We start from the raw sequence: 67,828 nt of genomic DNA, 5'->3' as shown, positions 1-67,828 counted from the left end.
TAAAGGTGATTGTATAAATTAACTAATTTAGTTAAATTTGAGGTTAGTGTAAGAATTTGATTTAAATATAAAAAATACAAAAGTAAGCTTGGTGAGAAAAGCAGTGTTCTGCCAAAAACAAAAGCACCAAGAACTAAGAACTCGAAGCTGGACAATTATAGCAAAAGCAAACAATCAAACAGCAAGTTTTTTCTTTTTTTATTTCAAACTGTCAAAATAAGCTTACACATGCTCCTATTTCTTGGTTGTCTGCACTCTTCTTGAAACAAAGGAGTTTGCACATAACATCAGCTGTTCAGTGTTGTTTCTATGCAATCTCTTGTTGCTTGTATGAATTACTATGAAGGTATTGACAGCTTCATCACTTAATTTTAGGAAGTAGCTACACTGAAGAACTAGCAGCTTTAACTTAGATTAACATTTATACAGATCTCAAGCTCAGGTTAAATTTCAAAATGTAAATTCAATCCACTACTTCAGGAAATAACAAAATCAATATCTAAAATTTGAAGGTTAAAAAAATAAGAATTAGATTTATCCCAACAAAATTTGCTGCAATTCTGATTTATCCCAACAACATAAGAATTAGAATTATCATTAACCATGGAGGGCTGTGTCACTTCGATTTTATCCCAACAAAATTATACTGAAGAAGTATCAATTTCACTTAGATTACAATTTATTCATATCTCAAGCTCAATATAACATAATTAAACTTTGAAAAGAAATGAAATGAAATTCAATCATTTTAAAGTTCAACTTCTTTACGAAATATGAAAAATATGCAAGTATGATTGTACCTTATTAATCTTATATTTCAATATTCAATGTTAAAAAAGTCTCACCATATTAATAGAATAATTAATATATTTATACTTTTAAAAATTTTTATATTTTCAGTATAGATATTTATAATTACACATAGATGTACATATTTTATAAATATTTTGTACATATTCTATAAGTATTATATACAAAATATTAATATACTTATACAAGTGTTTCAGGGATTGGTACATTACTGTCAATCATATATTTCGATGTTAAAACATGTCACCATATCATTTATAAATAGAACAATTAATGTATTTATATTTTTCAAACTTCTATACTTTCATCAAATGTACATATAATTATACCTAAAAGTATATATCTTATAAGAATTATGTAAATATTTTTTAAGTATTAAGTACATATTTTTAATGTACCTTATGCAAGTGTTTCGAGAATTGATATAATAACTATTTTAGAATATTTGAGAATTGAGAATTTTTTATACTTAGCAAAAATACATATACCTGAATGTACGTATCTTATAAATATTATGTATTTCTCTTTTTCTTCTTTACACTAGGAGTTAAAAACTAAAAATAATTTCTTTTTTTATAAATTTAAAGCTCTTCATATCCTTCTTAATAAATATTTTTTTTCTTATAGTATCAATTAATAAAAATTTATACGAGATCATCCCTTTTTCTAATTTCCATGAAAAGAAATTATTTGCTTTAAATATACTAGAAAATTATCTCAACTTTGTCCGGTTAACAATTTTTTTTTGATAAAATATTAAATTTTAAAAATTTAAACTTAATAATTGTATAAAAGTTTAAATTCACACATTGTCAAATAAAATAATAATCGGTTAGTAAAATATTTAAATTTTTTAATATTTAAAATCATAATAATTTTATATAAAAATAAAAATATGGTGTAAATATGTTTAATAGTACATATATATGATTTTCATTTATTCTAAATTTTTTTATAATTACTTAGATTTAATTCTTATATTAACAAAATGTATGTATACACCATTTTCAAAAGGATTATTAGCACCCATAGTTCATAAACTTTAACTCAAATTTTATTTTGATTTCTAACCTTTAAAAAATTATAATTGAATCTCTAATTACCCAAGTTATCCTATTTTAATCTTTTCATCTATGGAACCGTCTAAATTAATAAAAAATGTCAACTGATATCACGTGATAACATCAATTAGCATCTCACGTGACAAATGAAGAATCAAAATAAAATTTTCTCAAAGTTTAGGACTAAAGATGAAATTATCTCAAAATTTTATATATTTCATATATATTTTATAAAATATAAAATATTATTTTTATATTTTTTCTTGTAATACAATTTATTAGTTATATTTTTTAATAGAAAATAGTTTTTTAAAAATTAAAATTAAATTAAAAATTAAAATTTTTTTTTAAATTCAAAATCATTTTAAAAACCAAAAAATTATTTTTTATTAAAAATATTATTTTACTCATAAATCATAACAAAAATATTACTTTCTATCCATAACATGTATATTTTAAAATATCAAAAATCTTTTATTTTTCTATTTCAAATATATTTTATAAAAAAAGGAAAACATAAAAATAATTCAACAAAAATTTGATTGTTATATATTTCAAATATATTTGAAGAAATATTATAATTTAAAATATTTTGTTAAATTTTTATTATGATATGATTTATCAATAAAATAATATTTTAATAGAATTAGATTTTTAAAAAATTAAATTAAGTTATAAATTTCAAAATAATTTTGTTAACATTACATATCATTTTAAAAAATTAAGTAAAAATTTTTATATCAGTTTAAGAAATTAAATAAAAACTCCATATCATTTTAAAATATTATGTAAAAACTTTTAAATTATTTTCAAAAATATATTTTCTATTAAAATATATAAAAACTTTATACTCATATAAAATAAAAAATATAATTTAAAACAGTTTTTTATAGAACATATTTTATAAAATATATTTATAAAGGAAAAAATATATTTAATATTTTCAAAAATAAAATTTTTTATTGAAATTATTATGTTTTTTTATTACTTATGAGTAAAATAATATTTTTAATAATTTTTTGTTTTAAAAATGTATTGAATTTTTTAAAAAGGAATTTGAAAATTTTGACTTAATTTCAAGTTTTGAATATCTATTTTCTACTTAAAACAAAAGTCTATCTAATAAGTTATATTATAATAAAAATATGCAAATATAATTTTAAATTTAATATTTTTATAAGACATGTATGAAATATATAAAATTTTGAAATAATTTCGTCTTTGATCTCTAAACTTTGAGAGAATTTTATTTTAATCTCTCATTTATCATGTGATATACTATATGATGTCATCATGTGATAGCAATTGACATTTATCTTCAATATAGATAGTTTCACAAACAAAAGGTTCAAAATAATATCATTTTGGATAATTGAGGATTCGATTAAAACTTTTAAAATACCAAGAACTAAAATAGAATTTAAGTTAAAGTTTAGGGATTATATGCGCTATTAAACCTTTTAAAAAATTTATCCTTTATTATTACATTTAAATTTATTAGTTTATTATCATATATAATGTTTTTATTTATTTATTTATTTTAAGACAATAAAAAATATATAGATTAAAAATTAGAGAAGGGGATTTTCTTTGGGTTTAAAACATGATGAACCAAATGTTCATTGGACTTAAGCTTGCAGTGCAAATAAAGCCATTGGGTCAGATTCCGTTTTTAGCCCATCTCCCATAATAGCGGCAGCCCATTTTACTTCCTCTTATTTCACTTCTAACTCATCTCCCATAAAAAATAATGATATTTTTTAAAATTGACCCTAAAATTATTTTTAATATCAATACTTACCTGGTTTTAGGAATGTTTATTTGATTAGTTCGGTTAATTTTGAATTGAATTACTTAAAACTAAATTATGTTATTTTATTTTCATTAATTGAACTGAATTTATTAATTTTAAAAATTAATCAATCGAAATTAATTCAGTCAGTTCGGTTAATTTTTTTTTGTTAATTAAATAATAAAAAATATTAAGTTAAATTATATTTTAAATTCTTATTTTTTTATATGTGAAACAAATTAAATAAAATCATCCAACAAATATATTTAAACACCAAAGTACTAAGTTAAAAACTTTAATAACTTGAAAGTAATTTCATATTTTTTTTATTTTATATATAGATTTTATAATATTTCAGTTAAAATTTTAGTTAATTTGATTGATTTGATTTTCAAACCATATTAAACAAAAATTAAATTTTTTTTAAATCATTTTCGATAATCAACTAAAATTAATTCGAAATTAACCAAATTAAATAAGTTTGATCAATTAATTTGATTAAAATCAAATTATGAATATCTTTACCTAACTTTAAAATTTGAGAGAGGAGATAACTCTAATAATTTATATAGATGTTTGAGAAAGGTAAGAATAAGAACTAATGCACCATGTTTTAGAAAAAATATATTTAAAGCCCTTTCAAGTAGGGTGGGTAAAACTAACGTAAATTAGTCTAACCCGTATGAAGTTGAATCAGATTCAACTCAATTTGATTAGAAAAATTCAATAATTTAAATTTAAAATATCCAAACCCAAAAACTAACCTAAACTCGAACGATCGGATTTAAATTAAAGGTGGTGAGTTCAAGTCATTGAGTTTAGGTTATTTTATATTTAGATTATTTTAAATTCAAGCTATTTTTAGTTCAAATCATTTTTAATTCAAATCTTTTATGATTTGAGATATTTTGAGTTTAGGCCAAATTCGAACTAATTAAGTGATATTTAGATTTTATGTAAGATATAATTATATCAACACATTTTGTAAGTTTGAATCTAGTTTGATTCAAGATATTTTAAATTTGAATTATTTTAAATTTAAATTTTCTCATATTCAAGTCTATAACTTTTTTTTTTTTTATCAAATCAAGTTTGGGCGATTTCAAGTTTTGGTTTTTTTACGTGAGTTTTCGAGTACAAGTTCAATTTAATTCTTTTACCTATAACAACTCAAACTCAAAGTAAATATAAAATATTTTTAAAATACTATTTTAATAAAAATAATAATTATAAGAGTAATATATTACTATTTAATAATTTTAAATTATCTTTTAAAATATTTTCTTTTTACATTTTATAAACATTTGAAAATTATCTTTCATACAAGTATCATGTTAATTATAAGTAAAAAAATTGAAAAATAAATTTTTAAGTAAATGCAGGAATGGTCCTTGAATTTTCAACGAAATATCATATTGATCCTTAAATTACCAAAAGTCACTTAATCTTCAAACTTGTAAACTCATTTTTTTAGAAAGTAAACTCTTAACATTTTGGTCCTTCTATTAGTGTTTGTGTTATAGAGCCGTTAAGTGTCACCTCCATGTGACGCACACGTGGTGCTCATGTAGCAAGTGTGGATTGGTTGACGTAAGTTTTCAAAAATAATTAATTTTAAAAACATATCTAACAAAAAAAATTGAAAAAAAATAAAAAATAGAAAAAACTAAAATTTATTTATTTTAAATTGTAAAATTTTATAAAAAATATTAAAGTTTGAAAATTTTCATTTTTAAAAAATTTTTATCATTTTTTTTCTCTGCCTCTCGCTTCCCTCTACTGTTGACGACGGTAGGGGACCAGATCTAACATAATCGACATGGAAACGAGGGTTGAGACCAAGTCAGTCCTTGCCGCCACCAATCCAACGAGGAAGAAGAGAGATTGGCTTTAGTTGAAAATAGTGTTTACTTCTAGCTTCGTTTAGAGTTCATTTTTTTTTTAAAATATAAATTATTTAAGTTTTTATCTTAATAAAAACCATATACAATTACTTCATTAGATAATTTAAATTTGAATATTTTGAATAAAAATTAATATAATAATTAATTGATAACATATGTGTATTTTTTAAATTTGTTTTTAATTATTTTAAAATTAAAATTTATTTAAGTATACAAAAGTTATTATTTTTATTATTGAAATAATTATTTTATTATTTAATTTATTCAAATAATTTTTATTTTTATATTATTTTTAAATAATTTAATATATTTAACTTACAGACAAAATTAAAATTAAATAAACAAAAAATTAAAAAAAAATAGACTAACAAAATTTTAAATTATTATTGTTTAGCCCAAATTTATTAGCCTCGAAGCTAATTCAAATTGGGTTTACCTCCCACCACGCTTTTCCTTTACTTCTCTAATTATTGCCTGTTATTATTGAGATTTTTAATCAATTTAGATTTTTCAAAATTTTTATAAAAAAATGTAAATCTATGCCAAAATCTTTGAAAATTTTTAATTTTCTTAAAGTTCAGATTTGCTTTCATAATACGGTGGTTTGTGGTATTTTCTGTTGTTTTTTTTTGTTGAGACTGACTTTCCTTTTTTTTTTTTTAAATCTCTCCAAATCTAAAAGCCTCATTTTCTTCTTTTATTGATGATTTTTGCTGCTTACGTTTTTTTTTTTTTTTTTTTGTTTGAAATTTCTAGTGTTGTGTTTTGAAGCTATAGAGGCTGAGAAATTTTTTTGATATGTTTGAATTAAATTTGTTTTCTAAATATTTTTTATTTTCGGCTTTTTTAATTTTCTATTTAACTTTGCATTTTTTTTTCTTTTGAGGCTATCAAGGCTATGATTTTTTTAATAATTATTTTGGATATTTTTGATAAAAAAATGGGATTGGTTTTAATAACATAATAACATAAATTATTACTGATTAAGGGTAAAATAATCTTTTTAAATATTAAACAAGTATCAACATAATAATTTTTAGAGTTTTTTTTAATCTATAGTTACAGATGTTTTTAGTTGTTAAGTTACATAATTTTTGTTTTGTGAAATGGAAAACAAAAAATTGCTTGGATACACAACATATATAATTAAGCAAGCATTTTTTGAAATTTAACAAAATATATAACTTTATAGAGAATTAAATTAATGTATGATTTTGCATAGTTTATTATATATTTATTCACACTCATTTTATATAAATATATAAAAATCAAAATTTTTGGCAAAAAAAGAAAATGTCTAATGTGGATGGTCTCTAATATTAATATGTAGATAAGTTTTTATTAATCATCACGGGTTTTGTATTAATTATATTTATTCATATTTATTTCTCTTTAAATTGATATAAATTGATTTGATTTTATAAAAATTTTAAAATATTTCTTTGCATTAATTATATTTATTTTCTTTTAAATCTTCAATTGACTTACCTTTTATTTACAATAAAATATCCTAAATTATAAATAAAAGCTAAATCAATGATATATTATAATCAAAGAATTTATTAATGATTCATAGAATTAATAAATACTATAATTAAGGTCATTAAATATATTTTTTAATGATTCAAAGAATTTCAATTGAAATCTAATAAAAAATATTTAAAAAAGTAATAATTGTTCAAATTATAGTCAAGAGTTGATTCCTTAATCAATTATTTGATATATTCATATTTGATTAAATATGATATTCAATTGAGTAATGGATGTTATTCATGTACAAATATATATATATATATAATATAATGATTTTATATATTTATATATGATTAATGATATATTATGATGTTAGATTTTTGTTTTTGTTATAAAATCAATTGTACATTATAATATTATATTTTATATATACAGGTTGTGATCAATAAGTTGTGTATCCCATCTTATTTTATATAAATATATAAAAATCAAAACTTTGGGTAAAAAAAAATCCAACATGGATAATCTATTTTTTTAACATGTGGATTGTTTTGAACAATCACCACATGTCCTACATTTAATTATTTTGATTTGACTTCATATATATTTATTTAATTTAAAAGATATTTATTTGGCCAAATTAAGTTATTTTCTTATAAATATTTAATATTCTTGTCTTTTTATAAATGTGTTACAATTAAATTATTGTAAATCATTTTCAACCAAATTCAATTCTTAATTTTAAACATCAAACATGTTGATAAACTTTCTTCTTTGTCATGTTTGTTAGTTGATTTTATTTTTCTTTTATTCACTTTTTTATGCATGTTCATACTCTTTTTATCTATTCACTTTCAATATTAACCTTTTTTTTTTTTTTTTTTACTTTTGAATGGAATAATTTCATATGTTTTATCTCTTTTTAATTTTTAGTCATTGGAAATTTTGTTAGATTTTTCTTCATGGCTAATAATGGATAGGAACAAGATGAGATTTTTTAGTTAAATTTGAAGTTTATTAGAATTTGACACAAATTTTTGCTTTCCTATTTATTTTTTATTTACAATTTTATCCACATTTAATATGTAATATATGATTTTAATCTCATTCGCCAAAGAATACAAATTTAATTTGAACTACTTTAACCTTTGTGGATACGATGTAAGGATGGATGCCACCTATTGAAAAGGTTTGTTATTGTTATTGAGAGTTCTAAATGTCTTGCACCAAAGTAAGGGGTAGCACCAAACAAAAGTTTCTACAAAAAATTAATTTTAAGTGGAATAAATTTTTTTTTTTTGGAATAAAACATTATTTAATTTTATATAAATATCAATATTAAATGAAATATAATACAAAGCATTTTTTTTAATATTATATAGATACATATTGATCTACAATATTTTTATATTTTCATTATTTTACATTGAAATTTTTTAGTTTTATATAAAATTTATTAATTATATTATATAATTAAGTTATATATATAATTACATATCCATCCATCGCACAGGTTTAAAATTAATTATGATAATATATGACACATTGAATTTATTAAAATAATAAAAATATTTTATATTAATTTTTTAATATTTTTAAATATATTTTTGAATTTAAATTAAATAAAATATAAATTTATTAATTAAATAATATTCTCTTGGATTTATGCCTAAAAATCTAAATCCAAACTTGAATGAACAGAGCTTCTACATCAAAATATACTTGTTTTCACTTGAGTGACATGGCTAAGTGTTTTCATGGATCGGGTTGCTTGTTAGACCAATGGGTTTGTCTCAACTCAAGTTTCGTTTTAGGCAAGATTTTCTAAACTCGGGATCAATTCTTGTGCATTTGTATTTACTTTTAATTTTAAAATATATTTTAAAATATTAATATATTAATATAAAATTATTTTTAATATTTTAACAATATATTTAAATTAAATAATTTAAATAAAAATTAAGATGAGTCGAATTAAATCTTTAATAAAATTTTCAAAGTGTCAATTATATTTGATTTATTTAATCCGTAATCATTTTTAGGCATAACTAATAATAAGAAAATGAAAGAATATTAAGATTACATATATCGATTTACATATCTATATAATTTTTAAAATCATAATAGTATTTTAATTTCCATGGTTTATAAATTATTTGCTTAGAAAATTAATTATCTTGGTCCACTAACTGCATATATATTCGGCTAAAATTATTCATAAATCAAGTCAAATCAAATCCACTTAATGTTTTTAAATGCTAACATAAAGATAGCTTAGATGATTATTTGAACCCATATTATTTAAATTTATTGTTAAAATATTAAAAAATTATTTTTATGTCAATATTTTAATTTATTTTAAAGTTAAATTTAAATAAAAATCAATTATTTTATGATAAAAAAATTATTGCAAAGGGAACTCAATGTAGAAAATTCTCAATCAAGGCCTAATCCAGGTTGGGCCAGGCTACCCAACTCGTGAATAGGGGTAGCTTACTCTAGCCGGTAACAAGCCACAATAACGTAACCACCTCATTACTTGGGTACGTCCCAAAGGAGATAGGGCCAATTGATATAAGAAACTGTCGGTTCCTTCGTCTTGCAAATCCACGGTTGGGTGTTTGACTTGTTAATGTAATATTCTAATAATAGAGATTATAATATTGTAATTAGTATAATATTTAAAATTAAGATATGATTAGGATTGTATGATTTTTTTTTAATGAATGAAGATCTAATATATATAATACATCAAAATCATATTTAATGTATAAGATTGAGTAAGATAGGATTATAAAATTTTATACTATATTTGATGTGTATTTGAAAAAAGATAAAATTATAATGAGTATTAATTATCTTTTGTGTATAAAATAATTCAGTTTTTCCAAAATAAAAAAATTATTAATTTATAAAATTAAACTTATATATCTTATTATATTTTTAAAAATTATATTAATAATTTAAATTGTATAAATTTTAAAAAATAATAATTTTAATTAATAAATAAAATTATTTTATCTCAATATGCATTAAGTGCAGAATAAAATGATAATATTTAATCTAAATTTATTTATAATATTATTTTATTTTATCCTATTTCAATAAAAATACATGACTTTTTATCTTCTAATTTGGTTCATGACACACTCTACTGTACTTTTCATGAAAAACACTTACTATTTTTATATTATCATGACAAACAAAATTTGCTTATTATTATCTTATGCGAAACAACAGATACTTGTTTGAATTCTAGTTCTCATCTATCATTTGATTCCGTGTAGGACACTTCATTATTCCGTGTAGCACATTTTGGAGACAAAAGGGGGTCAGACAATACCATGTAGATTATTCAAAAACCAGGGCTGAACATTATCCAATCCATAAAAAATTTCGTTTTTATTCACAATGAGAACCTCAATTTTTCTAGAAAAACAAAATTGCTTATGTATGCTCTTATGTCACCATGAAAGCATCCTGGACCATTTCTTATCTATTAATTTCCACAAGTTGAAGCTTCGGCTTTTCCAGGATCACTTTTCATCTACTCTTAGTTGCTTTTAAGTCGAGTGATCGAAGCTTATAGTTTCCATGGCTGCCACTCAAGTCGAGCACCTTCACTTTGTCGTGTTCCCCTTCATGGCTCAAGGCCATATGACCCCTATGATAGACATAGCTAGATTATTGGCACAGCAACGCGTGATCGTAACCATTGTTACAACTCCTCACAATGCAGCCCGATTCAAGGCAAATCTTGACCGTGGCATAGAATCAGGGCTGTCAATCCGTTTAGTTGAATTTCGATTCCCATGTGCCGAATCAGGATTGCCAGAAGGGTGTGAGAACTTCGACATGCTGCCTTCAATTAGCTTAGCCTTGAATTTCTTCCAAGCCGTCAACATGCTAGAAAAGCCAGTGCAAAAACTGTTCGAGCAGCTAACGCCACGGCCAAGCTGTATCATTTCTGATGTCTTGTTGTCATATACACTCAACATTGCTAACCAGTTTCAGATTCCGAGGATTGTGTTCCATGGGGTTTGTTGCTTTCTTCTTCTTTGCATCCACAATATACGCATCTCCAAAATTCTTGACCACATAACCTCGGAGACAGAGTACTTTGTTGTGCCTAACATGCCCGACAAAGTTGAATTTACTAAGTCCCAGATTGCTGAAGTTATGCATGAAACCTTGAAGGAATTTTCGGAGCAAACAAGGAAGACTGAGTTGGCATCGTGTGGCCAAGTCATAAATACTTTTGAAGAGATGGAGCCAGAATATGTCAAGGAATACAGGAAGGCAAGAGGAAACAAAGTATGGTGCATTGGTCCAGTTTCTCTATGTAACAAGGATGCCTTGGATAAGGCTCAAAGAGGCAACAAGACCTCGGTTGATGAACATCAATGCCTGAGATGGCTTGATAGTCAAAAACCTGGTTCTGTAATCTATGCCTGTCTCGGAAGCCACCCCAATGTGATACCCTCACAGTCAATACAGCTCGGTTTAGGCTTAGAGGCATCGAATAGACCATTTATTTGGGTTATAAGGGGGAACAATGCATCAAACGAAGTAGTGAAGTGGATTTTAGAGGATGGTTTTGAGGAAAGAACTAAAGGAAGATGCCTTGTGATCCGGGGTTGGGCTCCCCAAGTACTAATATTGTCACATCCTGCAATCGGAGCGTTCCTGACTCATTGTGGCTGGAATTCGACGGTTGAAGGCATCTCTGCCGGTGTGCCATTGATAACTTGGCCGCTATTTGCAGACCAGTTTGCCAATGAGAAATTGGCTGTACAGATACTTAAAATTGGAGTGAAGGTTGGAGTGGAGGAGCCTCTGAGGTGGACAGAAGAAGAGAAAATAGGAGTGTTGGTGAAGAAGGAAGATGTTAAAGAGGCTATAGAAAAGTTAATGGATGGAGGAGAGGAAGGAGAAGAGAGAAGAAAAAGAGCCAAGAAACTTGGAGAAATGGCAAATAAAGCTGTTGAAATTGGGGGATCTTCTCACCTCAACATTACACAATTAATCCGAGATATCAGGCAAAGAGCTTATGACAGGATGCAACTTAGCACCTGAGATGAAGAAGCAACTTATATCTCCATCGTAATGTTCTTTAGGTTAGTTTTTTCCTTGTCATCAACTCCATATGTATGTCCACTTGATAGTAAGAGAGATAAAGATAAATAAAGCCAGATAAAGTTCTAATGAGAGAAAGAATTGATAACATATATCAGAACAAAGTGGAAAGATGTACAAAAAATTTGTGGTACTATCTTTTTTTTGGTTGAGCTGGTTTCTACTTTTTTTACCAGCTTTTTCTTTTTTTTTTTTAGGTTTTTGGGAATTCCATCTATTATCCTAAACCAAAAAAATAATTATAAACTAATAAATAAGTGTTAACATTGAGAATAATCGTAAAATTAATATCATTCGACGTAAAATATATTAGAAGTATTGTAATATAAAAATGTAAAAGTAATCATAAAATTAGTATTATTTGACTTAAAATGTGTTAGAATTATCGTAACATCATAACAAAGAATTTTGATAATTCTAAACGTAATGAAAAATAACAAAATATCATAAAAGGTTATTATTGTAACATAAATAATTAAGTTAGCAATATAAAAAAAATTATTATTACAAATAAAAAATAATTTTAAATAAGCAAATGAGAGTTAACATAAAATAGTGAGAATAATCGTAAAATTGATATTATTTAATATAAAATAGTTAGAAGTATCATTACACCTTAAAATAATTATAATAATTTTAAACGTAATGAAAAGAAACAACAAACGGAAAAAGATATTATTAAAATGTAATAAATTGATAATGTAAAAAAATTAGTATTATAAATAAAAAATAATTCTAAACCAAAAGTAAATGTTAAAATAAAAAAGTGAGAATAATTGTAAAATTGGTATCATTTGACGTAAAATATATTAGAAGTGTTACAATACTTTAAGAAAAATTATGATAATTATAAATATAATAAAAGGTAAAAACAAATGCAAAAGATTTTATTATAATGTAAATAATTAAATTGACAATATAAAAAAATTATTATCATAAATAAAAATAATTCTAAACAAAAAAATAAATGTTAATGTAAAAATATGAAAATAATTATAAAAGTGAAATCATTTGACATAAAGTATATTAAAAGTGTCATAACATAAAAATATAAGAATAATTATAAAATTGGTGTCACTTAGCGTAAATTGGATTAGAAATGTCGTAATACTCTAATAAAGAACAATGATAATTTTAAACGTAATAAAAAATATGAACAAGCATAAAAAAATATTGTTGTAATGTAAATAGTCTTTTTGGCACGCAAAAAAATTAATTATTAGAAGTAAATAATAATTCCAAACAAAAAAATAAGTGTTAATATAAAAAAGGTGAGATTAATTGTGAAATTGTTATTATTTGACGTAAAATGGTTAGAAACGTTGTAATACTTTTAAAAAGTTTATGATAATTCTAAACATAATAAAAGATAGCAACAAGTGTAAAAAGATATTATTATAACGTAAGTGATTAAGATGGTAATGTAAAAAAAATATTATTATAAATAAAAATAATTTTAATCAAAAAATAAGAGTTAACGTAAAACAATGAGAATAATCATAAAATTAATATTATTTGACGTAAAATGATTAGAAATATCATTACATCTTAACAAAAATTATAATAATTTTAAGTATAATGAAAAGTTACAACAAACATAAAAAGATATTATTAAAACATAATAAGTTTGTAACGTAAAAAAATTAGTATTATAAATAACAAATAATTTTAAACTAAAAAATAAGTGTTAAAGTAAAAATGTGAAAATAATAACAAAATTAGTATAATTTGGTGTAAAATATTTTTGAGTGTTGGAATACTTAAGAAAAAGTTATGATGATTTTGAACATAATAAAAGGTTAAAACAATTGTAAAAAATTTTATTATAACATAAATAATTAAATTGATAATATAAAAATTATTATTATAAATAAAAAATTCTAAACTAAAAAATAAGTGTTAACATAAAAGATAAGAATAATCGTAAAATTGATATAATTTAATGTCAAACGTATTAAAAGTATCGTAATGTAAAAAAGTAAAACTAACCATAAAATTGGTATAATTTACTATAACATAAGTTAAAAGTGTTATAACACCGTAAGAAAAAGTTATGATAATTCTAAACGTAATAAAAGATAATAACAAATATAAAAAAATTATTGTAAAGTAAATAAATAACTTGACAATATAAAAGAATTATTATAAATATAAAATAATTCTAAGCCAAAAATTAAATGTTTGTGTAAAAGATTAAAATAATTGTAAAATTGGTATCATTTCGCTTAAGATGGGTTAGAAGTGTCGTAACACCTTAAAAAAAGTTGTAATAATTCTAAACGTAATAAAAAGTAAAAAAATCATAAAAAAATTTATTGTAACATTAATAATAAAGTTGACAACATAAAAAAAAATCATTATTATAAATAAAAATAATTTTGAATAAAAAAAGTGTTAACATTAAAAAGTGATAATAGTCATAAAATTAGTATTATTTGACACAAAATAAGTTAAAACTACCGTAATACCTTAAAGAAGAGTTATAATCATTCTAAACGTATAAAATATAAGAACAAACGAAAAAGAAATATTATTTTAATATAAATAATTAAGTTGGTAACATAAAAAATTATTATTATAAATAAAAAATAATTCAATCAAAAAATAAGTGTATGTAAAAAAGGTTAGAATAATCGTAAAATTTATATAATTTGACATAAAAATGTATTATAAATGTTGTTACTCCTTAAAAAAAAATGTCATTATAATTTTAAACGTTATAAAAGATAAGAACAAGTATAAAAACATATTATTATAACGTAAATAGTTAAACTAATAACGTAAAAATTATTATTATAAATAAAAAGTAATTCTAAATAAAAAAAATTAACATAAAAAGTGAGAATAGTTGTAAAATTGATATCATTTAACGTAAAATGGACTGAAATTATCGTAATATTTTAATAAAAAAATTATAATAATTCTAAATAAAAAGGACAGTAAGAACAAGCATAACAAAAAATTAAAATAAAACAAATAACTAACTTGACAATGTAAAAGAATTGATATTTTTAAATTAAAAGATTTTTTATAAAAAAATTGTTAAAGTAAAAAGATGAGAATAATTATAAAAGTCATATTATTAGACATAAAATATGTTTGAAATGTCTTATGTCAAAATTTTTTTTTAATAATTGTAAATGTAATGATAAGAAAAGCATAAAAATATATTATTAAATGAAATTAAATAATTTGATTTTGTAAAATGAATTGATATTTTAAAATTAAAAAATATGTCATTTTTGTTTGTTAAATTAATAAATTAAATAAAATTATATATACTTTTTAATGTTTATCTACTAATTTTTTTCTTATTTTTTAAAAAATTATATTATTTTTATATAAGTTATCATGATTTATTATGAAATATTATGATATTTCATAACTTGATTTTAAAATCGATATATTGCAAACTTATTGTGCATGATAAATCCTCCAAAACGTTCGGTATATTATTAAATGAAATTAAATAATTTGATTTCGTAAAATGAATTGATATTTTAAAATTAAAAAATATGTCATTTTTATTTGTTAAATTAATAAATTAAATAAAATTATATATACTTTTTTAATGTTTATCTATTAATTTTTTTCTTATTTTTTAAAAAATTATATTTTTTTTATATAAGTTATCATGATATATTATGAAATATTATGATATTTCATAACCTGATTTTAAAATCGATATATTGCAAACTTACTGTGCATGATAAATCCTCCAAAACATTCGGCTCTTTTATCACTCACCACGCTGCTCACAGCTTCTTTCTTTCGCTCACTTTTTCTCTGTCTGACCACTTTTTCAAATATAAGGTAAGATTGGGTTTTGCATTCGTGTTTTAGCTAGAAGTGGCTATGGCGGTGGTCCAACACAGGGAGAGCAGAAGTGGCAGTGGCATTAGCATCAACAAACATCTTGATGATGGCAAGTATGTTGGGTACACAGCTGAGCAAGTTGAAGCTTTGGAACAAGTCTATGCTGAGTGCCCCAAAGCCAAGTTCTTTGCCTAGGCAACAGTTGATAAGGGAATGCCCCATTCTTTCCAACATTGACCCTAATTAGATCAAAGTTTGGTTTCCAAATAGTAGGTAGGAAAACTTGATCTTGGTTTTTGTTCTTTATTGCTGCTGTTATAAACTATAGTAAAATTGGGTGTTTTTTAGATAATTAGTTTTTTCTTTTTTTTTTAGTTAGAAAATTTTAGTTATGAGGTTGTCATTGAGTTGTGCAGGTGTAGAGAGAAGCAAAGAAAAGAGACTTTAAGGTTGCAGACTGTGATGGAAATTTAACAGCAATGAACAAGGTGTTGATGGAGGAGAATGATCGGTTGCAAAAATAGGTGTCTCAGCTGGTTTGCGAGAATGGATAGACGAGGCAACAACTACATACTGTAAATGTATCTTCTTTTAGTCTCTCGCTCTTTGATGGTCTCCAATTCATGCTAATGAACTGTATCAAAAGGTAGTGTGTGTGTGTGTGTGTGTGTGTGAGGGAGAGAGGTGATGCCAATTGAATTTGCTGAAAAGATTTGGGACTACATAGATAAATTGGTGATTTCTGTTTTAGTGCGCCACTCTGAAATATTTTACCAGCTTAAGGTATATACAAAGAGAGCAGCTCATAATCTTGTTGAGAAGATGAGAGAGCAGTCAATCATTAGGGTGAGGAAGATTGTGCAGATGGAGAAGCTGAAGGATTCTACTTTCAATCCTGATGACATGATGGAGTGAACTAATCTCTTGAATCGACAAGATAATTTTGTCAGGAATGTAAATACTGCACTAAACAACAAGTACAGGTCTTCCATGTGAGCCTTGAAGGTCTTGAAGGAGTCCAAAGATGTTGTGGCCCAGATCATGGACAGGTTCTTGGTTATGATGATTAGGTGCTTTGTATCTTAAGCTTTGATTTTTCTTGTGTTTATAATTTTGTGTTTAATGCATGATGAACTAATCTAGTGAAGTTTATAATATTACTGTGTAGTATTGCTTTGAATTCATCAAGAAGTTTAGTTGTCAAACACAACTAAAAGCATCCTTTAGGAAATACCAGAGCATTACTCTAAGAATTTGAAACCAGCTGGATATTGGCTCTTAAAGGTGATTGCATAAACTAATTGAGTTAAGCTCGAAGTTAGTGTAAGAATTTGATTTAAATATGAAAAATACAAAAGTAATGCTTGGTGAGAAAAGCAGTGTTCTGCCAAAAACAAAAGCAACAAGAACTAAGAACTTGAAGCTGCATAAGGGAAAATAATAGCAAAAGCAAACAATCAAACAAGAAGTTTTTTCTATTTTTATTTCAAACTGTCAAAATAAGCTCACACATGCTCCTATTTCTTTGGTTGTCTGCACTCCTCTTGAAACCAAGGAGTTTGCACATAACATCAGCTCTTCATTGTTGTTTCTTTGCAATCTCTTGTTGCTTGTATGAATTACTATGAAAGTATTGATAGCTTCATCACTTAATTTTAGAAAGTAGCTACACTGAAGAACTAGCAGCTTTAACTTAGATTAACATTTATACAGATCTCAAGCTCAGGTTACATTTCAAAATGTAAATTCAATCCACTACTTCAGGAAATAACAAAATCAATACCTAAAATTTGAAAGTAAAAAAAAAAAAAAAAGAACTAGATTTATCCCAACAAAATTTGCTGCAATTCTGATTTATCCCAACAACATAAGAATTTGATTTATCATTAACCATGGAGGGCTGTGTCACTTTGATTTTATCCCAACAAAATTATACTAAAGAAATATCAATTTTACTTAGATTACAATTTATTCATATCTCAAACTCAATATAACATAATTAAATATACAAGCATGATTGTACCTTGTTAATCTTATAATTCAATATTCAATGTTAAAAAGTCTCACCATATTAATAGAATAATTAATATATTTATATATTTTATATATTTTATATTTTCAGTATATATATATATATATAATTACACATAGATGTACATATTTTATAAATATTATGTACATATTCTATAAGTTCTATATACAAATTATTTTAAATTATATACAAAGCATTTTTTTATATTATATAGATACATATTGACCTACAATATTTTTATTTTTTCATTATTTTACATTGAAATTTTTTATTTTTATATAAAATTTATTAATTATATTATATAATTAAGTTATATATATAATTATATATCTATCCATCGCTCATGTTTAAAATTAGTTATGATAATCTATGACACATTGAATTTATTAAAATAATAAAAATATTTTATATTAATTTTTTAATATTTTTAAATATATATTTGAATTTAAATTAAATAAAATATAAATTTATTAATTAAATAATATTCTCTTTTTTTTATGCCTAAAAGTCTAAATCCAAACTTGAATGAACAGAGCTTCTACGTGAAAATCTACTTGTTTTCACTTGAGTGACATGGCTAAATGTTTTCATGGATCGGGTGGCTAGTTAGATCAATGGGTTTGTCTCAACTCAAGTTTGGTTTTAGGCAGGATTTCTGAACTCAGGATCAATTCTTGTGGATTTTTATTTACTTTTATTTTAAAATATTAATATATTAATATAAAGATTATTTTTAATATTTTAATAATATATTTAAATTAAATAATTTAAATAAAAACTAAGATGAGTCTAATTAAATCTTTAATAAAAATTTAAAAGTATCAATCATATTTGATTTACTTAATCCGTAATCACCTTTAGGCATAACTAATAATAAGAAAATGAAAAAAATATTAAGATTACATAGATCAATTTACATATATATATAATTTTAAAATCATAATAGTATTTTTAATTTCCATAGTTTATAAATTATTTGCTTAGAAAATTAATTATCTTGGTCCATAAACTGCATATATATTTGGCTAAAATTATTCATAAATCAAGTCTAATCAAATTCACATAATGTTTTTAAATGCTTACTTAAAGATAGCTTAGATGCCTATTTGAACCCATATTATTTAAATTTATTGTTAAAATATTAAAAAATTAATTTTATGTCAATATTTTAATTTATTTTAAAGTTAAATTTAAATAAAAATCAATTATTTTATGATAAAAATATTCTTACAAAGGTAACTCCATCTTGAAAATTCTCAATCAAGGCCTAATCCAGGTTGGGCCAGGCTACCCAACTCGTGAATAGGTATAGCTTATTCTAGCCAGTAACAAACCACAATAACGTAACCGCCACATTACTAGAGTACGCCCCAAAGGAGATGGGGCCATGGATATAAGAAACTGTTGGTTCCTTCACCTTGCAAGTCCACGGTCCGGTGTTTGGCCTGTCAATGTAATATTCTAATAATAGAGATTATAATATTGTAATTAGCATAATATTTAAAATTAAGATATGATTAGGATTGTATGATTTTTTTTAATGAATGAAGATCTAATATATATAATACATCAAAATCATATTTAATGTAATAAGATAATGAATAAGATAAGATTATAAAATTTTTATATTATATTCGATTTATATATAAAAAAATAAAATTACAATGAGTCTTAATTATTCTTTTTATATAAGAGGATTCAATTTTTTAAAATAATTTTTTTTAATTTTTAAAATTAAATTACATGTTTTATTTTACTTTTAAAAATTATATTAAGAATTTAAATTATATAAATTTTGAAGAAAAATAATTTTAACCAATAAATAAAACTATTCTTTCTCAATTATTGCATACATTAAATATAAAATAAAATAATAACATTTAATTTAAATTTATTTCTAATATTATTTTATTCTAACCTGTTTCAATAAAAAAACATAACTTTTTATCTTCTAATTTGGTTCATGACATACTCTACTCTATTTTTCATGAAAAAAAACTTACTATTTTTATATTATCATGACAAACAAAATTTCTTATTTTTATCTTATGCAAAACAACAAATACTAGTTTGAATTCTAGTTCTCATCTAGTCATTTGATTCAGGACATTTTGGAGATAAAAGGAAGTCAAACAATACAACGTAGATTATTCAAATATCAGGGCTGAACATTATCCAATCCACCAAAAATTTCATTTTTATTCAAAAATGAGAACCTCAATTTTTCTAGAAAAACAAAATTGCTTATGTATGCTCTTATGTCACCATGAAGGCATCTTGGACCATTTCTTATTTATTAATTTCCACAAGTTGCAGCCTTGGTTTTCCCAGGATCACTTTTCATCTACTCTTAGTTGCTGTTGAGTCCATGGCCGCCACTCAAGTCGAGCAGCTTCATTTTGTCGTGTTCCCCTTCATGGCTCAAGGCCATATGACCCCCATGATAGACATAGCTAGATTATTGGCACAGCAACGTGTGATCGTAACCATTGTTACAACTCCTCATAACGCAGCCCGATTTAAGGCAAATCTTGATCGTGCCATAGAATCAGGGCTGTCAATCCGTGTAGTTGAATTTCGGTTCCCATGTGCAGAATCAGGATTGCCAGAAGGGTGTGAGAACTTCGACATGCTGCCTTCATTTAGCTTAGCCTTGAATTTCTTCCAAGCAGCCAACATGCTAGAAAAGCCAGTACAAAACCTGTTCGAGCAGCTAACGCCACGGCCAAGCTGTATCATTTCAGATGTCTTGTTGTCATATACACTCAACATTGCTAACCAGTTTCAGATTCCGAGGATTGTGTTCCATGGGGTTTGTTGCTTTCTTCTTCTGTGCATCCACAATATACGCATCTCCAAAATTGTTGACCACATAACTTCGGAGACAGAGTATTTTGTTGTGCCTAACATGCCCGACAAAGTTGAATTTACTAAGTCCCAGATTGCTGAAGTTATGCATGAAACCCTCGAGGAATTTTCGGAGCAAACAAGGAAGACTGAGTTGGCATCGTATGGCCAAGTCATAAATACGTTTGAAGAGATGGAGCCAGAATATGTCAAGGAATACAGGAAGGCAAGAGGAAACAAAGTATGGTGCATTGGTCCAGTTTCTCTATGTAACAAGGATGCCTTGGATAAGGCTCAAAGAGGCAACAAGGCCTCGGTTGATGAACACCAATGCATGAGATGGCTTGATTGTCAAAAACCTGGTTCTGTAATCTATGCCTGTCTCGGAAGCCAATCCAACGTTATACCCTCACAGTCAATAGAGCTCGGTTTAGGCTTAGAGGCATCGGATAGACCATTTATTTGGGTTATAAGAGGGAGTGATGCATCGAACGAAGTAGAGAAGTGGATTTTAGAGGATGGTTTTGAGGAAAGAACAAAAGGAAGAGGCCTTGTAATCCGGGGTTGGGCTCCCCAAATACTAATATTGTCACATCCTGCAATCGGAGCATTCCTAACTCATTGTGGCTGGAATTCGACGGTTGAAGGCATCTCTGCCGGTGTGCCATTGATAACTTGGCCGCTATTTGCAGACCAGTTTGCCAATGAGAAATTGGCTGTACAAATACTTGAAATTGGAGTGAAGGTTGGAGTGGAGGAGCCTCTGAGGTGGGCAGAAGAAGAGAAAATAGGAGTGTTGGTGAAGAAGGAAGATGTTAAAGAGGCTATAGAAAAGTTGATGGATGGAGAGGAAGCAGAAGAGAGAAGAAAAAGAGCCAAGAAACTTGGAGAAATGGCAAATAAAGCTGTTGAAATTGGGGGATCTTCTCACCACAACATTACACAATTAATCCAAGATATCAGGCAAAGAGCTTATGACAGGAAGCAAACTAGCAGCTGAGATGAAGAAGCAGCTCATATCTCCATCATAAAGTTCTTTAGGTTAGTTTTTTCCTTGTCATCAGCTCCAAATGCATGTCCACTTGATAGTAAGAGACATAAAGATAAATAAAACCGTATAGACTTCTAATAAGAGAGAATTGATAACATATATCAGACCAAAGTGGCAAGATGTACAAAAAATTTGTGGTACTATCTTTTTTTTGGTTGAGCGGATTTCTGGGTTTCGCTCAATACATCCTTTCCCTAAGTCAGTATAAATGTGCTTATCTATGATGGACCTAGCGAATTCATAGAAAATTTCCTCTAAAGAGAAGCTAAAGCCATGTGATAAAAATTAACTGACTTTTATTTTTATAACTATACCCAAAAGTTGCAAAAGTTTTTCCTTTTTTTTTTTTTTTTTTTTTGAACAAAGGAGGAACTGCCCTGCATAGATGAAATTACATAGGGGTATTCAATGTAGCATTCAAAGGTTGAATAGGTGGTAACAAAACCTATAGGCATTTTGCCTCAATTTCCTCCAGAGTTAGGCCCTTGGTCTCTGGTACAATGAAGAATATAAAGAGGAGAGACAATACAGCTATCACTCCAAACACATAAAACACAATTCCAGCTCCCAGCCATGCCTATATAGTCAAAAAAGAAACAACAGAACCAGCAGTTAAACGTAAAAATCATGGAATTTCGAGAAGACAAAATAAGAAAATGAAAAGTAGTGCCATTATCTGCCTTAAGAACAAAATTTTAAAGAAGAAAAACAATAGTAGTTAACAATTTCTTGTACCCTTCATGATTCAAAAGACAAAGCATGAAAACGGTGATATATATAGAAGCTAAAGCGACAGCAGATAAACAGAACAGAAGGTGATATAGGTGTCTTCATCTAACAATCTAAGTGACAGCCATTGATGTGAATTCAGCATGAGATTTGAAAAGCAAAAGTAAATGGGAGTATATTTATTAGTCACATAAATGCTTCAATAACCAGGCACGTTTCAATGGTATCACCTGGTTAGCTTTCATTAGTTAGTGTCAAGTGAGATGATGGATCAAGAAGCAGCTCTATCAAGTTCAATGGCTGGTAGGTGATTGTCGGCAAGGAATTTTTTTTTTTAAAGAAACAAACAAAATAATTCTGTCTCCACTTTCTCCTCTATCTTGACTTCTGACCATCACCATTGATAGTCATTGATATCAATTTATAAGCATATCCAGACATATTCAAAGTTCAAAACTGGAATCAGCAGAGTTTAGAAAGTTCATGCCTCTTATATGCATTGCTATGTATGCCTAACATACATTTTTATAAAATGCAAATGGCCCAATCTTAAGACATAAAAATCGAGTACGTGTCACTGCACATCTATAAACTTCATGTACCATGTAAACTTTCTCTATATCTATGCTTATATGAGATAGCACAATTATCAAATACACTTGCTTTTACAAGCACTAAAACAGCTTAAAAAGCATCACCAGGGTAAGAGCAACAAGACCAAATTATCCACTTTTTACAAGAAAAAGGAGCTAAATTACACAAAAAAAATATAGTGTTAAATGTAATGCTATAATTGGACAACCACAGACTGACAGTAGTCAACATCATGATTATAACAGAAATTATGAAGACAGATTATCTCAATGACCTGTCACTATCTTATCGAGGATACATGCGTCTAAGGGATGAAATTAACAAAACTTTCAAAGGAATTATGATTGACACACTAAATATGTTTAAACGCTTAAGTACCTTCAAAGGAGAGAATGCAAATGTTACAAGTGCATTTGCTCCAAAATTCACAAGCACAGCAATACTAAGTCCTCTCCCCCTGAGGCGTAGGGGAAAAATCTCCGAAATCATCAGCCAGCCAATAGGACCAAAGGATAACTGCAAAACAAATTTCATGAGGCATAGATGCAAAAAAACAAAAATCAAATCCAAAGTATATAACCCACTATTGTGAGAAACAGGGATAGATTTTAAGTAGTAAAAATGACAACAAAATACTGAAGAATTTTAGACACAAATATTCCCCCACATTTGCAACTACATACTAACAGAGGACACATATCCATTCTTTCCCTCGCTAAATGGCCAGAAAGATTATGGCTTTGCATACAAAATAATCAACCCAACAGAACCAATGAAGCATCAGAACTATGCAAGAAGAAGTAAACCTACTAGTATTCATTAAAAATTTCCTAACTAGCATTCATCATAACTGCAATGTTCTTAGCAACAGCATTAGAGTAAGGATTAACATGACATAAGTTGACCAGGCTAACGTTTCAGCTCTCTTGAAATGCAAACACAAAATAAAGACAAAAAATAAGCCTTACATAACAGTAATGTTAGGTTTAAATCGTAATTAATAGAGTTATGAATTTCTATGCTAGAAGCACAGTAAAAACAAAGCTACTGAAATATTGTTGCAAATGTACTGCATTTCATTAATTAACAGAAGCTGATGGAACAGTGAGGCAAGCACTATCATGATGTGAATTTCCATTACCATTTTAATGAATTGCCTTCAACACAAACCAAGCAGGAACAATTGAACATAGAAATATGGTCTGGATGTAATACAGTTTCAGTCTAACCAACATGTACAGAAATCCATTAGGTAATGATTGTATAGATGAGTTCTACCCTAGCTGAGAATTGTCACATTAAAATCACAAATAGTGGAATGGGAATCAACATTTATAAAGAAAACTTAATATTGATTACCTGATAACACCCAACATACAATAGCAGTGCAACAACAGCAATAGCCGGCACATCATCCAGGAAAAGGTAATATGATCCAAGAAGGAACAAAGAAATAACCTGTTGCACAGACAAAGAACATATTTCATATCTGGAACTTGTTTTTCAATTCTCACTGGTATTTCAAGTCAAATAATTGTAACTCAGATTTGATTTACTTGCAACAAGTAAACATTAGGCTCAAGCAAGCAGAAACATGGATCTAACAGAATGGCCTCACAAACTTCAAAAAAAAAGAAGTAAACTTTTGCCTCCTGCAGATCACGATTAGTGCAAATGATAGAGATAAAAGGACTTACCATCCCAGAAACACCACCCAATAATAAAGGTCTCCTCCCAAGCCTATCAACAACTACAACAGCTACTCCTGTCATAATCAACTATTAAAAAAAAATAACATGTCAACACTTTCTGGTTGAACCAGCTGCCAAGTCCCCTTTTGGGAAAGATTTTGTGAATCATGTAGAAGGGAGCAATGGGAAACAATTGTATAGGCATAAAAATGATAAACAAAAATAAAAACTTTTTCCCATGACATCATCTTGATAGCAGGCAACATGTGTTTTGTCATATGCATGCTTGAACAACAAGAGAATCAGTGATAGCTAATCATGCAAGAACACAATATGCCAAAAATCTTCCAGAGCACTGAATATCTGTAGTTTTTGAAAAGAACTCTATCAGACTTTTGGTAAAATACAAGGCAATACTCATAAAGTCAAGCACTAAATGTTAGTCAATATCTTTCCTATGGTTGAAAAGCAGAGTCAAGCATCCTGTATCAACTAAGTTAAGCAACACTTTAGAGTTCATATTTGCACACATTCTCAAAGGCATAAGGCAATAGAACATAAATATGCACACAGATGAAAAATTAAACAGTATAGCAAGTAAAATATTTTCAGAGTGGGGAAATTGTCAGGATGAAATTTGAAACTTATAGAAGATGTTCCCAGAAAATGATTAGAAAGAATATCAATTTAAACAGGAAAGCGTTCAAGCCCAAATATTACATAATATGAATGATAACTTCCATGCCTAAAAGTGTTTTTGCACTTCTTTGAAGTGCCTTAGAACAAAAATTTTTGTCAAGGAAAAGAATCTACCTTCAGCAAACCAAGTAAAATAGAGACTCGGGTAGCATCGGATGCTGCAGAAAATCCTGCACTCTATTAGATTTTGATAGGTTAGGATAAAGTAAATGTCTTCTTCTACCTATATCCATAAAAAAAATTTCAATTTAAATTTGCAATGAGTACCATAAAGGTACACCAATCTGATACCTGAAAGATTGATGCAGCATAATATAGCACACTTGGTTGACCAGTGATCTATCATGAAAATTGAAGATATAAGTCAGTCAAACTGTAGGAATATGATACCTCCATATCATAGGTCCTTAGTCAATGATAATACCTGTTGAAACAAAACTAAACCTCCACCAATAATCAGGGCTTTCAAGCATTTTCCATGGAATATTTCACCTAGTGTGGCTTCTTTTTCTTCACCAACATAAGAAAGCTCAGTCAAAATTTCATCTACCTGCTCAGAAGCAGAGTCACCAATAGATTGACCCCTGAGTTGGCATAAACAACATATTGCAGTTTCTCTTAACTCCTGCATGTTGCCTTTTCCCTGTATGGCACGCAATAGCAGCCATCTGGGTGATGCTGGAAGCCAACACATTCCAATTCCCATGATCACTGACAAAAGGGTACTAGCTCCATACATATAGCGCCAGCCAGCTACTGTTTCAACTAAAAGGCTGCCAATTCCATAACCAGCCTGCACAATATCCAGGAGCTTACAGTTGTCATGTTTCCAAAAAAGGGGGGAAAGAAATTCAAAGCACATACTGGTGGATAAAAAATTCAACTATAATGAATTAAAACAAAATTGAAAAGCCTTGAGAGAAAAGTTGAAGAACTTACAACCATCCCAAGAACTATAAAGAACTCTTTGAGAGAAATTAGTAGACCACGAATCTGACTTGGAGCTGTCTCAGCAATATACATTGGGGCAGAATGCATTGCCTAGATGTGAATAAACTTAAAATTCATTGATTCACTCGAGTGACAGGAATTTTTTAAAACAAAAAACAAAAGCAACTAGAAATAAATTATTGTTTATAGTAACAGATAATGCTTTTTCGATTAGTCTGTTGCCCTGCCAGCTAAACATCAAATTTGCAGTTTCCCAGAATATAAAAATAAAATGATGTATTGAAATTTTATTTTGATACATAATTTATTAAATGATATGTGTTGTATGTAGAGGTTATACATGAACATAGTTCTCTCAACAGAAAACGTGAAAACCCAAAAGAAAGAGGTGTATGCTACAACATGGTCATTCAGAAAATTCATAAGTGAATGCCTGAGCATTTAGTATATTACCAGTCCAATCCCTATGCCATAAATAAAACGCCCAATCACCATAACTACAAAGATAGGTGCAAATGCCGTCACAAGTGCTCCAACAAGGTACATGATGGCAGCTGTAATTAACTCTCTTCGTCGTCCTATAATTAAGATAAATCATTGCAACTTGATCAGAAAAAACCTTATCATTCAGTTCAAAGATACGGTTCCCAGAATAGAATACAAAAATAAAATAAAATAAAAACCAACAAACAAACTGACCTAGAAAGTCAGCAATATTGAAAGCCAAGACCGAGCCAATCAAGGCCCCATACAATGAGCCACTAGTCTGCAAAAGCAACACACAGAGAATTTGCAGAGTAAGTTCTTTGCATTGCTACTAACAAACATGAGCTTCAAGAAAAAAAGGGAAAACGGAGAAAAGACAAAGAAAAAGAAAGCTTTCAGTAATAATAAATGCCATGTAATAACAAGAAACATGTAAGCAACTCACGATGAGACCAATGTCGACAGAAGACAAGTCATACCATGAAATTCCACTTAGGGTAGCTGACTGCAGGAAAATATGAGAATTAGAAAAGCATTGAGAAACATGATACATTTGAAAGTTTGAAGAATTAATCACTAAAGATGCAAATAGTATAACACAAGCATGACACTAAATTAACAATCTTTAATGCAGTTTGATACTTCATAAAAAGTATACCTCAATAGAAATTGTGGCACAGGATGTAGAACCAATATCATAACCATATAGGAGTCCTCCAAGAGCGGGGAATAGAAATCTGAAATCATTGAGACATTCCTTCACTAGACAAACTTTTGGTACTTTCAAATTATAACAAATGATCAGCTAATTATAGATTGGCCCTTACATCAGTTTCAATAAGTTTGGTAGCTTTGAAAATTCCATGCATAGCAATAGCACCCTAAATTGTCTATTCTGATAAACAACCCCAATCACTGATGAGAGTCTGGAGTATTTATTAGAGTTAAATTTTATTACATGTATCTTCCTTTTTATGTTTGCGCAGCATTTACATTTTTTACTCCATTGAAGCATTTGTTTAGGTCATGAGGTGTTTCCAGATATGATGAAATAATTTTACAGTGAAAGAAAAAAAAAAGCTCTAATTCTATCAGAGAACCTTGGATTGCAGTTCAATTCTTAATCAAATCTTAACTATTTCAAGTTCATTGAATAACAGCCAGTTTCATTAAAGTCAAAGTTACCTTCTCTTTAGTTTAGCCAACTGAAATGAAGCTTATATGAGAATAATAATGATAATAATAATAATAATAACTTTTCCCTAACTCCAATGCATGGACTGCTTTTATACTAGGCCAAAAGGCCAAATCTTTTACCAGTACGCAATTTGGATATGTGCCAAAGCGCAAAATTGCCCAACTAGTTACAACACATGGGATTCTCAGTAAGAAGTACACGGTTGTCAATATCTTAGCAAATTCATGGTTGTTTCATAATTTTCACTGCATATTCCAAGATAATTCAAGATGACTACCAAAAGTGAACAAAAATCTTGAAGAGAAACTCACGGAAGGATTGCAGCAGAAGCAGAATAGTTTTCAGAACTGTGAATCCCATTAATAAGAGGTTCATGGTCTGCACCAATCTCACCAGAAGACTTTCCCACCTAATAAATCCACAATACATACAACAAATATAAGATTAAGTTATGCAGTTAAAAGGGAAGCCTTTTGGTTAATTACAGAGAAAACAAGGATATATTCATAAATCAAATGTATCATTATCATCTTCTGTTACTTTGAATCTAAATAAATCAAAAACTCATAGAACTAACTACAAGTCAATTTATGCATTGATATATGGTAAGTGGCATTTCAAATTCTTTTCACTCCAAAATTATTTAGTAGAAAGCTATTAGGTTTTTAAAGTTATTGGGTTTATTTATTTATTTTCCAACTCTAGAAAAGGAAAAAAAATCCTTTGTTTGTTTGATGAGCAAACAACAAGACACTAAAAAGAAAATTTCATTAAATGTCCTGTTCAGGAGCAAATAAGTGTTCATGACTTCATTCAAAAACTTTAACACGGATACAACCAATACCCAGTACTAGTCCCTCATTTTCTGACACGTCCGTGAATTTTCTTGGCAACCAAACAGATAAAAAGAAAAAGCAAAGAAAACCCAGATTGAGTAAAGAAGAGACAAAACAAACCTTTCCAAGAGAGGAAAGTGTGAGTTGCTCATCATCTGATGCCATGCTTTTTTGAAACTCTGGAACTGCAACAGAGCGATTTTTAAAGACACTAGATGCAGCTCTTTCTAAAGAAATAGATTGTCTTTTCCTTGGAAAGTAGCAGAGTGAATGGATTTTTATTTTTTTTTAGGAAAAGGACTCTTTTTTTTTTTTGAAGGAAGAAAAATGGGATCAAAGAAATAGGAAACTTTAATGTTGGGTGTCGTTGGGGTTAAGGGAGTTGGTTTACTCAAGTTTTCAAAGGAGAGAGATGGTTGTTTTCGCTTTTTAAATTGTTGCGTTACGTTATGCAAAAATGCAATAAAATAATTATGTTTTATTATTTTATTTTTATAAAATTTTCTAAAAGCAAAGGCTTGGTTTGATTTTTTTTTTTTCCATCTTTTTTGCATTTTTTTTTCTTCCTTTCAAATTTTTTTATTTAACAAAATAAGAATAAATGTAAAAAAAAAATAAAAAGCATGTCGTACACCTTACCATCCGTGTTGACAAGTTTTATCATCTTCATTGAACTTAACAGCACGTACAAGTTATTTTAGTTAAAATTTTTTATTTAAATCAAATTAAATATTATGTTTTTAATTAAAAATTTATTCAAATATAAAATTAAGTATTTAATCAATTTTTAAATAGGTGGCATTTTTAATTTTCGAACTCAATCGTAAAAAATGCTACAATAATTTTTTTTAAGATAATTAGTGGAAGTTATAGAAAATTTTAACCCATTTGCCATGCCCGATAGCCGGACAAAGGAATGGAATAATTACTTTCTATTTTGACCAAAGAATAAAACCTTAGCCTTCTTTGGCACGCTTTTCATATGTGGTAAATTATTTTTTTTTATTTTATTAAAATTACATAAAAATAAAATAGATAATTTATTCATTATGAAAGATAAGGCCAGAGAAAATAGAATCAAGATAAAAAAAAATACGAATAATAATAATAATACTAATACCAACAATCACAATAATTAGAAATATAATAACTAGAAAATTTATTATAAAAAATTATTTTTCTTTCAATTAATATTAAAAAAATTCTTGATAAATTTAATTTTGTTCAATAAATATTAAACAAATGTTATTTTTTATTATAGAATTATTATTATATTGTATCTCATATTCATATTTTATTCTAAAAAATTTTAAAAAGAATTTTATAAAAAACTATAGAAAAAAAAGGATTTTTATTAAATAAATGACCGACTTTTGTTGTTACCAATCCTTTTAAATTTGATTAGTAGTAAGAATAATAAATGCAAAAAACGTTTTTGAGCAATTATTAAAATTTTTTTTGCAACGTCTTTTTATATATTTTAAGTTAAAACAATGTATATTACATCTTAAATTGAACTCAATACTTTTCACAATAAACAAGATTACCAAAACCTTATCGATTTCCTATGATTTTTTTTTCTTTTAATTGGTAAAACAAATAATACTTGAATTAATTTTTTTTTGGGTAAAACAAGTTTTAATATTTACAAAATAAAAAATATTAAAAGTTAAAAAAGATAAGATAAAATTTAAAGATTGTAAAATAATTTATATTCAACGAATTTTAATTTATCTTTAATCTTTAAAATTTTTTAAAAAAGTTTAGAGATTGGATTTTTTATTATTTATTTAATTTTATATTTATATATATTATATTAATAAAATTATTATTTAATATTTTAATTAAAAATATTAATTTAATAAAATATTATATTTATGTATAATTAAAATATAATTTACATTAAAAATTAATATTTTATAAATATTATATTTAATTAAAATTGTTAAATTAATTTTAAATTTAATTATTTATGATTTATAAATATATAAATTTAATATAAAAATAACATTTTAATATGATTTGAATATAAATATTAAAAAAATGAGATGGAGCGATTCCTCGGTTCCAATCGATCTGTTTTTTATGGTGGAAATGAGACGCCACGTGAATGGCATGCTTTTCAGACATGTTTTAAAAAAATGGGCCCCACAGTCATAAAATTTCTCGTGTCGGGGACAGATCCGCCTCGTGAAGTCCACAAGCGCATATGTATCGTAATGATGAAATTTTAATTTCACCATGGATTATCGATATTTTGGTCCTTGTATTTTACTCATTTTCCTCAATTTCCTCTTTTATAAAGTTTGAATTTCATTTCGGGTGTTTCACAAATATATAACTAAACCCTTTCAATAACTATTCATAAATTATACAAATAATATGCCGAATTTTTTTTTTTTTTGGTTATATTTGGGTTTGACCGTTTGAGAGATATGCATCCATCATTCATGCAATTGGGTTTTTTATGGTCCTTCCTTTTTTTTTCCCCTCAAAATGCACATAATTTTTGAATTTTATAACATGGTTCAATAAATTCAATAAAAACTTATTTGATAGTCTGTTCATCTGGCCGAGGCCGATTGACCCTTTAAAAGGTTTGCCTGGCCTATCGCGTCAGGTTTAATGGTCCAAAAATTATTTTTTTTAAATAAAAAATATTTAAATTTTAATAAATTTTAAATGTTTTTTAAAATTAAAATTAAATGAAAAATAAAATTTTCAGTTGACTGAATTGAACACAGATTTATGTTCAAGATCCGATTCATGGGCTAGTATATTAATTTCTGTGATTGGAGTTAAAAGAAAAGGGTTGTTAAAGTAGAAGTTTTTGAAAAATTATTATTTTACTTAAGTAAACTAATTAAGATCTAGTATGTTGTACTTTTTAAAAACGTTTGATAATGAGAGTAATTGTCTCATTAAGGGAATCAAATGATTTTTTATGAGATAATTTTACAAGTAAAATCGTAGTTATATTCTATAAATTCTTTATCAATAAAAAAAAAATAATGAACAAATGCAACATTCAATAAAATTAATATAAAATTAGATAAAATTATACATAATGAAATTCGAATATTGAATTGAAATATATGGCTTTTCTTACCATCATACGACAATATGATTTGTAAAGATAATTTGTGACACTTTTTGGCTATTGTTGGTCCAAGTATATACAAATTTTACCAATAATTTTTGGCCAAATGATGGAACCCACATTTTTTGTGTTTGGCTACTTTAACGCCGGTCACATTCTTTTGAATATGAATAATTTGTTGCAATTTATAAATGCTTAAGGGAAAATTTTTCATTAGGTATCACTTTCACGTGATAAACCTTACAATACTTTATTCTCAAATATATTGCGTATATAACCTTTCTTGTTATGTTCATTACAAATCTGACCAATCCGATTAAGATTTACACTAATAAAATATTATTACGTGGGAATGTAACAAATCCACGTTAATTTGACGTGACAATTACCATTTGGAGGATTGGCATAAGGCGCATGCTAGCCTAAAATGCATACAAGTGTATTAGACTTGTTTAGTAGGATCAGGTCAGATCAAATTTAGCTTAGATTTGTTTATGGGTTATGGTAATTTATTGTCCAACTCCAATCAAACATTAGATAACAATTTTTTGAGCTTAAGCTTGACTCAATTTGAATATTAAATTGTTAACAAAAAATTTTAATATATCCTATAAATGACACCAATTGCCAAATTTATCATGAGCCAACAAAAAGAAACAGGATCACAAAAGGTGGTTATTGGGAGGCTATTGGTGCAGAGATGAAGATCGATTTATCTGTGGGTGAAATTGTTGGGTACAGGAACACTTTTTTGTTTTACTCGTGACAGGTACCAAAAGGAAAGAAAAGCTCCTGGCCTCGGGCCATTCAAGAATTCAGAGTTAATATTAGTTTGGTTCCTGGTTATGAATCTTTTTTTTGTGGGATTCAACCGAATGATCTGAAGTTGCACGTTGTTATAAATTTTGTTTTACGTTACTTTGTTTACTTACAGTTCCTGGGAAACCAAACAGGTGGTAATTTCTATTCATAAGATGCATTCTTGTGGCATTTTTGTTTCTCTGTTTATATTTTCTGATGTCAGATACCTATTCATATTTTGATCTTCATGTATGAGGATGGAATCATCTCTTTGGTTGCTAAAATTGGGACAGGTACAAGAGGTGAATAAATTAAGCTTGAGTAATTGTGTTTTCTGGTGTTCTAATTTAAGCCATTCAGAAGACGTAAGGGTCAAATAACTATGTGTCACATCAATTGTAAAGGATGAAGAGGGAAAAGGATCTGTCAAATATCATCTATTTCAAGGTAATTGGATTTCTTTCTAATGTTTTAGGTTCTCTAAGACCTATTGACTCTGGTTGAAAGGGAAGATTAATAAATGTCAAATCACTAATTTAATTTTATATGCTGAACTGCTATTGATATCTAGAAAGTATATAGATTGAGTAATCTGCTCTTATAGAAGTTTTCTTCACACTTAATATCTTGCACTTCGATAAGATTGGATGGTGGGATTAGGCTACTAGTTCTCTTTAAATGCAAGAAAAAGATGCATTGGGCCTCGCGGACGTCAACATAAGCTCAATCCTGGCAGCAAGGTTCAATATTTTAGCTTGCAGCTGGTGATTTCTAAACTTGCAAAAATATAAAGGAGGAAAGCATTTTGATTCCCTTCATATCCACTAGGGACTAAATGGTTCTTTCTTGATGCTGTAGATGATGCATTTTACATCTGAGACTTTTTTTAGATTAGGGAGAATGCAAATCAAGCATTTTTTAAACGTGTTTCATTATGTTCTTAAAATATGAACACAGAAAAGTAGAGCCTTCTAATATTTATTTTGGAGATACATTGCATCTCCTCTTTGGCAGTATTTTGTCTACCTTCATTTATCTGTTAGTCACTTGGCTTTACTTAATGCTTATTGACTTTTATTACTACCTTTTGTGACCAATGATTCATTTCAAATATGATCAAATTGCAGAACAGGTTATTTGCTTTTGTGTTCTATAGTCAGCAATATATGCCTCAAATTTTCTGTCATTGCTGCAGACTTTCCTTGTATGATAACATATTTGAAAATAGATTACTTTCATCATTTTTTTATGCCCATTTGGTGCCAACCTGCTAATGAATATGAATTTACCCTAAAATTATAACTTAAATTTAATAAAAAATGTATTGTTTAAATAAATTTTTTGGACTTCATACAAGACACATCTTTTGCTTATGGCCAGTTTTTGACCTTATCCTGAAGCATCTATTATCCTTTTATGGGTACAGTTTATTTTATCTAACTTTTTTCTACAAGAAATTACCCAGCTTACAATGGCTGAAGAACATAAGAAAGAGTTATGTTTTAGAGTTCAGCAAATTCAACTGTTTTTTTCCCATCATGCGCTTTGCGGAAGAAATGTTTAACATAATCTGAATAAAGAACTTGCTTGTAAATTGGCTTCTCACCGCTTGCGACCAATTCAGGCAATGGTCCTATCATATCACCTGGTCTAGGATTGACAAAAATGGGGACAGAAATTCTGTTCTTTCTTCCATTGGCGACCACACGATGTTCAACACTCCTGTACCTGCCATTGCTCATTATTTGCAATGCATCTCCAACATTGATCACAAGGGAACCTTTGATTGGAGGAACATGGATCCAGTTATCACCCTGGTTTCCTCTTACATAAAGTCCCCCAATCTCATCTTGAAGGAGAATTGTGAGAGTCGAGACATCAGAGTGACGCCCTACTCCAACGGTGAGTTCAGGGCTTGGACAGATGGGATAGTAGTTAAGGTTAGTCCTCATTGAACCCATCAACAACGATTCTTTTGTTTCATCAATCTCATTCACATGCAGACCTTTCATTAACACCTGCAATAGCTGTTTGATGACAACTTCAGACTTTTTCATGTAATCTTGCACTTGCTCCCTGTAAGAAAAAACAAAAAGGTCAATTAATATATTTGTTAGCAAATTGTGTGCATGTCAGGATATTGTTTTATGCAGGCAAGAAAATCTAACAAGTAATTAATTGGAATCTTTGTTTATACCTGCAGACAGAAGGCCACAATGCAGAAGCCTCTTCTTCAGAGACGTAAAACAGGCTAAGGTAATCTTTCCACTCGAGAGCCTTCTCTGCTTGAGGGCTAAAACTTGTGCCAAATCTTACATTGTTTGAAGAGGAATGTTCCTTGGAATACTTATTTTTTACCTCAGCAGGTAACCCAAAGAACCTATAAGTAGCATCTTTAACCTTCTCCAGCACTTCGACAGGCACATCATGGTTAACAATCTGGAAGAAACCCCATTTTGATGCAGCATCACAAATTGATTTCGCCACTTTGGGGTCTTCCCACTTTGACATATCAATGATGGGAATGAATTCTTGGACTATGATGTTGGTCATACACATCCTTTCTTCCACAGGTTGGATATATCGCTTAGGGAGGGCTCTGAGTCCCATTTCAGACAAACCTTTAACTCCATTCCCTTGATTGATAACGAAATCAGTAAGAGCTGAGGAATCACTGAATGGATCGGCAAGTGTAGGAGCCATTGGTTTGAGTAATTTGAGTTAAAAGTGTTTGGTTTTCGAAGTGGATAGAGCTTTGAAGAATGTTGCAATTACCGGTGCAGATTGGTTTCAATGCAGTGCTATTTATATACTACCAATTTGTAGCACACCACCAATGACATTTTGGTTTCTTACAAGGAAAATATATGTTTACCCCCACCAACCCAATATAGTGGAGAGGACTTTAAAGTTTGACAAGAGTCAAAGGATTACTTTGACGGCTCTCCTATTTGGTAGCTGAAAGAACATGTGTATAATATGTTGGTTTGGGTGAGTAGGTCTGTCAATTGTCGAATAATCCTCTTGACACTTCCATGTCCTTTTGAGCTTCATTGCTGCATTACCTGAAGGAGTCTAAAATGGTAGGCCGAGTTCCATGGTTCCGGATTTCCTTTGAGCCAACGAGCCCATTGACAGTGCAAAGCAGGTTCCTATTGCTTTCGTCTCTCGATTTAATTTAATTTTATTTGTCGTGCTAATTCTTAAAATGGTAATTAAGAAATATGAATTCAAGTTGTAATTTATTAGGCTGTTTTTTTATCTTTTTATTTTTTTTCACAAAAATTTTCAACTAATATATATATTTTGATATATTATTAAATGAAAATAAATAAAAAATATGTATTCACATGCATCTATGACAAAAACTATTTTTTTAAACAATAGAGAAGCGATCTTATAATTATATATTTTCAATTGGTGAACTTAAAAAAAAAAAAAAAGAAAAAAACTAAGGGAAAGAATTAAACAAATCTAAATTAAAGTAAGGGTACTTGCCCAACTTCCAAAGCTTACCCAGGAGAGCTTGAATAAAAATTTAAGTCTGTTAAACAAGCATGGGAAAAAAATTGAGGTTCCGTCGGTCTTGCAATTATATAATATGATATTATTTTTTGTTTATATTAAATTTATATCATATAAAGGATAATATATAATATTTTAGTGGAAACATTTTAAAATAAAAATATGTTAAGTTATTCATAGTTTAAAATTTAATAAAAGTAAAAGACAAAAATACTAAAGACAAAATAAAAAATTTATATTTATATTTTTTATGATATAAAAAATTAATCTGAGCATGTCTAATAAAATTTGAAGTCTAAATTGTCATATCATGTTGAGCTTAAACAAAAATACTAGGTGTTAATACCATGCTTTTAAGTTAGGTGAAAATATTAAGTGTTAATATCATGCTTAAAGCTAATTTGAACCTGACTTAATTTGACTTAGGTATTTTTATAAAGAATATAAAATTAATACAATATCATGACTAAATGAACCTATCTTAATCCAATTCATGTATCTCTATAAAAAAAATATAAAATTAATACAATTAAATAATATTTTTTAAAATAAAATTGACTTAATTCATTAATCAACTAAAAATTTCTTAGTATTTTTAAAATTTTTTATTGAAAATATTCCATGAAATAGTTTTAAAAAATGATTTATCAAAGCATGAAAAAAAATAAAACCATCTAAATTTTAATTTTTAATGATTTCAAAATTTTCAATATTTTATCAAATCTATAACTATATAATGAAAATAATCCACCAAGGAAATGACAAATTTGTTCTTCTAATTTTTTGCTAATTGCTTGCAACTTGTTCGAAAAGATGACAATGGCCTTCTCATGTAAATGACGAAATACCCTTATTTTAAATGATAAATTACTATAAAGTTCTTTCATTCTTAAATGATAAAAATACCTCTCTTATAAATGTCAAATTATTATAATGTCTCTTTTGTCTTAAATAACGAAAATACCCTTCTCAAAAATGATAAATTACTATAATTAATATCTTTATATCATAATTATAAAAATATCCATATACCATAATGTACTAAAATTATTATAATGATCCTCCTATTATAATTATAAAAATGTCCCTACTGTCATGATTAACCAAAATTATTATAATTATCTTATATCATAATTATAAAAATGTCCTCCTACCAAAATTAGTCAAAATAATTATAACATCTTTTAACATAATTACGAAAATATCTTCATAATTACTTCATAGGAAGTTGACATGCATCATTTTATTTGAAAATTATTGTAATATCTCTTTTAATTTATGTATTAAATTTTAATATAATAATAATAAAAAATTACATATTAAATTATTAAAATATCTTTATCATCGTTTCATAAAAATTTGACATGTGACATTTTATCAAAAAATTGTAATAATATTCTTATTAAATTACATATATTAAATTTTAATCTAATATAAAATTAACTACATATTAAATTATAAATCTTATTGAAATTATCAGCATGCCCATATGGTTTTTTTATTAAGAGTTGAAATATGTCCTAGATTATAATATCTCTTTTATCATAATTATATAAATGTTTATCTTATTATAAATTAGTTAAAATTATAATAATATCCCTCTTATCAAAATTTGATAAAATTACTATAATGCTCTTATTATCATAATTATAAAAATATCCCTATTATCATAAGATGTTAAAATTATTATAATACATTTTCTATCATAATTACAAAATATTCTTCTTATCATAATTGATTAAAATTGTTATAATATCCTATATCATAATTAGAGAAACACCTTTATGATTATTTGTTAAGAAATTGAAATGTAACATTTTTTTCTATAATTTTTATAATACTCTTATTGGGTTACGTATTTAAATAATTATAAATATATTCAAAATAATTAAGATTAATAAATAATAATAAATTTAGACAAGTTTTTCATCTCTTTGTCTAATGGTTAAAAAGCTTTAAAAAAAAAATGTGAATGGGAATTCTAACCCCGTCATTTTTCCTTTCCCTTATACAAGTGTTTGTCCTCTTATGAACCAAAAAAAAAAAAAAAATTTGGACAGAAAAATGATTAATCCCGCGGGTAATTATTTCTAACGCATCATGATACCAATAATCATATGAAGAGGTACCCTAGATTAACAATTACAAACATGCCACATGTTTTAAAAATGTTGCGCGCCCATATCACGTGTTATAATTTGATTAGACATTTTTGGATATAATAACTATTTGATTAATAATATTAATCTTTGTGTGCCAATAAATTGAAGAAAATAAAGAATTTGGCACAATTCTATTGCCAACTTAATAACTTATATATATATCTTTTATTTTTTACATTAAAAAAAATAAAAACATCAAGTTTATAAAGTATAAAATTTCAAAATAAAATGTACAAAAATCATTGCTGCATTTTTTTATTTATAAAATTCTTTCAAAATGAAATATAAACAAAGTGGTAGGAATGCATATATGCAATATGGTGGAAATATGAATTAAACAAATATTCAAATAATCCAACGGTACCTACGACGGCCAAACTCAACTTTTCGAAAATTGGAAGATAGAATGTATTTATTTGATGTATTATTAGTATATAAATTTTATATATTATAGTAAATTAAATGATGTCATTTTATTAATGAAGTAAATTAGATAATATCATTTCGTTAATGAGTAAGTTTTTTTTAAAAATATTAACTTTATATATATTTTAAAAGTTGATATTTATTTATTAATAATATGATATTATCTGATTCAATGATAGTTAAAGATGGTAAAAATAATTCATATTTAACGAGTTTCGATGCATCTTGATCCAATAGGGTCTGTTTTCTTTTTTTTTTTAAATTGGAGGTGTCGGGTTTTTTCTCTAATATTGCATTTGGGTCAGAGTTGAGTTTTAGATGGTACTGTCCCTACCTAACTCAGTATTAATAAAATATATTTTTATTATTTATTTAATTTTATATTTATATATGTATTATATTAATAAAATTATTATTTAATATTTTAATTTAAGATATTAACTTAATAAAAATATTATATTTATGTATATATAAAATATAATTTATATTAGAAATAATATTTTATGAATATTATACTAAATTAATATTATTAAATTAATTTTATATAAGTTAGATTAAGTATGAAATAGGTCGAACTTGCATTAATCGAAAGTCTACCTTGACATGACATTTTGCCATCCTTAATGTGAGTGTATAAAATTTATATACTAATAATACATCAAATGTAAACTCATATAGAATACCTTATAGCGTAATATATTAAACATGCATTCGTCTATCTACGCTAATTGTACAAGGACAAAGATTTTGTCTTTTTTCCATAATACATATTGTGGAGATCTACACTTAATCTACAAGATATTGACCGCTTTGACTTAAAAATCTCACGATTTTATCTTATAAAAAATATCTCATAAATTTAGGTTTAAATTTTTACATTTATATTATATTATATCGACACATTCTTTCAATATAGGATTAGAGACATCACAATCATCCCACTTTTAAAGCTTGATGTCTTTGTTAAGTCGAATCTAACTATAGGACAAAGATCACATTAGACATTGAAATTCTAGAGGTAGCTTCCAATATGGGATTAGAGACATCACAATCATCCCACTTTTAAAAGCTTGATGTCTTTGTTAAGTCGAATCCAACTATAAGACAAAGATCACATTAGACATTGAGATTCTAGAGATAGCTCCTCATTGTATAGGATTTGGTGACTCTCACGATGCTACCGTGTAACACTTAGTGACTTTAATGATGTAACACTTAATTTTCATCGATTGGTGACCGCTTTGATGTCATTTATGGAGATCCGTACCCAACTTACGAGGTATTGTCTATTTTGACCTGAAGGTCTCACGATTTTATCTCACAAAAAGTGCCTCACAGATTTAAATTTATATATATATATATCATATTTACACAATCTTTCAATGTAGGATTGAGGATGTCATACATATTGGGTATATATATATATTTCTAAAATTTCCTTGTAGACATAAAAAATTTCATGATGCTTTGATTACAGCAATTGGATCAATTTATAATTTAAATAACTAGTTTGTAATATATGCAATGCACGAATTAATTTTATTTATTTATTTAATATCATTTAATTTATATGTGTATGATATATATAATATACATCATATCTTGAGCTGATTTGTTAAAATTGATATAATTATGAATTGACATGTATTTTAATTAAAAAAATAAACTATTAGCAATAAAAAGATAGTAATATAATAGTAATAGAAAAAAAACTATATATTCTTTCTTTTATTTTCATTGTCCAATTTTTATTTAATATAGAAATAACAAAGACATGATAAATAAAAAAAAAAAAATTATTTGTCCTAAAAATGAAAAATAGTTGATACTTGACTTACCAATTCAAGATCAACATACAGAGAAAATACCTAAATATAATATTCAATATAATTAAAGGAAACATGAAAAAGATGTTGTTAGTTACAATCTAACTAAAGAGCATATTAAAAAAATGATTGGACAATTATAAATTGATATACTTATTTTTTAATGTTTATTTGCTGCAAGGTATAGATAGATTTTATTTTATTTATTTTTTTAATTTATTAGGTATCTTTATTTGTTTTCATTATTTTCATTTACACTCCTTTATTTGTCCATTCTATTTAATTTTTTTTTTTGTTTTCAAAAAGTAAAACTTTTCCATAATTATATTGAAATTCATGCAATTTAGGGAGATATGATAATTAATATATGTACTAAAACTTAAACAAATGATCAAATTGTATACTCTTATAATCTTTTTCATTATCTTATACTTCGATTGAAATTTATTTTAATCCTTTGGTTTCTTCAAAAATCTTTTAATATATAATTCATTTAATTTTACATTCTTACATAACCATCAAAATTGAAAAAAATAAAAAATAAAATCCAATATAAAGATCAAAACGTGGAGGCCTGCTTGATTCAAAATGATCATATATACTATATATAATATTGAAATAGTAACGTTGAGCAATGAAATTTGAAGCAATGGTTTTGATAAGGACATTATTATGATATCTAAATAGTCTAATCGATTTCTAATGAAGTACTCAATAAAATGAAAATATACAAATTGGAGATAAATTAAAAAAGAGTGATACTAAAATAAACCTTTGCAATACAAAAGACAAATTAAATAGGGAAGAAATTCATTTTTTTTATCTTAAAAAAATAAAATTTTATTATAATCTTAAATTATCTTTAAAGACAACCAAATTAAAAATAAAAAAGAAAGAAAAAAATTTTCAAATATTGAAAAAATAAAAAAAATCTAGACAAACTTATCATGTTCAATTAGTTATGATGAACACACTGTTATTATTATATAAGGTTCAAGTAATAATATAAAAAAGAGTATGTACATATAAAAGTAAAAAATTCCAAAGAAATGTGTAACAAACCGAACAGGACCTGAAATAGGTTAAAAGAAAATCTAAAAAAAATTAAGATTAAGATGATAATTAACTTGAATAATTAAGAAAAAAAAGTAATAAATAGAGAAAAAAAGCAATAAATAAAAAACATGTAACACGAAAAATAATAAATTAAAGTTGATAATCATGCGCATATTTTTACCTTTAAAGATCAGTGATACTTCTTTCTCATGCAATTTTGAGACCTAATTTGCTCTTGACATCGTCTACCACTACCTTTTGCAATTTATTCATTGTTAAGATTAAATATTACGGAGGTTTTAATCTTGGATGCATCTCAATTCCTCTATTTATTTTTGCATGATTTGTTTATTTATCTCCTAATTTTTAACTATTTAGTGATAATGCATATTTTTATATCAAAATAACAAAAAATTTGTATAATTTTAAATTAAGATATGCATATGATTTTAAATTGAAATAATATTTGTTTATTTTAAATCATAAAAGAAAAGAGACAAGGAAATTGGTAAACCACAATTCCTCAGCCACAAATTCTATGAATTTAAAGTTATAATGCTATTTTTTATATTAAATTTATAAGGATATTGATTTAGACCGTGTATAATTTTGACAGTGTATGAATTATATAGTTTCTAAGATTTAGGGATTTAACTTTAAAAACTATAATTGAATTTTGAATTATAAAAGTATGTATAAATTATGAAATTTGTTTTATTTGGCTTAAATTTAGGATAATATTTATATATATTGAAGGATTTTGATAAACTTAATTTTCAAAAATTTAGAAGTTTAAAAAAATTAAATAATTGATTGAATAAAATTATTTGATAAACAATTAAAATTAAAGAATTATCTTATGTATCATTTAGATAGAGTGTACAAGTAAATCTTAAGAAAATTTATCTTTTTTTCTTTTATATATTTAAAACTATCCTATGTATTTAGTGTATATATAAGATTACATGTGAACAGATCTTATTAGATAACCTTGTATATTGTAATATACATACATATATATATATATTTATATATATCTTTTAGTTTTGGTTTTGGACTACCATGCTATGCACAAGCTATTTTTATTGTTGTTTGAGTCCATCTTTGATTTATTGGTACTAAAATTTTTTTACTTCACCAACAGAATTAAAAGATTGACATATATTTTATTTATCTTTAATTAATTTTTTATATATTTTTTAATATATTTAAAAAAATATATTATCTTATTAATTTTGTTGATACAGTTTAGTCTATGCAATGTCATATACAAAATTATTTCAAAGGTTTTAGTTAATAGGTTAAAGACAATAATTTCTTTTTGTATTAGCGAGACGCAAAGGGCGTTTGTCCCAGGTAGATTTATCTCTAACAATATTCTTGTTGCCTGTAAACTTATAAACCATTAGAGAACATAAAGACTGGACAATAGAGGGTTTTTTTGCACTCAAATTAGATATGAGTAAGGTACATGACAGAGTTGAGTCGAATTTCCTTAAGGCTATAATGGATAGATTAGGCTTCCATTCTAAGTGGATTATTAGGATTATGAGCTGTGTGACATCTGTTTTATACTCGATTGTTGTTAATGGAGATATTTCTAATGAGTATTTCCCAAAAAGAATATTTCGCCAAGGAGATCCTCTTTCACCATATTTGTTTTTATTTTGCACAGAATGGCTTTCAGCATTATTAAAGAAAAACTAGATGCAGGGGCTGTTGCATGGTGCTGTGGCAAGCCAAAATGGACCTCGAGTTAATCATCTGTTCTTTGCTGATGATAGTGTTCTCTTTGCTATGGCGACCAGAAGCGAAAACGAGAGGATGATACACGTGCTAAAGAGATATGAAGAAAGCTCCGGTCAGAAGATAAATCTGGACAAATCAGCTATAGAAGAGGAAATCGTAATGCATGTAGTCAAGGGATGCTGTTGGGCAAAAAAGGTATGGGAAAATCTCAATGTCCACTGGGAGAGTGAAGATGACCAGCAGGATAAGCCTTTACATTGGTGCGGAAGGGCTATGGAGAATATCATAACAGAACAGATGCAAATGCTTCTGGTCGGTACGTGGGCAATCTGGAATGATAGGAACAAAGAATATCATGGCGAGCAAAGAAGAGACCCACTGGTATCTACTGCATTTGTGAAAAGCTATATGGAAGAACTTCATGAGGCTCGACAACAGCATGTTAATGCCAATGAAGAATGGGAAAGCAGATGGAAACCACCAGACAGACACCAATCAAAAATCAATTTTGATGGGCCAATTGATAAAGAGAAGAAACAAGGAGGCAGAGGGGGTACTGATCCGAGATTATGAAGGCAAAATATTGGGAGCTTATTGTGGTAATTTATCTGGGGTGACAAGCCCTTTCACTGCTGAAGCTTATGCAGCTGTAAGGGCGTTGGAATTGGCAAAGGATATAGGGATCCGGGATATCATATTAGAAAGTGACTCACTGACAGTAATTACAAGAATGAAGAACTGGAACTAGGATCTGTCTCCTATAAGAAGTTTGATAGAGGAAGCGAGGGTTAGAGCTGCTGAGCTTTATGAGTGTAGGGTGTAGCATATCAAACGAGAAGGAAATACAACAGCAGCCCACAATCTAGCAAAGTATGGACTAGGGGTTAATGAAGGAAAGTTCTGGATAGAAGAATGTCCTTTTTTATTACAATCACTTGTAGAAGATGAAGCTATTAATATTAATGAATGAATAAAACAATTTCTTTTCAAAAAAAAAATAAAAATTTCTTTGATGGAATCTAAAAAACCCCACTTTCAATATATGAGATCATTTCTCTTCTTATTTTACTCATAACCTAGTTAATTCAGCAGTCTACAATAATTAAATAAGACCTGAGGTAGCTAAGCCAATGCCTATGTTTGAATAATATAGACAATTAGGGCATGAGGGCCAGATTTGCTCCTCCCCCCTTCCCCCTCCTTTCTTTATAAGTTCATGGATCTCTCTTTTCATTTTCCAAGACATGGTTTTGGACATTTTGCTCTTCTGACTTCTCTATCTTAACCATATTACATAGATTTTACAATCTACCATATTTAGGGGGGGAAGGTTTACACAATTTCTTTCAACAAAGTGAAAATTTCCCCTGCATGCTCCTTATATAATATAAAAAATGCTGGTCTTGTATGATTATACTATAGCATTCAAACTTATACCTCGTATCATAATTAAAATATTTGAACTATGATCATAGGAGAATCTAAACGGCAGACAGGTGTCATGGCTCTCCCAATTTTTTTTTTATATCATTATAGCACAGTATTTGGCTCCATTTAGGCCACATTTGGAAGTAATCGAACTTCTGGGAGGTCAGTTGTCATTTATTGTCGTGCCAGCCGCTCAATTGGTATTCAAATGGATTTCCGATGCGATAAGATTGTCTCCAAACAATCACCGTTGGTTGCCCTTTTGGGTCAACCCCCACTATTTTTTTTTTTTGCCTTTGTTGTTTTTGTTCTTTTTTGTCCTTTAATTGCAGAGACAAAAGTTTCCCTGCAACTTAACCATTTTTTTATTTTAATTTTATTTAAAAATTATGAAATAATAAATAAATTATTATATAATAAATTAATAAGTAAAAAAATTTAATATTTATTTTCAAAATTATTATTTAACATAAAAATATTTTAATAATTTTATAAATATTAAATAATTTAAAATATTTATTATATATAATTTTTAATTTAATATTTTTAATAGTTATTTTTTATTTTCATTATAATTTACCTCATCACCATCACATTACTTTTGCATTTAAGTACATATCTCATAATTAATTTTAATCTCACTGTTATAATAATCAATTTAAACTCCATCACCGTTTTCAATTTCATTAAAATTAATTTTATTATCTATTCAAATAAAACCTTAATATATTAATCGATTGCTCGTTCTCATTTTAAGTGACTTCACGCATGTATAAGATCTAGTTTCAACCTAATTTTTTTGTTTCATTTGTTATTAGATTTCTTTTATGTACACCAATAACCAAAGGAAAAAGTTTCAAATTTCAAAGGCACCGTAATTTATATGCATCCTATTGCTAATAATTTGAAAATTGTTAGCAAGGAGAATGTGAGGGAAAAAATAACTAAAAAGAATATTTTGAATAAGCTTCTTTTGGTTTAGTACTAGATACATCTATTGCACAATGGCTAGTTTCTGATGTTCATATCTTAAAGCATATTGCAGTATTTTTATGCTTGCAAATTTATTCATTTCAGCCTTTTTTTTCTTCAACAAAATATAAACAAACTTACAAATGGAGAAGAGAATTTTTTTTTTTTAAAAGAGAGATTATATTTATAATTCAGCAAATTCAACTGTTTTCTTCCCATCATGCGCCTTACGGAAGAAATGTTTGACGTAATCTGAATAAAGAACTTGCTTGTAAATTGGTTTCTCGCCCCTTCCGACCAATTCGGGCAATGGTCCTATCATATCAACAGGTCTTGGATTCACAAATATGGGGACTGAATGTTCAACAGTTCTGTACCTGCCATTGCTCATTATCTGCGATGCATGTCCAACATTGATCACCAAAGACCCCTTAATTGGAGGAACATGAATCCAGTTTTCACCCTGGTTTCCTCTTACAAAGAGTCCCCCGATCTCATCTTGGAGAAGAATTGTGAGGATCGAGACATCAGAGTGACGCCTTACTCTATCAGTGAGTTCAGGATTTGGACAGATGGGATAGTAGTTAAGGTTAGTCCTCACAGAACCCATCAACAATGATTCTTTTGTTTCATCAGTCTCATTCACATTCAGACCCTGCATTAGCACCTGCAATAGCTGTTTTATGACAACTTCGGACTTTTTCATGTAATCTAGCACTTGCTCCCTGTAAGAAAAAACAGAAAGGTCAATTAATATATTTTGTGTGCATGTCAGGATATTGTTTTATGCTTGCAAGAAAATCTAACAAGTAATTAATTGGACTCTTTGTTTATATCTTTAGACAGAAGGCCACAATGCAGAAGCCTCTTCTTCAGAGATGTAAAACAGGATAAGGTAATTGTTAGAGGCATATAATAGTCAAAAGGGTATAGTGGTCTTTTTTCTTCTCTTAAGCTTTAGCAAACAACTAGGGGTATCTTGATCATTTATGCCGACTTGACATATCAAGTCGGTTTGACATTTCCAATGCCGCCCTAGCTCGGTCTTGTCCTAATTGTCCCCTTTTTGTTCCCCTTAGCTTACTTATAAATATGAAAACTTAGGCACCATGAAATAGGTTCATCTAATTCATACGTTTCTCTCCTTCCTACTTTCTCACTTCCTTTCCGACCTGATTCTTATTGACTTGCGCGTTGAAGTGCAAACGTAGGGAACACCCCTTGTTTTTGCCTTTAATTGTCCTTATCTTCTGCATTCACAAGAATACCCTCAGGTCAAAGTTTGGCACCAATATTTGGTGCGTTAGATAAGGAATAGCATTTTCATATTAACTAAACACAAAACACTGCCACCAAGAAAAAGAAACTAAGAGGAAGGAGAGTCATCCGCCTCTGTTGGAATGAAAACTCATTAAAGTCAGCATTTTGCTTACCCAGCTCAACCACAAATGGGTCCAACCATAAAGAATTTTAAGCCTTGATTGAACAAATACAAGCCCTCAAGTAGATGCTATAAACTATAACCCCACCACAAGTTTCCAAAGTGCTAGACTTAGTCACACCGGGTCGAGAAGTTATTGTCGGGTAACCGAACTACAAAGAAGTGAAAGCCTTCTCGGCCTCTAGAAAAGAAGAACACATCAATTCAACTCCTTACCACCCCAGCTATAATTTTGCACATGCCATAACAATAAAGTCCAAACAAATAGACCATGAACTTCAACCGAACAGAAATTTAAAAGCTTACGTGCAAGACATAGAGAAAGAGCTAAAAACAAAACTAGTAGCATTTGAAAATGAGTTCAAGTTCTTAGAGACCTTACCTTTTACTGAAGAGATTGACAGAGCTATGCCTCTTATGGGATTTAAAATGCCAACTTTGGAGACATATGATGGTACTTCTGACTTTTTTGATCATTTAAAACTTTATAGAACTAACATGATGATATAAAGGGTGGATAAGGTTTTGATGTGCAAAGGTCTAGCCACTATACTAAAAGGCACAACTCGATCTTGGTATAACAGTTTAGAGCCAAGGTCGATCACAATATTTAAGGAGCTTAGCCACTCATTCCTATTCAGATTTGTAAGTAGCCAAAGAGCTAAGAAAATGACCTTCAGCCTGATGTCGATTCATCAAGGGCAGAATGAAACTTTAAAAGGCTATGTCACGTGTTTCAACACGAAAGCTTTACTGGTTAAAGATCTAGAATAGATGGCTGCTATTGCTGCACTAACTAGTGGACTAAATGATAAGGAGTACCATTTAAAGTTGACATTGTCGTTGGAACCACCTAAAACTTTGGTTGACATCCTGCTAACAGCAAAAAAATACATCAACGCTGAAGCTACAATGAAGACAAACTAAGGTGAAAGAGGTTCATCTTTTTTTTTTTTTTATGGCTAAGGTGAGAAAGGCTCATCTTCCCTTTTCAGTTGTAAAAAAGGTAAAAAATTTCATGATCCTCCTCTAAGAGGGAGACAACATAAGGTTAGAAGCCCCAACAAAGAAAAAAGCTACACTACACTGAATACCTCATGTGAAAGGATTCTAATGTAAATTGAAAGAAATTTTGACTTCGAATGGCTTAAGCCACTGAGATAAAACATAAGGTGGGATCCGATAAAGAGATATACCTTATATCGGGACATTGGTTATAATATTAAAAATTGTGTTGACCTGAAAAATGAGATTAAAGCTTTAATAAAGTGAAGTCAACTGAAAAGATTTATAGGATAAAAAAGATAAAACCAATTTAAAAGAAACTACAAAAATGACCACAGAGCATCCATCCGGGGCAAAGAGAAAAAATCAAATTAAGAAAGAAATGATGCTCTAAGAGAATAGCCAAATCAGGAAAATGCCTAATCTAATAATAGCAAGCCAATTATCGAGATGATTAACATGATCATAAGAGATAATTCTACCTCAATGAAAAGAAAGTTTAACCCAAGCATGGTAATAGCAATAGGCACCTCGGCTTAAAAAAATGACAGGAGAAACAAGCCAATCTCATTTAGCTCAAAAGATTTGAAAGGGATCCAACACCCATATGATGATGCCATAGTGATCACAGCCTTAGTGTACAACTATGTGGTTAAAAGAATCCTATTTGATAATGAAAGTTCAACCAACATTACGTACTATGGGTATTTTAAGAAAATGGTTATTGGCGAAGATCAATTGAAGCCAATCACCATAACATTAGTGGGGTTCAAAAGCGAATAGGTGCTAGTAAAAGAAACTATCAAGCTTTTGATCTCTTTGGAGATAGAGCCGAAGATGATTACATCGATTATAGAGTTCATGATACTGGATATCCCATTTGCCTACAACATGATATTAGGTTAACCTATCCACTATATTATATTGTATAGGCTTAGCTTCCCACTTGAAAATGAAATTCCCAACACCTATAAGGGTTAGAAAAGTTCAAAAAGATCAATCTATGGCACAAAAATGTTATATCACAATGATAAAAGGTAAGACTAAGAAGTAAACATGTAGCTCGGTCAATACCTAGGTGGAAGACAAAGAGGAACCGATATAAAAAATTGACAAAGAGCTGAAAATTACCAACAAGAGCATAAAATGTAAGACCAATATGAGAAAAGCATGCTCTTAAGTAGCTCTGAGCTCTTAAGCTTCATAAAAATTTAATTTTGTTCTATTTTTTAAATTTTGAGGCAATAATAAAAATGATTGAGCTCTTAAGCCATGGTAAAAAATTGATGTTACTTGGATCGAGCTAACACGTTAGCCAAACACAACATTAAATGAAGAATGTACTTCATTTTTACTAATACGCTCAATAAGTTGTTCAATATACTAATCATCACGTCAAAACTTGTTTTTACGGGAAATGATCTCAACCTATGGAACAAAAAGAGATAATCGACCAAAGATCAAACTTGAACTCAAATCGACTCGAGCTGATTGAGGACCTCATGACAATTTCTTTTTTGAACAACATTCCAAAAAGACATGCAGATCAGAGCCAAGCTTCAACCTAAAGACCAACTGATTTAACTTATAAAAGATAATACCGACCTATTTACTTAGATACCATCTGATATACTCGAAATTGATATTAAAGTAATGGTCCATAGACTGCAAACTAATCTCAAGGTTGAATCAGTTTTATAAAAGAAAAAAACTTTTGCCTTTGAAAGACAACAGGCCATTGAGGAAGAGGTTGATAAATTATTACAAGCTAACTTTATCAAGAAGGTCTACTACTTTAAGTGGATAACCAATGTGGTCATAGTTAAAAAGTATAGCAAAAAATGAAAAATATGTGTGAACTTTACCAACCTGAATAAGGCTTGTCTAAAGGATAGCTTCCCCTTTCTTAGCATAGATCGACTAATAGATGATAGCGTTGAGCACGACCTTTTTAACTTCATGGATACTTATTCTAACTATAATTAGATTAAAATGTTGAAAGAAGACGAGGATATGACAGTCTTTATTATTAAAAAAAGCTTTTATTACTACAAGGTCATGCCCTTTAAATTAAAAAATGCAAGGGTAACCTACTAAAAATTGGTCAACAAAGTATTCAAAGATAAGATCAACGTAATATAGAGTTGTATATAGATGACATGATAATCAAAAGTAAGAGTTTGATCAAGCATTTAAAAAACCTTAAAGAAACCTTTGATAAGTTGAGAAAATACAATATGAGACTTAACTCGAGTAACTATGCTTTTGGGGTTACATCGGGTAAGTTTCTCGGCTAAATGATCAACCAAAGTGGGATAGAGATGAATCTTGAGAAAGTTCAGATAATCCTAGAAATAAAGGCACCAACCTCGATAAAAGAGGTGTAAAGGTTAACAAGTATGATAGTCGCACTTAACCAATTTATGTCTAGGTTGGCAGAACGATGTCTACCATCTTTTAAAATTTTTAAGAATGTCTTTAACTTTAGATGGACTCTTTAATGCCAAAAAGCTTTTGATAAACTCAAAGAGTTCTTATCCTCTTCATTTGTCCTATCTAAATCGAAGATTGGCAAAATACTATACTTATACTTTGCCAACACAGATTAGGTTATTAGTTTGGTTTTAGCTCGAGAAAAAGAGAGAAAACAATGATCGATCTATTTTGTAAGCAAAGTGTTGATAGGGCCAAAAGTTAACTACAGTAGTGTAGAGAAATTAGCCTATACCATGGTCACCTCAGCCAGGAAACTTAAGTTATACTTTCAAGCCCACACGATCCATGTTTTGACCGATCAACCACCGAGGCAAGTCTTATAGAAGCTTAAAATGTCAAGAAGACTAATCAAATAGATAGTAGATCTTAGTAAATTTGATCTACATTTTTTATGTAGATCGATATTAAAATCATAGGTACTAGCAGACTTTATAATAGAGTGCATCTTAGTATAATTAAAAGGATAACTTAAGAAAAAAAATTTTTAGATAAAGATGACTAGAAGCTCTATGTCAATGAATCTATTACAAGTTAAGATGGAGGAATTGATCTCATTCTAATAAGTTTGGAAGGGCCTCAGTACCTATATGCCTTGAGATTCAAGTTAAGGACATCTAAAAATGAAGCAGAATATGAGGCATTGATAGTCAGCCTAAGGTTGGCAGTTGAGTTGAATGTTCAACACATAATCACTTACAGTGACTCTTAACTGGTGGTTGTTTAGATAAATAAATAGTTTTAAGCTCAAATAGATAGAATTCAAAAGTATCTCGACAAAACATTAGACTTGGTAACTGGCTTTAAAAAAGTTAAGGTAAAAAAAATACTGAGGTTAAAAAATTCAATAGCAAACTTCTTGTGTAAGTTTGCTTCAGGAGAAGCAATATGAAGTTTAGACCAAGTTCTAGTAGAGGAATTAGTGCATAAAAGCATCAAAGACAAGCTCATAGGATAGGTCATAGAGAAATAAACCTGGATGATGTTAATTAAAGCATATTTGACCATGAGAGTGCTACCCGATGAAAAAGTATGAGCTAAGGCACTGATGAGAAAAACCTTTCGATACACAATAATTGAAAAAAAATTATACAGGAGATCTTTTAGTCTACCTTACTTGAGATGTATTAATAAAGAAGAGGTAGGGTATGTCCTAAGAGAAATCCACAAAGAAATATGTGAAAATCACCTCAGACCTCAGTTTTTAGCTTATAAAGTGTTAAGGTAGGGCTATTACTAGTCCACCAACATAAGGGATACAATCGAACTAGTGAAGAGATATGACAAGTGTCAAAGATTTCCCATGTGCAACATCTTTCTTCAACTGAGCTCACTCATATTATTAGCTCATAACCATTCATGCAATGGGGAATAAAGGTCTTTAGACCATTCACTTTGACCATAGGCCAGTGGAGATTCATCTTAATAGTAGTGATTACTTCATGAAATAGTTAAAAGTCAAAGCCCTAGCCATTACCACGAAAGTGCAAGTTGAGAAGATTTAATGGAAAAATAGTTTGTAGATTCGAATTACATTGGTCTATAATAACAAACAATGGCAAATAATTTGATAATCTGAGATTCAAGGAATGATGCTCAAATCTTCATATTGATCTCAGGTTCACATTGGTTACCCACCCTTAGTCCAACGGATGAGTCGAAGCTGTAAATAAGATAATATTAAAAGTTTTAAAAAAGAAGCTCAATGCAATAAAAAAAAATGGACTGATGAGCTATCAAGAGTTCTGTGCGCCTTGAGGACAACCATGAAGGTCCTTATTGGTGAAACCCCTTTTCACTTAGCATTTGAAAAAGAAGTCGTAGTGTTAGTTAAGATTAACCTTTCGAGCTTAATTTAAATTGATGTTAGAAGAAAAAATGAAGAGGCACTTAGGGCCAACCTTGACTTTGTCGAAGAATAAAGAGATATACCTTTGACCTGAATTACAGCCTACCAACAAAAAGAAAACCAATTATTATAATAAGAGGGTTTGACGTAAATGTGTTAAAAAAGAAAACCTGGTACTCAGAATAGTTGAAGCTTTAGGGGTAGATGACTGAGATGACAAATTGGCCCTGTCATAAAAAGGACCATATTTTGTTAATAAGGTCGTTCACGATGCAACTTATAAATTATAGGATCTGAATGGTAATGTTATTCCAAAGGTATGACATGCAAACAATCTAAAGGTTTATTATCATTAGTTCGGTATAAATCGAGCTCACATTTGTACTATTTTGTGAATGACATTGTCACCTTAAGTATGTGAAATATAAATCAACTCGATTACCGGTAGATCAGAGTGAATCAAACTTACACTTGTATTATTTCACATGCGAACACATAAATTAAATTATCTTCAGTAAACTTACTTTTAAGTGATTTAAAAAAATTTGACCTAAAAGTTGTAACTATGTTCGTTTGATCCAAGTAATTCAAATTATTTGCCTTAGATCGATTACCCATTTTCAAACTTGTGCAAAAAGAAATGATGATAAAGTCAAGCTAAAACTTAAAAAATTATTATTTTTTATTTATTTCAATGTAATAAAGTACATCAGTTGGTGTATGAGAGGTCTTGACAAAAACCTGATCTCAAAGTAAAAAATTTACAAAATTAAAAACAAAATCATCAAATTCATTCATTAACGACAGCAGTAGCAGTGGAAGGAGTAGTCTCACCAGCAGCAGTGGAAAAAATGACCTTAACTTTAATGACCTCCATGTCTTTCTCCTTTATCCGTATGACAGCCTCTAGCTCTTTCTTTAAGGTCTTATCATCATCCTTCTTTTTTTTTTCTTTTTTTCATCATTCTTAGGCTAATTTTAAACATATTTTGATATAATATTATTGATATCAATATTAGAGATGTCGAGGTTAAGAGAAGAGAATTTGAACTACACATTTTTCTTGGCTTGTTGAAAGGTATCAAGCATGTTCTTCTTGAAGAATTCTACCTTTACTCAAAGACACTCATCGGAGACTTTATACTTTTTCATAGCCTTTATCTCTAGCTCCCCCACCATTTTGTCTTGAGCTTCTAGCTTGGACCTTAGCCTCGTAATTTTAGTTTGAGTATTATTTAGTTTCAGCTCAGCTTATTTTTTTATCGATTCGACTAATGCTTTGTCCACTAAGACGATTTTCAACTTCATTGTCAGGTCATCTATTTTTCTTTTCAGCTCTGTTTTTTTTTTTTTTGGAGAAATAGTGAGGCTTGATCTGATGTTGCCTAATGCATTTGAGCTTATTTTATGCTTTTTGGCAAGGGTAGCCATTCTTTTTCAACCTTTAGCATATGTCCTATGGCCAGATAAGCATAATAGAGGGCTTGAATACTGTTCTCTACCGACTGAAGAGGGAATTTCTTTTAGACTGCATGAAAAAACCTTAGATTTAGAAAAATAAAAACAAAACAATAGCAAGAAATCAAGCTGGGGTCAGGAAATACTCATCAAGAGGAGGAACTGTGACCTTACAGAACCTCTTAGCAATGTCAGGGTTAAAGACCCGATCATTTGTCGGAGCAAACTCTAACACCACATATATTTTTTTCAAGCTAGCTCTTAGCACCCTAGCCTCGGGGTTCTTAAGAACAGAGGATAACATCTTTACCTATGGTTTTTTGGCTGAAAAGGGTGTTGTCAACGTTGACATGGAAGACAAGTCCATACCTATCCTAACTTTTGATTTTTTACCTAGAGGAGTGCGAGGTATAGCTATGCTGACTATTTTGTCTCTTCTGTGTGATGAAAGCCTCGAGCTAGATTTTTTCCTCTATTGGGCTTCAGGGTATGTTGATATAGGGTGATGTTGAAGTCTTCCCTGGCTTCAATAATATCTGTAAAATTGAGCAACAATTAGATGAAAAATTAACTCAAAATGAAACCTGAGGAGGTTACTTTAGACCTACCCTAATACTTTATCCTGTTTATTATTTTCGAAGATGATTGCCCGTAAACTTGGATAACGAGCTTCCCCTATGTGTAAAATCTAAAATTTTATCTTGATATGATATATTAAGGATGGAAAAGACTATTGGTGCATCCATAAAGGAGTCGGTTATACTTTTTATTTCTTAAGCTTTAACTTCGGGCTCACCATCTTTATTAGCCTTTTGTTTTTCAAGGCATAGGAAGAGTAGCTTTTAATTTTTTATTGAGCTTAGGCAATTAATGATAATCTTTTTACTTGGCTGAGCTATGATATAAAACTACCTACTATCACTTGGATATTTTTTAAGAGAGAAAAACTCTTTGAATAGAGAGAGAAAAAGAAGAATATTTTAAATGTTGACAAAGAATAATAAAAAAAATGTACGAAACATAATTTAAGATAAGCTGAGTGATAGTTAAATTGTAAGAATTAAAAATTGAAATGAATAAAAGATGAAATAAAAACCTCAGACCAGTCACAAACGAATCCTAATATATGTAAAGCTGATGTTACTCTAGTCTATTAGTGACTTAGTTTGAAAAGTTTAGCATTATTATACTATATCATTCTCTAGGAAAAAAGAAAATGGCACTTAAAGCTCGAACAGGATGAGCTAAGCATATATTAGGACGATTTTTGAGATTTGCTCTATTTTTTAGCTTACTTGTTGCATTTTTGGAGATCACGTTAAGGTCATTTGGAGTATATACAGAGACTTTGATGAGTTTTTCCTAAACTACAGGATTTTCCCCCTTACCATCATTTTTTTTATCGAGGTATTTCCTTTTTCCTATCCCTCATTGGAATCCCTTTATCAGAAGAATCTGACTCTTGGGTGAGAGATGGATCCCAAGAAAGAACAGTGGATGAAGTAGTAGCTCGATCCCAAAAAAAAAAAAATGAGGTGAAGACCCTTTAAAAAAAGACGAGATGTCAAGAAAAACTGATTGAGAGGGAAGAGTAAAAGTGACAGGAGGTGGAGAAGATTGAACCTTAGAAAGGGGAATACTTGAAGAGGAAGAAAGTTTGGCCATAAAAGATGGACCAACCTAAGAGATAGGAAAAGTAGGTAGATTTTGAAGTTCAAAGTCGATCTGAGTATATAGCTCTTTAGTGCTCAAATCTTACTCGCCTCTTACTCAAGCATTCTTTTCATTACGTTGCTGTCCTTCCTCGAACATTGGGTTGAATAGGGGTGTAATTGATCGAGTTTGAGTCGATACAATATTAAGCTCGAGCTCAAATTCGATTCAAAATTCAAGGCTCGAAACTCAGTTCGAACTTAATTGAGTTTTACTTTTTTAGCTCAAGCTCGACTAGAGATAGAAATTGAGCTACTCGAGCTCGTTCGATTAAGCTTAATTAATATGTAAAAATAAGCTCACTTTTTATATTCGACAAAAGCTTAATTATTTATGTTCAAGCTCAAGCTTGAGTTTGAGATATTTTATTAATTAAAATAACAAAAATATATTTAAATATAAAAGCTCGATTAGGCTCACAAGCTACTTGAGTCAAGTATAAGAATGCTCGAACTCAGTTATACTAGATTCAATTGATGAGTCGAGCTACTTGAGCTCGAGCTCGACTCAATAATAATTGAGTCGAATTCAAGTTTTATTTGAATCGAACCTGAGTAGTTTGCGAGTACTAATGTATTATTTACATCTATAGGGTTGAACTAATAAGTCGTCTTTTCATAATTACGACCCCTAATAATAGAATGGATCGGGTCATCATCCTACTACTCTTACTGACCTCACCTCGGCTCTACCTTATATTTTTCAGTCCCTTCAGAACTTATATTAGAAGACATGATTAGAAATACGTATTGAAGTGGTGTAGAAAAAACTTGAAAGGCTGAAAAGCTGTTGAGATAGAAAATTTTAGGTTAGATTAAGAGCTAAGAAAGTAAAAGGTGAAAGGCTAAAACCCTACCAACCCATATATATAGATACACTGCAAACTAAATGAATCACACAATCTTTGCCATGTGTTGGAGCACGAGCGGGTATACGTCTTTTCATCTTCTTACTTTAAATCTCCTTGCTCAAATCGTCTTTCTTTTTATTTAATGTTATCAAATTGATCTAACTGGATGAACCTTAGATTAGATTCGCTAAATCGGATAGCCATCATAGATAAACATAAAAGCTCGGTTCACTTTTAAAGTTCAAAATAGAGACTCAAGTCCAAATTTTTTAAACAAAACACTAGTATCACCATAGCCATACGAACTCCAACAATAATCTCGAATCATCCAAGATAATTATCATCTCAAAAACCTTTAAATCGATTATGCACTCATTTCGAAATACACGTATGAGATTGAATAATCGCTAGGTCAGATCGCGGCTTAAAACTAATCATCATCCAAAATCGACCTCCCTTTGCAATGTTAGTTTTTAATGAAATATGCAGCCACTTGCCCTACATCGGGGACTTTGATAACAAATTTGGTGATTTGATACTCAGACTGCTTAATGGAGGGATAGAGTATTAGGGGTATATAATGTTCAAAAGGGCGTAATGATCATTTTTCTTTTTTCAGTCTTCAGTAGACAACCAATGATATCTTGGTTATTTGTGCCAACCTGACATGTCAGGTCAATCTAACATTTTCAGTGCCACATCAACTTAGTCTTGTCCTAATTGTCCCCTTTTTATCCTCTTCAGCTTACGTATAAAGATGGAGACTCAGGCACTATAAAGTAGGTTCATCTCATTCATATATTTTTATTCTTCTTACTTTCTCACTTTTTTTTTTGATATGATTCCTACTAACTTATGCGTCAAAGTGCAAATGCTGGGAACACCCCATACTTTTGCCTCTAATTGTTATTCTCTTCTGCATTCACAAGAATACTCTTTAGTCAGAGTTGGACACCAATAGTACTCTTTTCATTTGAGAGCCTTTCTACTTAAGGGCTAACACTTGTGCCAAACCTTACATTGTTTGAAGAGGAATGTTCTTTGGAATATTTATTTTTTACCTCAGCAAATAACCCAAATAACCTATAAGTAGCATCTTTAACATTCTCCAACACTTAAAGAGGCACATCTTGGTTAAAAATCTAGAAGAAACCCCATTTTGAGGGATAAGAATATCAAGAATTGTCAAATAATTTAAGGGATATTATTATCATTTTCATGGTAGATTACTTTTATATATGATAAAAATATTACCAGCAAGACTAACAACCTTAATAATATTTATGTGTGTTTTAATATAGTTAGATATATGTGAAGCATGTAGAGCATAGGGCTGAAGTGTGGGGTGTAAAACACTTTGAAATACTATAAGTGCTGCAAGGAGTTTCTATACACCAAAAAATTGTGTTTATACAAACACGAGGCAATGCTTGCCTGTTGTTCGATAAAATGCCTCAATGAGTTTCCAGCACAAAAAAGCTTCAATATGTGTTCTGTTTGGAGTTAATTTTAGTGTATATTTTGGTGTTTCAGCCTCCCCTGTTTACACTCTATAGTCAATTTCCAAAATACTTCAAAAATTAGTTGTATCCAACCTAGGTTATAATCAAGTCGAGCCAAATTAATATAGTGAAAAGTTTGAGTTTGACTCAAAATTCATCATTCGAAACTTTGTTTGAGCTTAACCAAATTTTAATTTTCAAGCTCAAGCTCAACTCTAGCTCACTCGAAATTCATTACTTGAAACTCTGTTTAAGCTTAACCAAAATTTAATTTTCAAGCTCAAGCTCAACTCTAGCTTACTCGATTAGGTTTGTTTACCAAATAAAAAACAAACTCAATTTCCATGCTTGACTTCAAGCTCGATCATTTATGTTTGAATTTGAGTTTGAATTTGTATTGATATATATAAAGGTAAAATAGTAATTTTTTTATTAAAATAATAAATATATATTAAAATATAAAAACTCCATTAAACTCACGAGTTAGTCGAGTTAGGTATTAAGATGTTTTAACTTGATTCACTTAATAAATCGAGCTACACGAACTCAAGCTCAACTCTACAATGATCAAGCTGAACCTAAGAACCTTGCGAGCACGGTATATCATTTACATCCCTAATCTAACCTCTTCTACTACTTAGTAATAACTTTGCAAAAACACAATTCACATATGCACAAGTCTTTTTATCTTCTTTTTTCTTTTCCATCTAAAATGCCTTCTGTTTTTTGTTATCAATCAAATTATACTACAAATTCATGTACTCTATCAAAATTGGAAATTTAGTCTCTATATTATAATTCATACAAATTTAGTTTTCATACAATTTTGATTTAATAATCTTAGTCTAATCACTAACTTTATCAAATTTTTACTGTTAAAAATGCTAAAATGATAGCTGACTTAAATGACATGACCGTTGACTTGATAAAGTAAGTATTGACTTTACTGACGTGGCATTCGCTTTGTTAACATGGCATTCACTTTGTTAACATGGCAACTTGGATGGATAAAATTCGTTGTCAAAATAAGAGTTCGTCAAATTTTTACTGTTAAAAATGTTGAAGTGATAGTTGACTTACTGATATGGCTATTGACTTAATGAAGTGAGCATTGACTTTGGTAATGTGACATTCACTTTGCTAATATAGCATTCACTTTGTTAACATGGCAACTTGGACAGATAAAATCCGTTGTCAAAATATGCTAATGGTCACTATACTTACACAAAATTTGAACTTTAGTCTCTTTAATATAATTCATAAAAATCTCATTCATGTTCAAGTGGAATTTGATAATGTTGATCCAATTACTAATAAAAATAATTTTTTATGTTTAAAAAAATCAGATTTTAAATTTTTTTTAAATCAACATTTGGAATATTTTAGACTTTTCTTTTTAAAATCAACATTAAAATCATATTTTGATATTAAATTTTATATTTGTTAAATATTTTAAAACTTTAAAATCATATTTTATATTTTTTAAAATGAAAATTTACTTTTATAAAAAAAATCAATATTGGAAACCTTTTAGAAATTTTCTTAATATTTTAAAAATATTAAAATTAATTTATCAATAATTTAAATTGTTTTAAATATAATTCATTATTGAAAGTTTTTCATTTTTTCAAATTTTACATTTTTATTTAAGCAAAATATTTACTTTTTTTTTATAGAATTTTCTTTATTTTTAAATTTTTATGTTTTTAGAAATTTTCTATATTTTTAAATTTTTAAATGAAAAAGATAAATGATATAGAAGACAAGAGTGTTTAGAATTTCTTTTGTTTTGATATATTTGTGATGGAAGGAATAAAAATTTTGGGTAAAACAAAGTAATGGCAAAACACGAAAAGTTTTTTATTCTGATTTATTCTTCATTTTAATAACATAAAAGACAAGTAGAAAATTTTTAATATTTATAAACTTATTTTAAAAAATTAAAAAAAAAATTTCTAAAAAACAAAAAAATTTAAAAATATAGAAACTTTTATAAAAATTTCAAAAATTAAAAAGTTTAAAATTAAATATTTTCATTAAATAAAAATGTTTAATTTTGAAAAAATACAAAACTTTAAAAATGAAATTTAAAAAAAATTAAAATATTAAAAACAAATTTATTATTTTTAAAAAATAAAAAAATAAAAAATCTAAATATTTATTTTTTTAAAAAATTGATTTTAAAGTAATCAAGAATATGATTTTATTTTAAAAAAATTAAAATTTTAAAATAGCAAATTTAATATAACAAAATATAAAATTTTAAAATTTTAAAAATATTGATATTTTAAGAAATTAAATTATGATTTTTTCAAAATTCAAAAAATATGATTTTATTAGTAGTTGGACCAATATTATCAAATTCACCTAATATGAGGACAAAGTTTTTATAAATTATATTATAAGAACTAAAATTCAAATTTCATTAGAGTATACGGGTCGATTTTATAATTTAAAAACTGATTTCATTTATCCAAATTGTCACATTAGCAAAATCAATGCCATGTTGTTAATGCCATGCAAGCAAAGTCAACACCCTCTTCATTAAGCCAACTACCAAGTCAACATTTTTAATCGTAAAAATTTAATAGAGTTAATGATTGGAGTAAGATTGTCAAATCAAAATAATATGATAACTAAATTTGTATGAATTAATAAATAGAAACTAAATTTGAAATTTTGACAGAGTACAAAGATCTTTGCCATAATTAAACCTTTATATAAAGAAGATTGCAGGTAGAAAATAACAGAAAGAATTGCGTGTGTTAATATTTAAACCCTAAACAAGCTGCATGCTACTTTTTAAAAATGACTATATAAATGAACTAAACTGACTTCAAATTTAACCTTCAAAATTTTTATTACAAATGATTTTCAACTAGCTGCGCATTGCAAGATACGTAGTTGATCTCTCTTGTCTTAAGATTTAAATTATCATTTTAAGATTTGAATTCGATACATTTGAATTGAAATTTCAAATACTAACTTTTGGGTTATTCTCCTTAACAAATCTTTCAATTTTTTTTAAAACTTATAAAATATGGGAAAGAAGTAAATATCATCTTATATCTTTGGTAGTTATCTAATTAACAAATTCACCAACCAAATCTATAACTATATATAAAAATTATCTCCTTTCTCTTGATTTCTAGTACACATATGCAATGTCATAAAAACAAATTAAAGGATACATTTGAGAAGAAAAAAAGCTAAAACTTCTTCAAAAGTTTCTTCATTTTTGTTTATGATTTCATTATTGATAAAATAATTGAAGCTATCTAGAAGTTTATTTCCCGATTCTCTTTTTTTGTCACCTCATTTTTATTATTTTTATTATTGAAATGGAGAGAGGTTTGATTGAAGATTCTCGAACTTTCAGAAGGTAGTCGTTGAATGAAACTAGAATATCTAAAGATGAAATGGAAAGGGTTTTCGGTTACTTCCATCTTCTACACTTCATCTTCACTTAAGTTTTCTTTAAAGCCATTACTTCAAAGCCAAATGGCCATACTAGGAATTGCAAGCTTCAATGTCTTATCAGCTATTCCTAGCTTCCATACTTCATCTTCACTTAAGTTTTTTTCAAAATTGTTGTTTCTTCCACTGTATTTTTCTCTAAAAATGCCTTTTTTTCCCTGAATTCTTAGTATTTTTTTACTTTTCTAATTTATTTTTATCTATTTTAAAATGCCCATTTCTTTAATAATCTTCTTTTTTATTTGGTTGCAGGGATTTACACTTTATCTAGCAATAATATCAAAGTGGGCACAAACCTTGAAGTTAATGAAGCTTTTTGGCAAGTTTTGGGTACATTTTCTTTTTGTTTTTGCAATTATCATTTATTTTTTTGTTTCCGTTAGCTAATGCATTTGCTTTGTTAATGAGTACTGAGTAGCTTAATATGTATGAAATGTGGTTGATTGCTTTGGTTATTTATTTGTATTTAGTTTTTTTGATGTGATATTTTGGCTTTTTGAAAAAATTTTTCATGTGAAACTTAAAAAAGGACTGCATTTTTTAAGATTGAAATGCACAACAATATTGTATCTGTTTTTTTTTTTTTTTTCATTTTTGAAACATTTTTTTTAGGAAAAAAAAAAGGTGTGGAGTTTGCATCGGCGATGGTGATAGCAAAAACATAAGCTATTGTAGTGAAACGGTTTTGGTTTTAGTTTGGTTTTCTCCACCTCATTGAATTTTTTTTCTTTTTTAGTCTCAGTTCTTATATGGGTTTGTTATTTCTCATTGTTTTTTGTTGTTGATTTTCACTTTGGTTATTGATATTATTTTAGGTTTAGTAAGGGTAAATTTGGATTTAGGTAGTTTAGTAATAGTAATAGTTTAGTAGTATTTTAATTGACTTTATTTTATTAATAGAGCAAACAACTTTTACATGATAAATATGATGTATGGTGGTTTCAGAAGCTTGACCCCGAAAGTTAGTTGTTTATTCTTATTGCTTATATTTGGATGTGTTATGTTTTGGCAATTTAATAATTATTCCATCCAAGATTGAAATATTAATATTTGGTTGTCAGGATTATGAAAAATTTCTTATTGCTCAAGATTTTTGTTTTAACAGGGATATAGTCAAGTTCAATTGAAAGAATATTTAAAGGAATATACAACCTTAAACATTACATCCTCACACTTTTGATATTTGTTTTGTTGATACCTGAAGTTTATGTTAATCAATTGAAGGTAACTTGAAACATGGAGTAAGCTGCATCCTTTAGCATCTGAGGGAAAAGATAGTAGGAAAGCTTTTAATCACATCCATTTCTTAAGTTGTTGGATTTAACATGTAATAGTAATCTATTGTAGTTTTTGTTGTTTTAGGTATTTAGCATTTTAGACTTTGATACTAGTTGTGTTAGAGTTTATACCTCATTTCTTGCTAATGAAATTAGAGTATTGCATATCTACATTAAGCACTTGAAAGTGCCATTTCTTTGGGTCTTTTTGGCTGAAATAGAAAGATTCATCTGTAACTAAATTGAGAAGATATGTAATCTTTTTCGAATTTTGATTATAAATCAGTAATCAAATGTTAAATTTTTTTCTCATTTTTGATAAATTCGATTTCTTTTACCTATATCAAATAAAGCTTTTATGAGACAAAATAGGGTCATTTGATTGTTATAGCGAGGTACCTCTTTTAGTTTTTATCTTTTAAGCATAATTTCAATTTCACCCTCATTAAAAGTCGTTTGAACATGGTTATTGGTGATCTAATCTGTAACCCCTACACCCTGCCTCTTTCCCTATTCAGATTTTTTAAGAGGCTCTTTCACTTTGCATGGTTGAACTTCAGAAGTTTGAACAAGATACCCTAGAATTTCACAAGGTAGTAAGACTAATATTAGTGTTGTTAGGTTGTTTACTTTTGAAAATGCTTACCTACTAAGTGAAAATTTTAGGTCTTTTTACTGTTAATATGGTGGATACTTCATTTACTAATATTTTGATAACCATGGCCACTTTATCTTGTAAAGGCATGCAAAGAATATCAATTTGGTATTTTATGATTCGAAGTTAACCTGAATTTTTTCTCTATTGGCTATATATATATATATCTTGAATTTACACTTTGCTTTCTTAAATTTATAGTTCTATAATAATCTTTCTATTGGGCTAAAAGATATTGTTTGGAAAACAACAGAGGAAGAAAAAGTGGAAGAAAAGGATGGTTAGTATATTGTACTAGTTAGTAAAGCATGTATCTCTTTTTTCAATTTTTTTAAGTGACTTGCAATTATGATTTATTTTTGGTAGTTGGAAAATTACCAAAAGGAACTTGAAGAAATGAAAATCTTTGACCTTTTTCTCTAATTGAATGTGTTATCTATAGTCACTACATCTCTTAATTTGTTAGTCTTGATATTATCCACTAGGGTTTGATTCTTTGATCAATGAGGAAGATTGGTAAGCTTTTTTTTTTTTTTTTCTATTTGGATACTATTTTTTTTTTGCTTGAATTTTTGAATTTAGGTACTATGAGTTGTCTATTTTGTCTATTTTGATGGTTTATTGAATGTGCTATATTGTTTCATGTTGTGATGGTTGTGTTCATAGTTTGATTGAAATTTGGTAATTTTTGAAGTGATTCAGGAATTAGGCTTTTGTGAATAAGTTTATCGATGAATGTGAGTTTTCTTGAAATCGGGTTTTGAGTTCAATGTAACTTGAATGTGCTATACATGGATTGAGTTTTTCAATATGATTTTTCAGCCTTTTGTTGATGTATTTGTTACTAATATTTCTTCAAGATAATTCATGAGCAATGGCTTTCTGTTGTTAAAATATAGGCATTCAACAGATCAAGAAATTGCTCTCATAATGATCATGGCTTATTTGTCATATATGTTGGCTGAGGTGTAATAAGAGAATCTCAAAAGTATTCCTCAATTCCGTTTCCTTTTCTTTTTCATTTGTAGAAAGAAAAAATAACAAATGAAATTGCCATGAGAGAATCATGACTTGGGCACTACATTTGTTAGATGTAATAAATTTATTTTCTTCTTGTAACTAATGATTTTGAGTGGGATTTTGACGACTTTCTTCTATGGCATTGCCATGTCACACTATACATGGCATAATATTATTAAAAGCTCGAAGATAATAACAAAGTAAAAGCATTCACCATAAAATGCTATAAAATAGATGTTGATTCCGTGCTTAACCATGAATAATTTTGATGGATTTACTTTTGACATGTTTTAGTCCTTAGTTTTCGTACAGGTTGATAATTTCAGGCATGCATTTGCAACAATTTCATTCATTACAAAAAGATTTATATTCCTATATGTTGGTATGGATGCCTTGGATATTGGTAATTGGAAAACTAATAGTGTAAGGTAATTTTCTCTTATTGATGTATCCTTTGAGCTATTTACTCAGTTGCCTTTTAACTATATAGCTCATAGAAGCTACCTGTCTCTTTCTTTTTTCCTTTGGCCTGCATTGCGAGGTCTATTTTCTGCCACACTATCCTTTTGCTAATTTTTGAAGATTGTTGTTATTTGCTTAGTTGAAGATAACAATCACTATCGCATTGTTTGCAAGATTTCGAAGTTTTTTGCCAAGGTAAATATACAGGTCATTTTACTATAGGAAACAAAGTTGTTTCATATCATTTTAATTATTCAATGCTTTTTTTTTTTAAATTTCATTATCATTTTAAATGTTTTCACATTTTTATAGATTAATTTAATCAAATGTTAATAATAGATCTGGAGTGAAGCTTGTGCATCCATCTAATTAATTAAAATGCTTTTAGTACATAAATACCTTTTATCCTGAATCCTTTAGTAAATGATATTTGAATTAGTTAAAACCATCAGAGTTCTATTCCTAATGATCATGAATATAAAAAATATGATGTTTGATTTACAACAATTATATTGATGTTTTAATTTAATTTAATTATATAACCTACCATTATACCTATTCAAGTGTCGGGTTATCCATCCAAATTTAAAGATCTACCCAAGTTTTGAAAAGGTTTGGACAAAAAAGTTATAGCTTGTTAAATGGTTTGGACACAATATTTAGGTTTAAATTTCGAGTTTGGTCTTGGACAAAATATTTAAAATCCAAATCCAATTTAGCTTGGCTTGAATTCATATATATATAAAATTTTTATTTATATATATATATATGAATTATATATAAATTAATTCACATATATAAATTAAAAATCAAAATCATATATATTTTATTAAATTTAATTTTTACTTTCATATAATTTTTATTTTTAATTTTTATATCTATATGAATTGAATATAATCCCTTTAAACTTAATTTAATTATATTTTTTAATTTTTTATTATTTGAATTAATTTTAATTGATGGGTTGGGGATTTGTTTCTTTAATTTTTACTAGGCTTGGAGAAATTTTGAGGCTTAAAATTTTGAATAGAATCGGACCTAAATAAGTATATAAGCTATTAATATCAAATATAAGCTTGACCCAAACCTGACTCGACCCGACCTGTAAACACTTCTACCAACTATAATGGGTACTAAATACTTCTTTATATTAAAATATTTAAACATATGGGCTAAACATAATTAATGCAGTGGGAGGTGCATGTATTTATATAAATCATTTTTCTTCTACAAAACAACAAGCTTATTACAGTAGATGAAGCGAAAGAAAATTATATTTAGAAGGTGTTTGACTTGCACAATCTTTTTTTTCTTCAAATTTAATTTTTATTTTTTGATTTTTTAGTTTTATTCAATAACTTTCCCCACATAGAAATCTTACATTCCTAACACTGTCGAAAAGGAAAAAAACATGGTGAATAAAAAACTATGCTTTCTCTAAGGTTTTTTTTTTGGTTAGATTTCAAAGTAAAAGTAAAATGCTTTTCCCTCGTTTAATTACATTTTCGAACTATATAGACAATTTTATTTATCTTAGAAATGTAGTAATTTTTTATAAGATATTATGAAAATAATTTTTTTCTTAATATATTTTAAATAGAGATTACATTTTTAGATTAAAAACATGATCTCTATTATTTTTAGAAAATATATTATTAAAAAATTATTTATCAAAGTAATTTCAATGAAGACTATGTTTTTTAATTAAAAACGTGATATTTATTGAAATATATTAGGAAAAAAATTATATTTTGGTTTTTGTAATTTCTACAAAAATCATGTGTTTCTTCTTTAAAATGTACCTTTGTTGAAAGTAAAACAAAAACCATGATCTTAATCTTAAAAACGTGATCCTATTTAAAATATAGTAAGAAAAAATTTATTTTTTAGAATTTTATAGTTTCAACAAAAACAACATTTTGAATATTAAAAAATATAATCTTTATTGAAAATATATTGTTAAAAAGTTTTAAGATTAAAAAAATTATTTGCCCCTAACAAAGAAAAAGATTAATTTTTTTTTTAGAAAAAGATAACTTTTTTGGCTACATTTTCTTCTTTCAAAATGTCGTCTGTAAAAATAGCCCACCTTTTAACATTTATGGCCTTCATTTGACATCAATGTTAATGGATCCCACCATTTTGAAAACATAAAATTAAATTCATTTGCTATCCTCCATTCAAAAAACTATCTTGTTGCATGATTCACACTTTTTGTCATTTTCTTAGGTGCAAAAAATAAAATAAATTTATAATATAACATTCTTTTATTAATTTTTAATAATTTTCAACAATTACAATTTATATTATAAGTTTTATTAAAAGTGTATAGTAAATTTGTCTTTATATGTTTATAAATTTTGTAGTACATTGGAAGGCATTAATTAAAAGGAAACCATTGTTGTTTTCTTTTTTAAATAAATAAATTATTTAAAATTTATTGAAAATATTTTTTATTTAGGTGCGATTGATAGG

The 67,828-nt window shown here is 27.9% G+C and overlaps 2 protein-coding genes and 3 pseudogenes across 4 annotated transcripts; 2 read left to right on the top strand and 3 right to left on the bottom strand.

Moving 5' to 3' along the window:
• Nucleotides 1–10,502: 10,502 nt before the first annotated feature.
• LOC111277732 (UDP-glycosyltransferase 73C3 pseudogene) lies at nt 10,503–12,393 on the top strand (annotated as a pseudogene). Its single transcript, XR_016343549.1, has one exon. The product of XR_016343549.1 is annotated as a UDP-glycosyltransferase 73C3 pseudogene (transcript).
• A 7,851-nt stretch (nt 12,394–20,244) lies between these two features.
• LOC111276889 (UDP-glycosyltransferase 73C3 pseudogene) lies at nt 20,245–22,235 on the top strand (annotated as a pseudogene). The gene has a single exon (XR_016343548.1). The product of XR_016343548.1 is annotated as a UDP-glycosyltransferase 73C3 pseudogene (transcript).
• LOC111276890 (D-xylose-proton symporter-like 2) lies at nt 22,001–29,507 on the bottom strand. The gene is made up of 14 exons (XM_022862838.2): nt 29,227–29,507; nt 28,582–28,679; nt 27,731–27,809; nt 27,518–27,577; nt 27,286–27,352; nt 27,040–27,164; nt 26,575–26,676; nt 26,060–26,428; nt 25,927–25,974; nt 25,750–25,812; nt 24,943–25,023; nt 24,605–24,703; nt 23,624–23,761; nt 22,001–22,499 (listed from the first exon to the last, which is right to left on the bottom strand). Exons 1-14 carry the CDS (start codon nt 29,269–29,271, stop codon nt 22,368–22,370), a joined length of 1,506 nt encoding a protein of 501 aa, XP_022718573.2. The 5' UTR covers nt 29,272–29,507; the 3' UTR covers nt 22,001–22,367.
• A 4,810-nt stretch (nt 29,508–34,317) lies between these two features.
• Nucleotides 34,318–35,978, bottom strand: LOC111277731 (feruloyl CoA ortho-hydroxylase F6H1-3-like). The gene is made up of 2 exons (XM_022864140.2): nt 35,205–35,978; nt 34,318–35,083 (listed from the first exon to the last, which is right to left on the bottom strand). Exons 1-2 carry the CDS (start codon nt 35,708–35,710, stop codon nt 34,510–34,512), a joined length of 1,080 nt encoding a protein of 359 aa, XP_022719875.2. The 5' UTR covers nt 35,711–35,978; the 3' UTR covers nt 34,318–34,509.
• Nucleotides 35,979–46,335: 10,357 nt separating this feature from the next.
• On the bottom strand, nt 46,336–58,114 carry LOC149518072 (feruloyl CoA ortho-hydroxylase F6H1-3 pseudogene; annotated as a pseudogene).
• Between the last annotated feature and the right edge of the window lie 9,714 nt (nt 58,115–67,828).

The sequence above is a fragment of the Durio zibethinus genome, chromosome 7 (genome assembly GCF_047325235.1).
Source record: "Durio zibethinus cultivar Kanyao isolate XHJ-2024 chromosome 7, ASM4732523v1, whole genome shotgun sequence".
In the NCBI taxonomy this organism is placed as follows: Eukaryota; Viridiplantae; Streptophyta; class Magnoliopsida; order Malvales; family Malvaceae; genus Durio; species Durio zibethinus.
Note: the sequence above shows the minus strand (reverse complement) of the source record. Positions and strands in the feature narration are given on the sequence as shown.

Excerpts from the sequence above, each read along its gene's own strand:
- LOC111276890 (XM_022862838.2), bottom strand. The coding sequence starts at position 29,271 with ATGGCATCAGATGATGAGCAACTCACACTTTCCTCTCTTGGAAAG. Across the intron at positions 27,353-27,517 it reads CTGTCGACATTGGTCTCATC|ACTAGTGGCTCATTGTATGG; the intron begins GTGAGTTGCTTA and ends TTGCTTTTGCAG. Across the intron at positions 27,165-27,285 it reads CAATATTGCTGACTTTCTAG|GACGACGAAGAGAGTTAATT; the intron begins GTCAGTTTGTTT and ends TCTTAATTATAG.
- LOC111277731 (XM_022864140.2), bottom strand. The coding sequence starts at position 35,710 with ATGGCTCCTACACTTGCCGATCCATTCAGTGATTCCTCAGCTCTTACT. Across the intron at positions 35,084-35,204 it reads TTGTGGCCTTCTGTCTGCAG|GGAGCAAGTGCAAGATTACA; the intron begins GTATAAACAAAG and ends TTTTTCTTACAG.